Consider the following 72,089-nt stretch of genomic DNA (forward strand, 5'->3'; position numbering starts at 1 on the left):
GCCTAAAGTAAATTAATTTAGTTTCAATTCCTCATCATTATCATCATATCAACAAATTATCGGCCCACTGCATGGCACGGGTCTGCTCCTACAGCAAAAAGGGGTTAAGTCTATAGTCAACCCCGCTGGCCCAGTGCGGATTGGTGGACTCCACACGCCTTTGAAAACATTCTGGAAAACCCAAAAAATTCAATTCATAATTTTTTGTTGCAAACAATGGTCCTCATTGTAGTAATGTAAAACCAAATTTAATATAGAAAGTCTGGACGTTGTCTTTAATTCCAAGATTTTCTTGTTGCGCTGATTTAAGCGCCCTGCACAAAATCGGGCGGTGTAGGAAGCAGGGACAAATGCGGCCGTAACTTACGACGCTCGCGCCGGCCCCGGGGGGTTTCTTGCGTTGCGGTTATTACCCGTTGTATACACCAGGTAACTGAATATCGCCGTAAGAAAAATGTCCTTAGTTCTGTGTAAGTATACTGAGGAAATAATAAGTTGTTTTTTTTTTTTAATTTACGCTTCTTGAGAATCTTTGTGATTTGAAACTAAAATTCGACGCCATATAGAAACAATCCCATATCTGTATAGGATAAAGTCTACGTAAGAATGAGATAGATACATAACCGAATTTGTTTTAGTTACCATGGAAAATGAATATTATCTTTATATACATACTAGCTTTTGCCCGCGGCTTCGCTCACGTTAAGTTTTATTTTTGATTTGGTAAATTTACTACAAATGGTTAAAAAAAGGTCTTGCTGCTTATAGAAAAATATGAACGGAAATTACTTAGAAAATCAGAAACTTTCATATAAATTTTGATCCTCTATGAAATACGTATTTCTTTATTATAAATCGAAAACCTAAAATCAAAGTTTAATTGATGTAGCTTGAAAAATAAATTGATAAATGAAGAATTTTTTACAAACTTTCATCCCATATTTAACCCTGATGGAATTTAAAAAAATCCTTTCCTAGCGGACGCCTACGTTGTAATAACTATCTGTGTGCAAAATTTCAGCCCAATCCGTCAAGTGCTTCGAGCTGTAATTTCTGTATATATCTCTTTTTGTAATTTCTGTACCAACAATTACAGCTGCGACTTCAGAAGCCACGGGTGCATTAAAGCGTCTTTCATGCTCATTCGAAGGTTTTTTATCTGCTCTAATAATGACCCTGAAATCATCTGTTGTCGCACCTTCTAATGCAGATTTAAAATCTCTAATCAAACAATTATTTTCATGAAGCATAATCCGTAATTTAGTAATAATTTCCCGGTTAGTTGACGTACTGAACATGCATCGTCGGTCAATCTCTTTTTCTACGTTGTCCATGAAATAAATTTGCAAAAAATGGGGATTTTCTTCAGGTACTGGGAGAAGTGAACCAATTTGATGGTATACTTGTCCTTGCACTTTAAATGTGGGCATAAAATGAATATATTTTACAATATTTGTTGCTCCAAACGATGTCATTTGAAAACAGGAGTTGTATTTTCTAATATGCTGAAGAAAATGTTTAGACTCCTTAGTAGTTCCAGATACGTAGGTAAGAAGAGGTTCTGGTGGTTCAACCAGTGGTGGTAAATGAACTTTGCCGTTGGAGCAACACAAACCGGAAGTTTATTTTTGAAACTTCTTAGCGCGACAATGCGGACATACTACATTCATTGAACCAATGACCACATCGGGATGGATCTTGTAATCATATTTCTTATCGTAATTAAAGGCTGCTTTATTAAGATCGGTTTTAGTTCTTAACTGATTTTGTCTTAATCTTTGATCATCCAAACGTTGAGCTCGTTCGTCAGGTTTTTCGGCAGCTCTTGATGAAGACGCTCTTGATCGTAGGTCTGTAACTCGAACAACACGTTCACTATCTGTTTCATTAGCTCTCAAAGACGAAGCTCGAAGTCTGTTTGATTCTAATCGTGTTGTTTGTTGTTGCGGTGTTTCTGTAGTTCTTCTGGTTGCTTCGTATTTCTCGTTGATCTTCCGATATTTGATTTTTTCCGTGGCATTGTAAATAATATTATTTGTGTAGCACCTGTTTTATCTATTTACATAAATAATTAATTAGTTAATTCTTTTCTATTTACAATTTAAATTAACTATTTATAAATTGTAAATAGAAAAAAATAATTAAATAATATTATTATTAAAGTCTTGAGTATACTTACTAATTAAGAGTATTATTGACTTTCATTAAATTACACTTACAATTAAAATTACAAATCAATTTTTTTAGTACATGATCATGTTATTTTAAAATAATAATTATAAGTTATTTTTTATTTTATTGCTTTATTTTTATTTTCAATAACAAATGATATATTTGAAGTTAGCTGATTTGCTTTTTAAATAAATTATAGTTTTTTGTTTACAAATGAAGGTTAGTTATTTCTTTAATTTTCTTATTTAATATAAGTTTTAAAATAACTCATTGAATTTAATGAGAAAACATTTTATTGCATTCATTGCCGCATATAAAATTTTGAATCAGTTGATCGCTATAGAACTTAATGCATTGAAGCGCTATATGATGGTGATATTTAATAACATGGACATCATATTTACATTCTCCGTGGAAAAATACATGGTCATACCAATTTTTATGACAATCGGTTGAACGGGGCGGAAGTCGATACTTGACAGCGCCGCCTGGTGGGGAGTTACATCAATGGACATAGCATGTTCGTTTTCTCCGAGGAAAAATACATGGTCATACCAATTTTTATGACAATCGGTTGAACGGGGCGGAAGTCGATACTTGACAGCGCCGCCTGGTGGGGAGTTACATCAATGGACATAGCATGTTCGTTTTCTCCGTGGAAAAATACATGGTCATACCAATTTTTATGACAATCGGTTGAACGGGGCGGAAGTCGATACTTGACAGCGCCGCCTGGTGGGGAGTTACATCAATGGACATAGCATGTTCGTTTTCTCCGTGGAAAAATACATGGTCATACCAATTTTTATGACAATCGGTTGAACGGGGCGGAAGTCGATACTTGACAGCGCCGCCTGGTGGGGAGTTACATCAATGGGCATAGCATATAAACCTTCTCCGTGAAAAAATACATAAGCATACCAATTTTCATAATGATCGGTCAAATAGTTTCTGAGTTTATCGATGACATATATACAAACATCCTCTTTTATATATATAGATTTCTTGTGTGCGTGTGTATCTCACTGAACTCCTCCTAAACGGCTAGACCGATTTGAATGATTTTTTTGTATTCGTTTGGCTGGCACCCTGGATGGTTTAGATTATTAAATCAGCCCGACAGATGGCGCTGGGGTCCGCTTGTGTAACATAATATTTAACATTAATGTATTAAATATTTTTAAGCTTGGTAAGAAGGTATAACTTGCATGCCTGAGAGGTATCCATAATGTTCTCAAAGGCGTGTGAAAGCCACAAATCCGCACTGGGCCAGAGTGTTGAATAACGGTCTAAACCCTTCTTTTTGAAAGCTAGCAATGGGTTTATAATGAAGACTACTAATAGCTGGAAAGAGCAACAATTTCAATATCCTCTTATAAATTCCACAGATCTTTCGGTTTTATTACAAGCGTTGCGGCAATTTTCCTCAAGTGCGACGTGAAACAAATCACATAATTTGTCTACCAGGGTACCGTTGATCAGAATCTGTAATACGGCCCGGAAGATTAGTCCCGACGGCCAACTTTTATTGGCTAACCATTTGTTAGATAAGTGTCTATTGACAATCAGATAAAACCTACCTATAAGAGTCATTCGATAGTGGTTGCTATTATGAGGCTTTATGTCTCAGGTATAGCCATTAAACAGCTGAATTTAAATCATATAGAATCGGTGATAGCGTGGGTAGGAGCTCGAATTCACTTTCGGGGGGACGAGTTCGAATCCCAGCACGCTCCAACTTTTTCAAAGTTATGTGCGTTTTAAGTAACCAAAATCACTTGCTTCAACAGTGAAGGAAAAGATCGTGAGGAAACCTGCATGCCTGAGAGTTCTACATAATGTTTGGTCGAAGGTGTGTGGAGTCCAATCTGCACTGGGCCAGCGTAGTTGACGGCCTTAACCCCTTCTCATTGAGGAAGGAGACCCGTGTCCTGTAATGGGCAGGTAATGGGTTGAATGGATTATGGGTAGAGCTTTGACAGCTTATGAAGCGGTGATAACCTGGTGGGTAAGGTTTCAACTCTCCTTTCGAGGAGACAGTTCGAGCCCCACCATTGACTTTTCAGAGTTATGTGCGTTTTAAGTAACCAAAATCACTTGCTTCAACGGTGAAGAAAAAGATCGTGATGAAACCTGCATGCCTGAGAGTTCCCCATAACGTTCTCAAGGACGTGTGTAGTCTTCCAATCCGCACTTGGCCAGCATGGTCCCGTGGCCTGTAGTGGGCTGGTAATGGGTTGCTGGTGATGATGATAAGTAGAGCTTTTTGTGACAGAGGGCGTTCAGGGATGTACAGCCGTGCTTATTTCTGCCGCTTATTGTTGTGTTTCGGTTTGAAGGGCGTAATTGCCGGTGTAATTACGTGCATATGAGGTTTAACATCTTAGGTAGGTTGGTGGACCCAGAGCAGTACTTTGCAGGGCGTATTTATGGGTCATAGTCTTTTCCTTACCATCGGATGGGCAATCTGCTTGGTCCATCAATTATTACTTTAAAAAATAAATAAGACTTAACCCTCGCGCAGATTTAGTCCGGTTTGAAGGGCGTAATTGCCGGTGTAATTACGTGTATTTTACGTGGCTTAACTCTACGCCTTAGTTTGGTGGACCCAGAGCAGTACTTTGCAGGACGTGTTTATCGGTCATACCCTTTTCCTTATTATCGGGTGTGATAGAGAAAAGAAATTGAATCTCCAAAAAGTATATCTGGGAAAAAATTAATCGACATTGCTTTAGTAGATTTATAAATTTAAAATGCATGTAATTCATTCCTTCGGAACCGACAGGATTTGAACCTGCGACTCTCTGGAAATTAATCTACGGCTCTCCGGCTACCGTCGATGCGTATATGTATATTCCTTTTACATCAGTCTTATATTTTAAAAAGTTTATAATTCCTCCAAGTGTTGCTAAAAGTTATAAAGCTAGTTTAATAGTTTAGTCGAAAGATTTAATATCTTTGGGTTAGGGGTTTTTTGTACATGGGTTAGGAAAATGTCCACCCGTGCCACAGAGAGCGATAAGTTGCGATCCCGGTTATTAAAAAAAAAAATTCTAAATTCATTAACATGTGATATTTAAATGTAATGCCCGTAAATCGACACAGAAGCAGCGTGGGGGGTCTGTGCTCTAAACCCCTCTCGAGGACGGAAGAATTTGACCGGCAATGGGACATAAGTAGGCTTAGGTCTTTTTATTGCAAAAAGAATGGCAATATTAAAACAAGGCAGTCAATTTATAAAACACTAACAGTTGCCCGCGACTTCGTCTGCGTTTGATTTTGTTTTTTGATGTGGCATTCAATTTAGTTGTAGTTCTAAAAAAATTTAAAGTATTCAGTATCGCTAAGCCTTAAATGAGGGGTTTGCTGCTGAGGAATTCTATCATCTACCTCCAACCACATTCATCAGATCTACACAAAGTTTAGGCAATAATAAATATATATTATAACCTCTAAAGTACAAAATAATTATTTAAATCGGTTATAATTTGTCAAAGTTATGGTGTAAAATCGTCAAACACTTTCATCCCCTCTCCCAAAGGAACCGAGCTAAATGTCGGGATAAAAAGTATTTTATATTACTTCTAACACTTCCAAGAATATGTGTACAAAGTTTTATGAGGATCGGTTAAGTAGTTTTTGCGTGAAAGCGTAACAAACAAACTTACATTGACATTTATAATATTAGTAGGGATAAATCAAAAGAAAGATTCAAACCGTCATGTCTTTGAGATAGGTAGCAACTTAGCAGGTTACGAGTAGAATTATTAGAAACACACTAGCAAAAGTCCACAGGAACACTTTCTGGACATTTCCCCAAGATTTATGTAAAAAACTTTGATCATTTTTCATTTTATCCCAGCGGCTTGCTCATTGCGTGAACGATTATCATTTTCCTTTTTTATTTCGGAAACTAAGTCTCCTGGGCGTTGCTTTGTTTAAAATAATAACAAATTCTTACATCGGGCCCCGTTAATTGGTTTTTGATGTTAGCGCCGACTGGCGTAGTGGGCAGCGGCCCTGTTTATTGAGTCCAAGGCCCCGGGTTTGATTTCCACAACTGGAAAATTTTAGTGTGATGAACATTAATGTTTTTCAGTGTCTTGGTGTTTATCTGTATATTATAAGTATTTATGTGTATTATTTATAAAAATATTCATAGGTCATCTTAGTACCCATAACACAAGCTACGCTCATTTTGGGTCTAGATCGCGATGTGTGTATGGTCGTAGAATATTTATTTATTTAATTAGAAAGTTAAAGCTCATTTAATAACATGCTTTTTTTTAAACCACACTAATTATAAAATTTTAAAGTGTATTTTTTTAACTTCCCCTACACAAATCTTAATGAAATTTCTTGTTTGCATCCCAAATAATTAACGTGTTCACCGGCACGGGAACATGGAATAAGAGAAGTTGACCCCCGTCTATTATCACACATTAGTTATTATTTGGATATTATTTCCACTTGTGCGCCAATTATCTTAGAGTTGATAAAGCTGTGGGAGAAGATAAATTTGTCACCTTTCCCCGGGGAGATAATTGTTTCCTACCCATGCTAGACGTGGTGTAATTTTAAAAATTCGAACAGGATTATCTACTACTATTTCAAATATTTGTCGAACCCTTTTTTACTTTTATCAATAGCTGTTATATTTAAGAAAGTTTATTTTTATATATGTGATTAAGAAACTAAACATAGTTTATTTATATATATATTTCTTTTAATAAATTTGTCAAATGTTTTTAATCTAGGCCACAGATAAAGGGCAGCCGCTCTCTCGTGTAACACAGTGTAAATGTCGTCTCAGGCTTCACACTACTAAAATTCACCTATACATTTTTTGATAAATAAGATAAAGTGATTTCGAGAAAAAGTGTTTACTTTTAAAACAAAGTTTTACAAAAATATAGACTATGAATACAAATCCTATCTTGTGTTGATACCCTAGCTGCATCACACATCCAGGCCACTTCGTCAATGGTAGGTGCGGCTGCTTCCAGTGCCGAGCAGGCCAAGAGGCGTAAATATGAAAACCTGGATAGCAGCTTCATTTTTGTGCCTTTTGGAGTAGAGACTTTGGGACCGTGGGGTCCGGAGGCAAGAGCCCTTTTCAAAGAATTATCGAAAAGGGTTATCGAGTCTACCGGTGATCCTAGAGCGGGCAGTTACCTTGGCCAACGAATTAGTTTGGCCATCCAAAGGGGCAATGCTGCCAGCATCTTAGGAACTGTGCCTCGCTGCGGTGGTTTCGAGGACGTTTTAGTTTTTAAATAGTTTATTTTAGGTTATAGTTATGTATTAATAAAAATTATATTTTCTAAGTTATATATAACAAATAGAAAGAATAGATATTAATTGATTATTAATATTGGATATTGGATACTTTGCGGAAATCCATGATAATATGAAAATTAAGCTTAATTTGCTATACTCCGCGAACAGCAGAAGAATCTGTATGGTGTTATTTATAATTTCTTCGATCCTTATACTCCACACCAAACAGATATTTCATATGATTATTAATAAGTCTAAGAAACATTAAACTACAATTTATGTTCTCCTACTCTAATAAAATTAACTTAATCCTACGGGCATCAGGAATTCCACGTGAAAGAAGCAGCATGCGGAAACTTGTAGATAATATAGGAGAATGTTGAGTAAGTGAAAGCGTTGAATAAAGCAATCGAAGCATGACGAAAGTGATAGGTAATTGCTCGTCTCAATAAATTATTGAGATATCAAGATATGTAATATATTGTGTAACTGCTATACTACTGATAGAAAAACGAAATCCATTACGAAGTACTGCCAATAATATTATGTGGAAATAAATAAAAATTACATTATTGTAAGAGGAGTTGAAACCTCACATTCTTTTATTTACTCAAGCCTCGCTTCACCATATATATAACATTTACACGTTGCTTTCGCAAAACTATTATTGTCAAAAAGCCACATAATTAAATGCTAAAAGATATACTTAAAAATGTTATCAAGTTTATCTAAAACCACTTATTAGGTGAATCATTCATTATTTATGTCTACTATTTTCTATATAAAATATTTTTATAAAATACATTTTGGAATGTTCGATAATACTAGAATAAATTACGTATCAAGCTGCACTTTTGTAGTTGATAATACGTCCTATTACTATCTCGACTAGACATAACAATCGTTGTACGGATTTGAATTTACTGATTAAATCTACAGACTAGTCGATACTTCGTTGTTTCTCAAATCAGGCACATTCAGTTGAAAATGCCTGTTGCAGTTACAATTTACTGGACCTCCTAGTTCGTCCTTAGCGATACATATATTCGGTGATCTGAATTGTTCTTCTGCTTTCTTTCTTCGTTTACTGCTAGATACTGTTGGTATGGAATATATCGGTCCAACATCGTTGTAAAGGGGATTTTCATTATCGATATGATCAATTTTGGTTTGAGCTTTGGGTGTGTTTTGGTAAATATCGGTACTATGTAACCAATCTTCATTGTATATTTCATTGCATTTATCGTGATATTTATTAATAATGTGATTAAATGTTTTGGTATCTGTGTTAAACTCTTGTTCGGAATTGTTTTCATTTATGAATCGTTGTGACATCCAGATATATCTTGCCATTGGTTCCTCTGGCCCCCATAGTCGAGAAGGTCGGAAAGCTGATGCTATTTTCTGTAACAAAAAATATCAATTTTAATTTTTCTTTGCTTGAATTTTCTAGAAGGTACAAAGTTATGCGAAATAAGCAAATCAACTGATTTGCACTAGAAGGAAAAACGCGATAAAGGTTACAGAAATTTGGGAATTTAAACTTATTGCGTACAATATCTAATTATTTTTCAATTTCAAGTAATTTTTTGATGTATTTTTGTTTTAGCGTAACTATTAAAACAAAATAAGAAAAAAAAAATTAAAAAATAAACTTTAATTGATAATCATAACAAATGATACCACATAGAAACCGATACGCTAAACAACTTATTTTCGAAAGAGTAAGATTAAGTCAGCAAAATAAAAGACATCATCTGTTGCTTATTGAATATGCATGAGATGAAATCACATTAGTCAATAATTTGTTCAGTTACCCAAAACAGAAAACTCACTGTTAATAAATTAAATTGTTCCTCCTTTGCCACAGCAACTGCTGCCATCACTACCATGACTATCAATATGCCGATAAAAACTCCTCCCAAAGGCCACAATGTCTGTCCTTGACCCCACGTGGCCCTCAGCAAAGATCGCAACCACCATCCCGTGACTCCCATTAGCAGTACAGGTATAGACCACCACGTCACCAGCCAGAACCATGGTAATCTTGACCCAGTGATGAAGTGTATATCTACTGTGAGGTAGAACCAACCTGAAACGAAATAAATAAAATAAATAAATAAATATACTACGACAATACACACATCGCCATGTAGCCCCAAAGTAAGTGTAGTTTGTGTTATGGGTACTAAGATAACTATGAATAATATACATAAATACTTATTATATACAGATAAACACCCAGACACTGAAAAACATTCATGTTCATCACATAAATATTTTCCAGTTGTGGGAATCGAACCCATTGCCTTGGACTCAGAAAGCAGGGTCGCTACCCACTGCGCCAATCGGCCTTTAAAATAAGGACATAGTAGAATGTAATTTTAGTATGTAATTAACTTTTTTAATTAAGAGCACCAAATTTGTTCGCAACTACTTGCTCAATGTCCACGAAAATTCACGTTAGTTCAACCGTTAATTACATATTAAAATTAACTTTACTCTGGACACTCTAGAATGTAATGCAACAAATAGACAATCCAGCTTAAATCGTAAAATTTGTTAGTTTTAAAAAATAAACTTATGGCCACTAGTTTGTCAAATGCCACTTATAATTTAATGCGTTAATGTGTTCTTACCTAAAATAGTTATGCGTAACAAATCATACTTCATGCTTTTTAGGGAAGATCTTTTTTTTACCAAAAGTCTGTTTATTTTTCATATTATAATATTCAACAGAACAGAGTAGTAAGGTTTAAACTGACTACTAGTTTAGTACTAAGCTGTCTCTTAGAATAGGCGACAAAAGTAACGTATGCAGAAATTTTACAAAATTAATTTTAATATTATTCTTAATAGCTTAAAGGGTGTCCCTTTTGGTTTTAAAACTGCTTTATATAAAGTGTTATATAATTCAAATAAAACTAGTTGCTAATTTTCTTGTTCTGACAAAGCCAAAAACAATGAAGTAATAAAATACATTCTCATTAATTGTTTTATTAATGATAAATCAAGCGGGAACTCCGCTATACGCGCCGTTTGCTGTTTTCAAAGTAATTCAATAAGTTCAGTTAATTGAATTAAAGCCTGTCGCAGTTGACCATTAGGGTCAGCGTGAATTAACAATTGTAATCAATTTATTATTTGCCTCGGCGCTTTAACTATAGCTCTGACATCGGGGTCAGGTCGGCTCTTCTAATGAACTGCTGAAATACTTTGAATAAATAAAACAGAGGTAACATAACCAGTGTTTTGTTCATTTAAATCTTAGTCCTCTTTTTTAGGGTTGAAGCTAATCCGTACTAATATTATAAATGCGAATTATCTCTTTGAATATGTCCATAGAACCATAGACTGGAAAATCTGAATGTCAATATAGTAACATCGGCGGTAGACTTTAATGAAAACCTGCCTTTATCTAAATGATCTAAATTTCTGAATAGTTCATAGGTTTTAGTTTGGGTTAATAAACTTCTTACCATAAATGAAAACAAATCCCACGATTTCCACCACTGCGGTGAACACAGCCAGTACAGGGATCACCAGCTCATCTAGCACAGCTGCTAGATCTAGACCTTGGGCTAGCACAGACACGGTCAGTGCAGTTCCAAGTGCTGATGATGCGCAAGCGAAAATCCGCCAGTAATCTCCAGTGAGACGATGAAGTTTATCGTATATGGGGAATAAAAGTGATAGCTGGAAGTAAAAAAATATCAGGTGTATGATGTGGTAGCTTTTTGTGACAGAGGTCGTCCGCCATTCTTATTTTTGCTGCCTTGGTGTTTGAATGGTGTGGAATCAAAGGCATAATTATGTGGCTTACGATTAATAGCACTTTGTAGGCAGTGGTCTTGGTATGCCCTGCGTAGTGTTGCTGTTTACAGGCAACGGTTTTTCTTATAAAGCCATTTACATGGTCTAATAAAGCGCTTCTTTTAAAAACCTGCCAATCTCCAACGGTTATTTCCGTTTTAAAGCTTTGCTAACACAAACACTTTACGCGCACAGTTAACTCACGCATTTTGCACTGCAAGTATGATTTGAAAATATCAGCAAGGGTAAAAAACGGACTGCAAAACCGTAAGCTCATTTTACGCCGCGACGCTGTGTACAAAGGTATAAGTACGTACATTTTAGTTTTCAGTTTCTTTAATTTTTTTACCAAAACATATTTCTTTCAACAAAAATTTATTTAAGAGATAGGATATATTTTTGTTATTTAATTCCCCTTCATCGATGTCTTCAAGCATTATTATTTTGAATACGGAATTAGAAAAATATTAAAATAACGTATAGTAGAGCAATACGATAAATACCTTTGAAATATTAATATTATGTCAATATTGTTTTTTGACATGTTGCGTTAATAAAGAGCTCTTAATAAACTATAGGTGGTTAGTAAATAACTATATTTTATAATTGAAACTTAAAGTGAACTGAATGAAACGTGATTTTTATACTCTTCCTTTATTACGACTCGCGAGGTTGATAATTTTATTTCAATCGTATAAAATTGGATAGTAATTGAGTTGGCAGGAGGTTCGGATTATATGCAAATTTTAATAAGCTAACCGAGCATGGTTGCAGCTGGCACAAAATAATCTCATGAATACTGTTTATCCAGAAATATTTACTTAGAGAATACATTTTTGAAGACAAAAAATTAAAGTTTCGTGTAAACGGAACATTACGTATTTCTGACTGAATAATTCACTAAAGCCCGATGGTAATAGATAATACCTTATCAATCTAATCAAAACTTAAATCGAAGATTAAATGCATTCGTGCTATCTTTTTCTGAGTGTTACTTGCATGGATGCCTTTACTAACTCTACTTTTCGAAAAAGTTTATGAATTAGACTGATTATTAATATTCAGCGCAACGAATTAAATGCCTGTTAAAATTATATGTGACTTAAAGTAATGTTACTAACAATATCTCATTGCAAATAACAAAAATCATCATCATGCAAGAATCTAAAATATATAATTGCAAGAATATTTTTTTTTATTGTTTCGTCCTGATATCGCATGGTAGGTACTTAGTTCAACTCCCGGCTCGAGCTAAGAATTGTTGGGTATCGAGTTACTTTTCATAGAAATTCTAAGTACCAACCTGGAGTCGGAAAATCGCCGGTATTCTCCCCAGTGCCTCAGAGAGCACGTCAAGGGTTTATTGCATCTAGAATAAAGCCCATAAACTCGCATACGATCAACGATGTAGGTATACGCCCTGTAATCCTTTTTTCTTAATCAGAGGAGGCCTGGGTCTACCATTGAGACGTTAATATGATGATAATGATTATCTGTTTACTTGTTATAATGATAGTAATTGATCTGCCATGTGTGGTGACCGCAGATCAGAATACGGGTGTTACCCTTCCTCTTTCTGCGGGAATCATATGAGGCGACTTCAGAATATAGCGAAGGACGGGCAGTAGCGTTATCTATGGTACTACTACCATCTACTGCGATCATAAACCCGTCTTCCCAGCATGGTTATTAGTCAAGTGGACTATTTTAGTCTATGGATGATTGATAGAAAATTTAAAGAGTACATACCACAGTTATAATGCCTGATAACAACACCAGCCCGAATGCCAACAGCGGCCATTCCTTTGATCTCTTCTCTGATACGGAAGACTGATATATTAAAACTAATATTGCGATAAAACTAGTATCTTTGTCCCCTTCTCCTCCTATTGACTGCCACAAGAATACGGATAGCCAGCCTGAGAGTAGATTAGTAATTGTTACAAACGTTGATGTCCTGAAATGTGACAAGGTTTATCAAGTTAGACATAACTTCTTTCGTTATGGACTAATTTAGCCTCCCTAGTATGCTGATCTCATGCTGAGAGTCCCGGTGCCCGTGCCAGTAGGGGGTGTTTTTTATTGGAACAGCAACATACCAAGAGATCGACGCGTCTTTTTGCATAGTCTGAGAGTAAGATAAGATACTTTTTATCCCAAAAATACACTGATGATATATCGAAAGCACGATTCAATTATTTTTAACTTTTTAATAAAAAAATACTGAGCAGATTTGGATTAGATTTGTAAAAATTTTACGGAAAAATGGACACATTTTATATCCCAAAAAACAAATAAAATATTATAAAATGAGTATTCTGGGTAGTCGTTCTTTCGTGCAGCAACTTTCGTCGTTATACCATAACAGGAAAATAGGGGCAATACCAGGGGCAGATTTAGTAAAAGGTAAAGAAAAATGTTGATATAAGATGGAGAAGACTCGAATGGATAGCATAAAGGTTACAATATTTGTAAGACTTAGGTATCATAACATCTATCATGATTTAGAAATATTAATATTTAAAAACTTTGGGGTAACAGGTATTTACAGATAAGAAGAATTCAGCTCCTTGCTTATCGATTGTGGATATGATAGTTTCATAAATAACAATAAACAAATTTAAATAAATTTAATATACAACAATACACACATCGCTATCCAGTTCCAAAGTAAGCGTCGCTTGTGTTATGGGTACTAAGATAGCTGATGAATATATTTATGAATAATGAATATAATACACATGAATACTTATAATATGCAGATAAACACCCATGCACTGAAAAATATTTATGTTCATCACACAAACATTATCTAGTTGTGGGAATCGAGCCCACGACCTTTAATCCAGGGAGCCGGGTCACTGCCCACTGCCCCAGTCAGCCGTGATAGAAAAGCGATTAAACTGAAAATTTAATTTTAAACTTACCATCTGACATCAGAATGTCTGTATAAAGATCCTCCAGCACTAATTAAATATCCACTAACTATTTGTGTCGACAATAGCGCTTGGACTAGCGTGCTATGCCATATATAGGGTTGTGACAGTGGTGCCCAATGTTCGCAGGATTCGAGGATATTGGATAATATGTTTAAGTCCGATAAAAATACGGTTAATAATATGGCAACTATGACGATTATTGGGGATAAAATGACCAAGGATATCCTGAGGCTTTTGTGAAGGCGGTACAACCTGAAAAGGACCAATGCATTTAGCAAGAAATTATAAATTCGTAAGTTTATAAGGAATACTCTTATTACTTCTACTTGATACACAATGGATTTATGGCGTTATTTTGCGGAAATCCATGATAATATAAAATTAAGCTTAATTTGCTATACTCTGCGAAAAGCAGGACAATCTGTATGGTGTAATTTTAAATTTTTTCAATCTTTATACTCCTCATCAAACAGATTTTCCTCGGGAGATTTTGACTTTACAATGAATAATTGTTATAAAGTCAACATCTCCTGAGAATTCTCCGGTTTCGGAGAGAAGCATGCGCAGAGGGTATATTGCCGAAGATCTATTCTCTTCTCAAATTAAGATTAATTTTCATATCATGGATTTCCGCAAAATAACGCCTGCTTCTATCCAATATACCGTCGGTTAAACAGATGTACAAAATACAATTTCATCCATTGACCAAGCAGAGTTCAACTCTGGTGATGAGTGCAAAACCATTTTACCTATATATAGAGAAACACTTTGCAGAGTACGCTTGGATGCTTCTTACAAAGTTACGTCTTGTGTCCATCAACCTGAGGTGCAGGTATAGCTTCATGTCAATAAATTTCACCGACATCCACGCCCTTCAGACCGGAACACAGATATGCTGCTTGGCAACAAACTAAGCCAGGTATTTTTTTTGTTATCACCATCTCACAGTAAATTTATAATAAGCTATGATGCTAGAGCAATTCACACGCAAGCTTTCTTATTGATTAAGTTATCCTTAATATTATAATAGGATTTTTCTCTGATCTGATCTGATGATGACCCTTCCTCATGAGAGAACGTGAAATTGTATACTCTACATAGATTAAGTTACTGGCTGTGAAGACAAAATTTAGTGTCGTCGTCCATTTTAAAATACTTAAATAAGATATTATTAAAATAAGTAATGGTCTAGTTTAGTCAACCATGAAGCCAATTTGTGATAATCGGGGAGCAGAGATCAAAATTAGTGTGTCATTAAGGCGTTTAAGTCTTTTGTCCGAAATAGTTAATGAAGCTATTTAGAGGGTTGCCCTATTAGCGACAAAATTTGCGGTCAATTGAACTAAAACTGTTGCCGTATTCATTTTAATAGGATTATAAAATAATGAATTGACCTTTGTTATAGGGTAAATGTTAAATAAAGTGTAAACAAAATGTGGTATTGAAATTGTAATCCCTTCGCCACACGTTATATTATCAGTGGGTGAATATTTACTGATGTTTAAAATAAAGTAGATTTAATACGATAATTGGCTTTAATAAACTTATTTTCGTTTGGATTTAAACGTTAAATTGGGGATTTATAAAGCTTATCAATATAATTATCACTGACTGGTTGCGTAGCGTACTTGATAAAAAGTCATAGGAGGATATTAATTGGAAACAGAACACTATAATATAACGGCGGAAATAATAATTTCAATATTGATCTGATAAAAATCTTTGCGGACGATATAGACAACAATGCTTGGAGGTTGTCTACATAATCAAATCAGTAATAAGTAGATCCGTACACAATCCAGAGTTTGTGACATTTGGCAGTTGAATAACCAATGGATATTGGGGTTCCAAAATGAAAGAATGAATAAAAGATCTACTTCGTCTTGGAATCCCAAGGTCCATCTACCAAAAAATTAAGCGTTGGTAGATTACCGAATTGATGGACACACGACACCAAACGTTGGACACAAGCGGCATAAGACCTTGAAATTTGGAAGTTCCTACACAATAACTATGACCACCAATGTTAATTAAATCGTAGATATGATGATACAATAATATGAAGGTATTTAAGGGGCGAAGAACTTTTTTGAAAGCCCTCGCATACCAACGGTAGTCACTAAGATAAAGTGTTTACATTTACTATTTTTGATAACATAATTTCACACTTTGTAGTATTTCTTTATATTCAAATATATCAAAACAATCAAGAAAAGAAGAAGGCTTTGATGATACCATACAAAAAAAATTAAGATTTAACATATTATGTTTGCTCGACGAATGTGGTGCGGTTAAAAAATGAAGATTAAAACTGGAAGCTTTCCATTGATACCGCGGGGAGATATTATTCCCATATCCTGTTTCAATGTATCGAACTGTAAACCGTAGATGCCTGATAAATGGGTGCATGCCTGAACATATATGAACGGGAGCTATCATTGGTCGGCGCATCTGTCTGTCTGTCGTCGGTAGACCGACGCTGAAGTGACATATCGGTGTCTACAATAGTCTGCTCAGTGTGCAATTTATCACGCAGACTGGTGAATAGTTGTACTAAATACGTAAAATTTATGAACGTTTACACGGAACAATGTTAAGGTATAGATTAATCTTAAATAATTATAACTAAGAAACAAGAGAAATTATTCATGAGGCATGTTAAATTGGTTTTATTCCAATGATTAAACTTGACGGTGACTTTAACTGTTTTACATCGTGAACCATCACATCCATTATGGTATCTTTTGGTAATTTGCGAAATCTCTTCGGTTGGAGTAAAAAAGATAATACAGTTTAGAAACAAATGAAATAATTAGGTACTTGTTGGTATAATACCCTACTAGAGTGAATGACCGGAAAAGTGATAAATACACAGACGCAGCCCCACCGCATCTATCCCAATAGCAATGGTGTTTCTTAATGCACCGCATTTTGGTTTTTTTTTACCAATAAAACTAATAATCGATACAAATAGGATGTTATCCCATTTAATAAAAACATCTGTCATTTTCGTATACCTAGTTTTATGTGGCTACTTAAACATTACATTCCCCTTATGGACTTAAGTATTTTTAAATATATTAAAAGAAACAAAATGTTATACCTTTAATATTATAATGTAATATCTAGTACAGTGAAATCCCTGTAGCTTTTATATTCTACAACGGCTATGGTGTAACCGAATCCTTGAACTATATTCACGTCAAAAGTCTACACTTCTGATGCCTTCTAAATTGGTTCTGGGCATCCCTTTACAAGAACTGATAGACGGGAATTGACGTCGTTTGTCCGACGCGATGCATAGACATGCTGGCGTATACGGTGTTTTGTGTACCGAGCAATTTGTCTGAAAGACCAGTCGGTGTAAAGTTCATGTGCTACGGGGATAAAGCACTATACATACAAGAGTAGGTAAGCAGATACTATAGTAGTATAGCTTAGCTTTATAGTATCAAGTGCCTTAGGTTTATATGAAAATTAAGCTTAATTTTCTATGCTCCGCGAACACCAGGAGAATCTGTATGGTGTAATTTATAATTACTACAATCCGTATACTCCACACCAAACAGGTCCTCGGCAATGTACCCTCTACGCACGTTTCGCTCAGAAACCGATCCGTTTACAATGAATAATTGTTGAGTTGCCTTAACAATGATTCATTGTAAAGTCAACATCTCCTGACGATGCTCCGGTTTCGGAGCGAAACGTGCGTAGAGGGGAGTATACGGATTGAAGAAATTATAAATTACACCATACATATGATCGTGCTGTTCGCGGAGTATAGAAAATTAAGCTTAATTTTCATAATATATTATGGATTTCCGCAAAGTAACGCCTGCTTCTATCAAATACCTTAGATTTTTGTTTGGCGACTTTGACCAATAGAGCATGGATCATCTAAGCACTATTTGTTCTTATGAATAAGATTTATATGGACTGTTGAGTCTTTAGCCATATGGTGACGGCATATCAGAATAAAGTTGTCAGAAACCCTCGTCTTCCTGCGGGACGACACCCGTGGGAAGAGGAGCAGTCTAAGGGAGTAATACTGAAAACGGGTAGCAGCGTCCTCTGTGCTACTACTACATCTACTGGGATCACCAACTTGTCTGTTATTAAGAGTTATTAAGAGTCCTTTAGCAGTAGCTGTTATAGGCTTCTGATGATCAGTGGCGTGCATAGAGGGTGTTTCGTTACCATAAACTTAATAACAATCTAAATATCTTGCACCACGAAATTATCGATGTTAGACAGTTTTTATATGCAATAGCAACACAGCTTCAATCAGCTGTCATGCACGTCGTTCTCGTCGGAAGTTGGAGCTGTGCGACTCAAAAGTGACACCAGCTGTCATTTGGTAACTTCAAAATAACCTACCGTTGGAACGAACACGTCGCGCGTGAACAAAACAAACGTCCCTGTATCTGGTGGAAGATCAGCGAGTGCAAGCAGCAGTCCAAGGTACGTACGTGCATTGTATTGTTGTTGCCTATTCGATCGTCTAACATCGTCATCGTCAGATTCAAAATTAGGGGTCTGAATTCCCACTGTAGCACAGGCCACCAGGTGCGAGTTGCTACAGAGGGTGTGCACAGGGTATGCAGATGATATAAATTAAAAAAAAAAACTCCAGTAAGAGTTATATATAGTTAAGGGTAGGCGTTTTATAACTCTTACAATGCCTATTCTTAAGTTTTTTGTAACTCGTACTGGAGATTTTCTTCATTCTATATCATCTGCATACCCTGTGCATACCATGCACGCCACTGCTGATGATGATGATTTGGTCTGAAGGTGCTGGAGTGGCGACCTAAATAGAGTAGCTCTGTGCTAGTACCCTACAATATGGACACACGACAAAGTTGGGAAGTCTCTGGACACAGGTGGCACGAAACCATATCAGAAAATAGAAGATATCGTAATTACTGATTTTCCTGTATATTTCCAAGAAACCTTATTATTATCACTTTGTTTATTCTAAAAACAAACAAACATACATACATACATAGATACAACTCCTGAGGCAGTAATGTTAAATAAATATTCATATAGCATTGTAGAAGTTACCTTAAAGTTCAAGTGGCGTGCATAGAGGGTATGCACAGGGTATGCAGATGATATAAAATGAAGAAAATCTCCAGTACGAGATATAAATACTTAATGGTTAGCTCTTAATAGCTCTTATAATGCTTATCCTTTACTTTTTTATAACTCGTACTGGAAATTTTCTTCATTTTATATCATCAGCATACCCTGTGCATAACCCTCTATGCACGCCGCTAACTTAAACGAGCTATCATTTTATTAGTGTGAATGAACTCTTAACATCTTGAATTAGACTACATTACCTAATACAAAAAACGTTGCTCACCATGATAGGCTAATTTAACCAATGAAACACAATATTTAAATGCCGAAGCCATGAAACAGTTTCCCTGACACTAATTGTAAACATTAAAATGAAAACAAAATACACAGCCAGGCACTGTTTATGAAAATGGTGTTATAGTGAAATTAATACTTACATAATGGGCAGAAAGAACCATAAAACGAATATTAAAATCGCCATTACGCCGAGATACTGTGGCTGTTCGGTGAATGGCGCCAAAAACGTCGAGCTGAAATTGTTAATATTATGTATTTAAAGCGTTTAACACACTAAACGCGAATCGGTGGTCAATCAAATGATTGACCAATGTGATTATTAAACCATGACGTGATATTATGATAATATCAAGTAATTTTTCAATAATCTCACCGGTAAATATGCTTGAGTTAAAATCTACAGCGTACAGTTAAGGCGAGGCCTAACTAACGCGTTCAGGTGGCGGTAAAGTAGGGCAATATTCCAAGACTCTTTACGCGAGTCATATTATAACTACGATTAGTATAATTTTTGCATGCTCGCAATCGTAGAGTCGCTCTCGAGTATTCAAAAGATATGAGTTGCTTATCCTGAAGCTTTGCTCTGAGAGCTAACCGAAGTAGTGCGGACTACACGGGTTTATTACTCTGAAATTACAGTGTTTCGATACATAAAAACGTCTCCACAGTTGAGAGCATATAAATCTCATACTATAGGTACGCGTGTTCGACACCTTGGAAATGATTGTAAGTATTTTGAATACTGAGATTTTATATTATGTAGCAACTAAAGTTGAAAGCAAATATTCGCATCGCTTACTATTTTAATCGTCTAGTTTCTAACGTACTTTTGCAGCGAAAATAATCGACTCGTATTAATCCTGTATTAGGGTGAATGCACACTGAAATGCGGCCTGCAGTTTAAGAGTAACAAGAGCATGGGATTTTACTCTCCTTGGTAACAAGAATCAATCAGATCGCTGCTCATTAGCAGTAGGTTTCATATGGCTTGGCAGCGTGCCAAGCTGAACTATCCCATGTAAATTGTATACGTAAAATGTAAATACGTATACAAATGAGAAGGATGCACTAAATGCACACTTCATAATACTGTTCTTTATATTAAAACCTCATCCGCGCATTGTGTGATACAGGTTTTATTCCAATTACCGCTTATTTATAAATAAGTTATTATGTATACAAAAGGTTGTATGACAGAAATAGTCCAAGCTGAAAGCGATTATATGGGTCTATTTATTAAGTTGAAATTTAAGTGATTTGTTTTAAATATTTTGCAGTAGCTTACGGGCTTACCTGCAGTATACAATTTTGAGGCTGTCGAAACAGTTCAGAAAGTTTGTCATAAATCGAAATATCATCATATCATCAAAAAAGCGTGGTAGTATTGATAAATATATAAATGCATTTCAGAAATTCAGAAGCTGATAGAGGGTAATACAGGGAGTGTACAAGTAGAGGTAGAGGATTCTATGCTACTTCTTATCTTAGAAAAGTCGCATAAGAGGGTTTAATGGAGTTAGGAAAATAATAGATGATAGAAAAGAACAAAAGAAAATAGAGATTAAAATGTACCCAATAGAATAGGAAATTAAGTTTTTTTACAAACATTTAAGTTAAAGTCAAGTTCTTAAAGTACGCGTAGTACGAAGATGAAGTTGTATTATATTATTAATACACCAAAATCTACGTTCAAAAATTGCTTTAAAAGCTAGTTTGAGCAAAAAACCGAGGAGAAGGAGAAGAAGGAAGGAGAATTAGACTTAAGTTGAATTTAAATGAATGTGAAGGTTATAGAATCCTTGTTCCACCCAGGGAGCTTTTGGATATTAAGCTAAGTAAATTGAAGAAGTAAATTATTTAGTAATTTTTGTAAAGGAAACGATGTGACTGATAAGAAAAGTCCCAAACAAATAGAACAAAGGAATAATAGTATATGTAGATAAACTATAAAATTTTCCATAAGAAAATAATCGTTGTTATAAAACTAAGTTGTTTGAACTAAGTTTTCTGTTGTAGAAATTTCATTTAGCTTATATTTTAAATAAATAAATGCACACGTTTACGAAATACTCACTTAAAACATTCGGATGCATTCATTTTGTTTTCGTAACCATTCTGAAAATTTAAACAAAAATTTATGTTATTAAAATAATTTCGTAAATGAGTACTATTTTGTTTATTATTATAGTGCTTCTGAGGTCCCGGATTCGATCCCCAAAAAGGCAATTTAGTGATGCATAATTTTAGGTCTGTTAGAAGGCTTAAGTTACCATACCAACCGACAGATACGTGCCGCACACCGAAAAACCTTTCGGTACGATGCCACTTATAAAATAACCTAACCACTGCCCACTAGCACCTTAAACTGTATCATCACCCACCACCAAGTAAAATTGCAGTCAATGGCTAATTTGTTGGTTAATAAAAATGTTCTTTTGAATAAATACATACTTCATAATTCCTAGACAAACCAATTTTTCAATAAAATCAGGTAGTTTTGTGCAAAATAAAATACTGCATATATATAACGAGGGAATTATGAATCACTAATAACTTTTAAATCCTCAAAGGGAATTTTACATTATAATATGAAAAACATGAATCTGAAAATGAAATTTACGTTACAAATTGTAGCAGTACATCTGTGTTAAAGAAAAACTGCATACATAAGACACGTTTGTAGCTTATTTTGTGTGTCTAATCTGTTTGAATTTAAAATAAATCATATCTACATACACAAAACAAATTTAAGCATAATATTATGCTTGTATTAGTACAGAAACTTACAAGAAAAGCTTACTACTCAAATGAAATATAATGAACATAAAACTTGGAATGGAATTAAAGGTTTAATTTACAAATAATAGCGGTATAACTGTACCTATATGTCATTAAATCTTAACATCTCTACATACATAAGATACGTTTATATTTTATGTTTCTAAATAACAAATAATATTATTTTAACCCCCGAAGGAAACTGTGATTGCACACGTACAAATATGTTTGTTTGTTTCTATATTTTTCTAAGAAAGTCTCAAAGTTCTAAACCGAGTTTAATCATTCTGTCACCATTAGAAAAATAATCTTTAGATAATTGATCGGAAAAAAAGTCAACAGTACCATAAACTTTTATAAATAAACCATAAAAACGTTTTCTTTTAAAGTTAAAAATCGGTTATCCAACCTCATTTTTAGGTATAGAATTTAAGTTATTAAACAATGAGTGTAATTTTATTATCAAGACAATCTTTCGTAGGTAAACTTGTTAGAAAAATTATCATAAAGGAATGTACCTACTATATTGAATGTATACGCGTGGCCGATATAACATTATGTTTCGTGTTAACCTTTAGTTTACGCGGATGTAACAATTTTGTAATTACGCCAACAAGAGTAATATCTAAGACTCCAAAAACTCAACGTTTTTAAAAAGGAAGTTTAGGTGACTTTTCACAAATTGTTACGGTATATTTATTTTTATATAAAATAAAACGTTTCCACATATATAAGACAGTTAAGTATTATTGCTTGCCCTGTTTGTTATTTGGGTCAGATTGAATATTTGAAATTCTACCTCCTTCCTGTAGGCAGATAGATTTAACATTTTTATGCGAAAATAAGATTAAAACAACATTTATTACTATTACAGTATCATTTAATATGTAAAGGTAAAGCGGTGATAGCCCGGTGGGTAGGACTTCAAATTAACTTTCAGGGGTTGAGTTCGAATCCCAGCACGCCCACTAACTTTTCTAAGTTATGTGCGTTAATATCACTTGCTTCAACGGTATGTGGAGACCACCAACCTACACAGCGTGGTGGACTTCGGTTTTAACCCGTTCTCATTGTGGGAAACCCTTGCCCTGTAGTGGGGCAGTAATGGGTTTATATGATGGTGAAGATGATGATAAAATGTTAGTAGCGAAATATCTCTATTTTGTCAAAGGCCAAATGATTTTAAACGTGCTATTATTTCTTTGTGCAGCCACAGTTGACAAAGCAGAAACAAAGCAAAAGTCATCCGGACTTTTCGATTGTAATTTTTAGTTTCTTTTAGTTATTTTTTAGTTTTCCTACTGTAATATTACTTTTGTTTAACTTGTTGTATTTTTACTATAGTTTGTAGTGTTAATATCGGCCATTTTGTAGTAAATGCTGTGCACACCTTTAAGCAAGTCACACTGATTAGAAACAAAATATTTTTAATTTTCCTTTACTATGTATTGTGAACAAGCTGTTGGTGTTCCTGTCATAAATAAACAAGATATTATTCTGGAATATACTATTGACTAAATGGCTATCCGGTGTACACGATAAGTAAAGTACTTTCTCGGCCAAAAAATAGACAAAGTTATCTTTAACTTCAACAGAATGGTTTCTTAGTTATTTATTGAAACCTTGGAAAAAAAAAATCATACTTTATCAGGAAAATTGCAAAGACTGCATCAAGTGGCCTGCGCATTTAGGTCGCTTTTTAGTATTTAACTCTCTGATAAGCAATGCGCTTATATCACGCTCTAAACTATGAGCGCCGGTAACACTTACCGCTCAATTTACTAATCAACTTTTTATGAGCTATAGATATTAATACCTAACAGTATGACGTATAAAAAGTATATACCTCGTATGTGTTTTATTTACAAACACGTTCAACTTGCGTATGAGCATAGCCATGACGAGACATGATTTTGTTTTTTTCTCCGAACAACACTTCACTCCTCCGTAAGTGGTAACTGTGCACCACTTTACGTTCTGTAACTATGTGAAAGGCCTCTTAGAATTCGTTTATTTTATAAACAGTTCCATTGAAATTTGAAAATGGCTCTGATCGCGAGAATGCAAAAAGGGTACAAGGGTGCGTTTATAACCCTTTTAAGATCGTTTATAATTAAACTAATATTATATTTCTAACAATACTAATATACTAATAATATTTAAAAGGGGAATTATTTTTTGTTTGTCTTTTATTTGTTTGTACTAAATATTAAGCTCCGAAAAAAGGCAAAAATACAATTTTTTTTAACAATTGAGGAAAAAACTAATTTTTAAGAAGGTAACATATATACATAATTATTAGGGCTATAGTTTATTAAAAAAAAATATATAGCGCAAATGAAAACTCGGGAAACAGATAGTTTCAAGTAACCAGGGAAAATTATAACTATTACCCTTTTTTTTTGATACAGAGAAAATGCCTGACGTATACCACTCACTACACTACATTGGGGGAAATGGAGTAGTTTTCTGGGAATGGCATCCACTAAAAATTTTGTGTGTCCCTCGATAGACCTATAAGTGAGAGTTTGGAATTTACTTGTATTAACCGAACTCTCACCAAGATATTGAGCCCCAAATGCATGGCGGGTCACATCGTCGATGACCGGGTAGCTGCCGAATCCTCCAGAGAGGCGTGCGCTACACGGGACGCTGTCTTCTCAGGCCTATCATTAGTTGGATGACTTAATCACACAAACTTATCACTGTCACCTTAGTTACTTTTACAATTAAAAGCGTTTTGTAGGCCTAATTAAATGAAAAGCGTTCTTATTTTTATTTTAACTTATAACTGCATTTCTTGCTTTCATCGGATGAGTATAATTATTATGGTATCGAAACTTAGCAGTTTAACTTTCAAAAATGTAGGTAACTGTTACTTTCACACTTTATTGTTTTGGAGTTCCTTTATAAACCCACTAACGGTCCACTACAGGGCACGGATCCCTAAGAGAGATTAGTCGATGATTTCCTTAACCGTTTAAACAAGTGATATTTTATTTTTTGAAACGCACGTAACTCCTAAAATGTTAGAGGTGCTCGGGTTCGAATTCGATCCCCCCATAAGGGAAGTCCTTACCGCTAGCCTATAATCGCTTATACCAATCCTTACTCTAATAGTAAGGTAATCCTTACTCTAATATGGTAATAGTAAAAAAAAAGTCAAATAAACCGAAGGCAGGTTTTTATATTATTTTACGTTAAAAGTCTTGCAGATGACAGAGTCACTGTGATATATTTGCAGATGCTTGGGACCCAGTTGTTACTTTGCCTGCAGTACTGTGAGAAATGTAACTACACTATATATTTAACTTAACTTGATTGTGTAAGAACATAGCAAAGTTACTATTGTTACATTATTTTAAAGATCATGTTATATTGATGACTTTTTTCTTCTTTCTTTTGTTCTCCTGTGTGTATAATTAAATTTTCTATGTATTTAAATAGTGGAATAATTGAATATACAATTATGAACCATTGAATATCAAATATATATATTGATATTGATTGTACTGATCGATCAACTATTTATTTATTCTTTAAAATAATTGTTTTATAAATATAACCTAAAATAAACTATTTGATACTAAATAAAATCTAAAACGTCCTCGAAACCACCGCAGCGAGGCACAGTTCCTAAGATTCTGGCAGCATTGCCCCTTTGGATGGCCAAACTAATTCGTTGGCCAAGGTAACTGCCCGCTCTAGGATCACCGGTAGACTCGATAACCCTTTTCGATAATTCTTTTAAAAGAGCTCTTGCCTCCGGACCCCACGGTCTCAAAGTCTCTACTCCAAAAGGCACAAAAATAAAGCTGCTATCAAGGTTTTCATATTTACGCCTCTTGGCCTGCTCGACACTGGTAGCAGCCGCACCCACCATTAACGAGGTGGCCTGGATGTGTGATGCAGCTAGGGTATCAACACAAGTTGCATCCCACAGAAGTGACCTTCCAAGCCTCCAAGGTATGAACGTCATACCATCAGGTCTCTCAGGTTGTACTGATTGAATATAAATAAATAAATGATGCAATGGTAAAACTTACCGGAGTCATGTGTAGTTTTGTACAGTCCTTCAATGGAAAGGTGCCCTTGCCAATCCAGATCATGTAGGCCGCGGACAATGCAATGTAGACCATGCTGTATATGCAGCATAGGTATGACGTAAGGATTTTCAGGTGACCCACTCCTGCAAACAAGTATCATCATTATTATCATCTTCATCATATAAACCTATTACCGGGTATTGGATAGAAGCAGGCGTTACTTTGCGGAAATCCATAATATATTGTGAAAATTAAGCTTAATTTGCTATACTCCGCGAGCAGCGGGAGAATCTGTTTGGTGTAATTTATAATTACTTCAATCCGTACACTCATTAAGACTTAACAATTATTCATTGTAAAGTCAACATCTCCTGAGGATGCTCCGGTGTGTGGTTTGGTGGACTCCACACACCTTTAAGAACATTATGTAGAACTCTCAGGCATGCAGGTTTCCTCACGATGTTTTCCTTCATCGTTGAAGCAAGTAATATTTTAATTACTTATAATAAATAAATAAAGAAATATACTATTACAATACACACATCACCATCTAGCCCCAAAGTAAGCGTAGCTTGTGTTATGGGTACTAAGATGACTGTTGAATATTTTTATGAAAAATATACATAAATACTTAGAATATACATATAAACACCCAGACACTGAAAAACATTCATGCTCATCACGCAAACATATTCCAGTTGTGGGAATCGAACCCACGGCCTTGGACTCGGAAAGCAGGGTCGCTGCAAACTGCGCAAATCGGCCGTCAAACTAAACTACTTAAACGCACATAACTTTGAAAAATTAGAGGTGCGTGTTGGGATTTGAACTCGGCCCCCCAAAAGAGAAGTCGAGCTCCTACCTACTGGGCTATCAACGCTTCTAACAACAAACAAGTATGATATAAGCTCAATTTGACATTACACAATAAGAATAATCCAAACCTATGTTATAAATGCTTATGTGACAAACAAGCAAAGAAAGTGTAACAAACCAACATGTTTGTTTGTAACACTTTCACACATTAACTAATTTTGCGTACACGTTGTCATGGGCACAGAAAAGCATACAGGTACCTTTCATCAACTGAAAAAGTTATCTTCCTGAGGTAAGGAAAAATACGTTTTAGGAAAAGACGACTAGTTAGAAAACGATTTATTGACAAAGTTAATACGATTCCAGCTTCGGGCAAAAACTGGTAGGTACTTCGTTAGTGGAAATGTCCTGAGACTCGAGCCCTAGACTAGCCTACTGGTATGTGATGATGAAATCAAAGATGGTAACGGGCTAATCTAATAGTTGGTTTCTTTGCGACATCGTACCGGAACGCTGAATCGCTTAGCACGCTTGGCACGTCTTTGTCGGTAGTGTTGTAACTAGCCACGGCGGAAACCCTCCACCGGTCCCCAGAACAGAGGAGCCTGAGACCTCCAACGTAAAATCACAGCGCTCACCACTGCGCTATTGAGGTCGTCAAATCCTTAAATTTTGCAAGGTACTCTGATAAGGCCTTTTTTTCGAAATTTCCACGTGATAGACAATACCTAAAGAGCATTTATATTTTAATTTTAAAATTATTGGATACTCGAAGGGGAATGAACAGTTTTGTTTGAGAGACAATAAAGCTTCTTTATGACAATAACAGTCAAATATCTGAAATATCGGAGATCGTAATTTCGAGAATAAACATCTTTGACAAAATAAACTGACTTTGTTTTGAAACTAAAAACCACGAAATATATATAAAAAGACAAACTAAATCTACAAAATTATAAAAAAGGAAAAAAAATCTATATTAATTACTTTAAAAATAAAAAATAAAAAAAAATTTAATTGACTTAACAAACAAAATCCGACAAGCACTCAACCAATATTCAATATATTACTCAAAAAAATAATACAACCGTATTGAGAACCACCTCTTTTTTTTAAGTCGATTAAAGTCTAATTAGAGCATCGTTCTAAGGTTGCGGTTTTCTACAAGATGCTCAAAAACCATTATATTTGGTTCCGCCTTCACTTTTGTTTTCTAAAACCGTATGCCATCGTTAGGTTCCCTAGCGTTACGCAGTTAATATCCTATAGACACGAATAAAGCGCTTTGCTTCTGAAAATATAAAATAGTTAATTTATGATTAAAAGTTATATTTTGAGAAGCGCAGCTGAAAATTTCCGAAGAGTTAAAATAGTGCCATTGGTAGCGCAACCACAAGCAACCATAATGAAAAATGATTTATACATAATGCAAGAGTTCGTTGTATCCAACGAACTCTTGGCACCGTCACCAGTTCGCAAAGTGCACAAATCTCTCCAAAAGTCCTGTTTTCAACAGAATACTATTTATGGGCTTTTAGTTAAGTAAAACTCACCTCGTAATATAGGCACAGCTCTCCACACACCAACTGGGTCCTGGTTGCTGAGTTGCCCAATCGCCAGTTGTAGTAGTGTCGTTGGTAACGCAACCACGAGCAACCAAAAGGAATAGATGACCAAGTACGGGATTTCGCCATACTTGAACGCCTCTCTTGGTAGCCGGACCGTGTTGAAAAGTGTGAACGATATGGCTATTGTGCATATTTGTGTTTTGATAACGTCGAATATCCGTCTGACTGTCTGGAAAAAAGGATTGTCATTAGAAACGGGATAACTCGCTCCGGAATTGCACGCGTGATATATATTTCCATCATATATTATATCACATTATATAATATACTAGCTGTTGCCCGCGACTTCGTCTGCGTTTGATTTTGTTTTTAAAGCATTCAGTATCGCTAAGCCTTAAATGAGTATAGTAGTATTATATATATATAACATGTGACTGTCAATTAATTATAGAAAAATAATTTGCAATAAAATAAAATTGCGACTATAATTAAAAATCTAAACTATCCTATCTCTTAAGTTGGACCAGACTGCTCACGGTGTGCCAATATAATTTAAAATCGGTTAAGTAGTTTAGGAGTCCATCGCGGACAAACATCGTGACAAGAGATTTATATATATTAAGATGGTGGAAATATTCAAAATCGACTCTTTGTATTGGTAACAGAAAAAATAAATCAAGAGATTTTTTTAAATATTTTTATTTTATTACTTTTTTTTAGTTTATAGACAACTACTTTGGGTAGGGTCAATTATTTATAGATTTAAAATAAATATTATTCAGTATGATTCAAAACAATGTAGCGATAAACATCTATTGACTTCTTTGAGAGCCTATTCAAATAATTTGTTTATAACCTTAATATTATTTAATTTTCGTTTCTGCTTGACAAACAAACAGAACGGACAGATAGACAAAATGCATTTTACCGATGTAAATTCAGAGACCTCGCTTCGCTCGGGTAATTAATAAAACTTGCTCTAGTTTTATTTCGATCGTCGAAGAAAACGAGTGGCAAATTAACTGCTAATTGTTGTTTTTAAATCGCACTCTAGATTTAACACTTGCGTGATTATTTATAACAATTTTACTTTTAGTGGAACGTCAAGTCGTCTCGGAATAAACACTGTTTTATGATTCATGTGATTGTGTGATTTTATTTTGCACGACATGGCTACGTATTTTCATTCATAAATACCCTCTTTTTAGTTCGTTCTAAGATTCTGATCTTAGAACGTTGGAAATTAAAAAGCGACCTAAAATATGCGCCAGTGAAATTAGTGATCTTAAATAATCAGTTATCCCTCTATATAATATATACGTAGTATTTTTTAATTTATAAACACCTAGCTAAGAAAACCTCTCTGCGATTTTGCGTTAAATTATACATTTTTTTCTGTTAAGAAATTTTTAATTAATCTTGTACAGCGGACAGCTATTTAGTCGAAATATAATGAAAAAATACATATTTTTATTTGCTTTAAAGTACTTTTGAATCATTTGAAATACTCATCTCAATATATTATTCATGACGGTTAGTAGATGAAACCTAGATTCAAATGTAGCTTTCGAATATACGAACATTTCATTACGCAGCATAATAGTTATACACCTTAATAATTATAGAAATTGTATTTTATCTATAATACATATTTATAATATGTAGTATTACTTCGTTATATTATAAAGAAGGATGACTTTTTGGTTTGTTTGTTTGTACCCAATAGTCTTCGAAACTACTGCTCCAATTTTGACCATTATTTACCATTAGAAAGCTAAAGTATTAAGAAGTAGCATAGGTTACGATTAATTTAAAAAAATAGGTAACAACATTTTTATAAGATAGGTTCGTTATTGTTATTTTAAAGTACCAAAATTTGCCTACAAAATTTATCATAACGCCGAGTATATGTATCATCAACAGTTTTATAATAAGGAAGTATATCTAACTATCAAAATTAAGTCACAAGATCAGCTTTTGTGTTCTTAAATTGTATACGCGTTGGATATATACGTATCGTGTTAATGATTCTTATTCAAACACGTAGTTTTATTAAAGAACCAATTGCGACGAAACTTGATAAATAGCTGTTATTTTTCCTTATATTCTGACGGTAACGGACGACCTCCCTGGCGCAACGGTGAGCTCTGTGAATTTAAGCAGGAGGTCCAGGGTTCGATTCCCGGCAGTGGCTATGTATATATTTGGGAATATATAATTTTTGAATTTTGCTCTGGTCTGGTCAGGTGGGAGGCTTAGGCCGTGGTTTGTTACCACCCTACCGGCAAAGACGTGCCCCTAAGCGATTTAGTATTCCGGTGCGATGTCGTGTGGAAACCGATTAGGGGTATGACTACCATATTCCCTAACAGGTTAGCCCGCTACCATCTTAGACTGCATCTCACTTACCACCAGGTGCGATTGTAGTCGAGCTAACTTGTAGAGTAGTAAAAAATAATAATTGAATTTTACGCAGTTGAAACTGCGAGGCTCAGCTGGTATAATATAAAATAACAGAACTTTTTTATCAAAGTCGCTGCAAGTAATTGCGTTTGAGAGACACGTGATCGCATACCGAACGCTATCTAATTACATAAGTATTTTAATAACGCATTAGTACGTGCCTTTTGACGCACGAGTGTTACATGACCGTTTTGTCTACTCTTAACTACTTACAAGAGATATTTTTATGAATCTCAGAAGCGCAGAGAACCATCAGGCGATGGAGACAGTTATGCTCTGATTATATTAGAAACTAGCGACGCAGGTTAAAGCTTGTGATAAGTTTATTTCGATATTCTACACAATTTACCCTGACCCACCGCGAAGCGTCTTCCTCCTTAATTTATCTGTTTGCTCGATGCTTAAATGAGCTATGAAATATGTTTCTAAGCCGGCCTGGTAAACTAAGAATCTTCCTTAGTTAACCAGGCCAGTTTAGCGTGTTTTACCAATTAAATCGATATAGGTGATCTTATAAATCATTGGGTTTAAGATTTTTCATTACGATGAAAGTTTGAAATTGATTGTAGACTTCAGCAGACTCTCATAAAGTTAAATTATAAAGAAATCCAATGCCTTTTACAGAACCAAGGTGGTATGGATTTTTTTATATGCAATTCTCTGAAAAGGAACGGCGGCATCCCATTGTTATTTCCAATTTCATTTTTGTTTTTAATATAATCTGTCTTTCAAAGAAGTTTAATGTATTTAAATTCAAGTACAAGTCAGCCCTTGACTGCAATCTCACCTAGTTGTTATAAATGACGCAGCCTCTGAACTTTCTTGCTATATGACAGTTGAATTGAACCCTTTCTCCTAATCGAAAACATAGGGGGCAAAAAGTTAGGACTGAGAACCCCAAACAAAAGTATACGTTCTCGTTAATTTCATTAGTAGGTAGATGAAGATACAAAATGACATCAGCATAAATAGGTAATACTATTTTTTATCAAGTAAAAAATAATAAATACATCTTATGCCAAAATTAACTACTTCCAAGTGTAAGATAATTCCAAGCAAATTACCTTAGCGAGTATTGTTTTGTCTTCAGTGGCTGCCAAATGAGTATAATTTAAAATAATTATACACAGTTTTGCCGAAAGACTGCCGTAATTGGAAATTTAAATAAGGTGGAATTTTCTTTAAATATACATTTTTAATCATATTTTTGCTCCGCCTTTTTTGCACGAACTGGATCATTCGCTTTATATCTAGCCGATGCACACGATTGCGTCCGCGTATCAAGAATTTTAAACGTACTTGCAGTTCCCATCTATATATGTAATGCAATTGTAACTATTATTTTACATATTTTTTTCTTTAAAACATAAATATAACCTAAAATAAACTATTTAAAACTTAATAAAATCTAAAACGTCCTCGAAACCACCGCAGCGAGGCACAGTTGCAGCACATGCTGGCAGCATTGCCCCTTTGGATGGCCGAACTAATTCGTTGGCCAAGGTAACTGCCCGCTCTAGGATCACCGGTAGACTCGATAACCCTTTTCGATAATTCTTTGAAAAGGGCTCTTGCCTCCGGATCCCACGGTCTCAAAGTCTCTACTCCAAAAGGCACAAAAATTAAGCTGCTTTCCAGGTTTTCATAATTACGCCTCTTGCCCTGCTCGGCACTGGAAGCAGCCGCAATTACTATTATTTTTGTATGTTTGTCTTGTGCTTTGTATACACTGTTGGATATTTAATTAAATTGACTATCTCAAGTACGTATATTGATATATTAGCTGATTTTACAATTGTTGAAAGATGTAAATTAAACTTTGAAAGAAGACGTGAAAATTAATAAGAGGTTAAGTCGCGTACGTACGAATAGTATTCCTTTCTCGTAACTAATGTCTATTAGTTGTCAAACGTCACTGCACTAGTGGCGCCGCGTTCCGTTCGGGCCGTGTCGGCTGCTGTCGGCTGTCTTCGTTTTATCGGCGCCATAATACGCTAATGTGTCAAACAATTTAGATTTGGAGGCTTGGAGCATGTTTAAATCAATTTCATACAGCGGGATTACTTTTTAATTGATGAATTTCTTAATTACAAAGTTTCTTGGAAGATCCGACTTTATCTCAAAAGCAAAATAGAAAACAGAACGTTTAATTTAAAAAAAAACGTGCGTGTACTGATGTACTCGCGTTAGAGTTTATAATTCTTTGGCGTAAAAAGATAAAAATCTTTTCAAAAATTTAACCTTCGTAGAAAAAACGACACTAACAATAGATGAAAGGTATTAAATACATTGAGAGCTTTATTATAACGCATTATCTAGCTATCTCATTATCGGACAACAAAGTTTTACTCAACATAAAAATTTGAGTTATTTGTACAGTTGAATCAATTAAATCACCGGAATGTTGCCGTAGGCTTTGACAATCGAAAGTGTACACTGTCAAACCTTTTTTTGAAAAACTAAAATGTTAACTATAGCTAACTTTAAGATGTCGGTTTTTTGTGACCTTCGATATTCTGATCGGGCCAAAAATTGTCAAGTGTTGGATTATTTATATATTATACTTAGAAATTCTCTGGTACTGATAATACAGCGTCGTTGTCTTTGTAACAAGCCCATAAGCCCGCATTGAAGCAGTGTGGTGGTTACATGTACATGACAGTGGGAATATTATGTGTGACGTATTTAAGGCTACGGATGATGATCATGAAGTTTATTGTACAAACTTTGATTTCGAATATCGTTTCCTTATATGTATTGAAATGTTGAACCTACTTATATCTCTGTAGAAAAGCCAACTCATATAATTTTATCTCATACTTATGAATTTTTTGAGTGTCATACAAAAATGAAACACAATGACAAACAAGAGAAAAATAATTAATTCACAATATAATAATGACGCAAGTAAATTTAATGTATGAAAGGAAATAAACAGTACTATTTCTACAGTCGGATCACATTACAAATATAAATATATGAAACAGTTAATGTGTTGTATGGATTAGTGAAACTACTGAGTTGTAACTTCAAAACAGCGGATAGGATCAAATGAAAATCTAGTCCACAGATAAATCATCTTATAATTTTACGACATAAGACTTTTTTATCGTACCGTGTAAATATTTTATTCATTCCGCAAAAATCTAAATTCTTTTGAAATGTCAATTCTGTTTGTCTTCAGATTCTACCGAAAAGATAATTTTTTTTACAGGATATACTTTGGCGAATTTGCTCAGGAATTTGATAATCCGGCACCATTCTATCACAGAACAGCGAGACGCCCTGAATGCATGTGGTTGATGTACAGGCAACACGCACAAAGCGCTTTTCATCTACGTTTCTGATACGAATCGCTAAGGTTTGAACGCTCTTCCGGCTTCGGTGTTCCCTGATAGATATACATGATTACTTTATATTTTATAGTTGACAAGCGCAAGCGTAGTATAAAAAAAACTTATTACAGCAAATAAAACGTTTGCAATTATATAACGTCAAGTGATATTAAATTTCATAAAGTTCTAAGACGTAAAATAATCCGTTAATAATTAATCTTTGACATATCTATACAGTTTATCTAACAGCAGTTTTGCGTAATAGTATTTCGACGTGAAAGTCGCGACGTGAAGTGATATCTTCATAAGACTTAACGTGTTTGAGTATTAATGCAAAATAGCTACTGTTCGAGCCGAGTTTATTATATTAAAAATAACGTAAATATCGTATCAACAATGCTATTTTATATGGTAGTTTCGATGTAGCTAGTTTTGCACGAATAGTTAGCATTTTTAGACTAAATTATGGACAAATTAAATTTTGGATATGGAATCACTTTTCTCGACATTTTTCGTAGTTTCTTTAATATGTTATTTCGTTTAAAGGAACGTTTTTAAACAACTTTCAAATCTATTATTAGGTCTATTTAAGACGATGGTATAGATAGGACAAATTTGAAAAAAAAATTTGGGCCATCGTGCTGAGCCTATCTTCATCCCAAGAGAGCAATAATACATCCGTAATATAGCTCAGACCGATTAGACCTAGAAATTTTACGTGATCGACGTTTCGTATTCCCCTGTTTTCTCACCCAAAACTAAGCTGATTCAATTATATTTAAGAAGAAGAAGAAGAAACACTTTATTGCACGTATAACATACAGGAAAAGAAACGGTAAGGAGTATACAGTACACAATGTAGACATGTAAAGGCGGCCTTATTGCTGCAAGCAATCTCTTACAGGCAACCTTTGTAGATAGGACTTACAGCAAGAGAACGGGATAGTGCCAAGAGTGTTGATAGATATACATAAATACCAAAATGTAAATTTAACATGAAGATTGAAAAAAAAAATTAAATCTAGATTTCTTTCTCTATCTTTTATGTTATTTTTCTTTCATACATATCTTTGACATGACAATGGGTATAGTATCTTGGCCAGTAACTGTGTTTGAAGGTTTTAAGCCCGAAATCTTTAAATTGACGGCCTAACAATAATTGTTCATTAAAAGTCAACATCTTCTGAGGATGCTCCGGTGTAGGATCGAAACGTGCGTAGACAGTAGGTTTATTGCAGAAGATCTGCTTGGTGTGGAGTACTATTATGATTGAATAAATTATTAATTGCAATGTACAGATTCTCCTTCTTTTTACGCAGTACAGCAAATAAAGCTTTTTTTACGACTAAATCGGGAGGACCCTGGTTTGATCCTGGCTGGATTGAATTTATAATAATAAATTCCCAAATTGCTCATGCTGGGGAATTGCGCTGTACAGATTCTCCTGCTTCTCACGCAGAACAGCAAAATTTAGCTCAATTTTTTTTACGCTGTGGTTTTAAGCGGAAGGGCCCGGGATAGATCCCCAGTAAGAGCAATTTGGGAATTTATTATTTCCGAATTTTCTCTGGTCTTGTGGGAGGCTCCAAACGTAGTTACCACCCTACCGACAAAGACGTGCCGCAAAGCGATTTAGCCTTGCGGTGTTTGGATTTAATATAACTGCCATACTCCATCATAAACTGCATCATGGGTAATTTGTAGACGAATTAAAAAATATTTTTTTCTCTGCATTGAGAGGCTTACGCCCCTTTGATAACTGATAGGCTAGGCTTGATTATTAAAAGCTTGTAACTGGATAGCAAGACAAGATTTGAGATATCGGAAACACAGAAGTCCCCGTGATGATTCGCCAGTGTACACTGATGCTCCAATGAGGTCATCTAAATCGTTAACAATAATTTACACTTGGTATTCTTAAGGACAATGCTGAGAGCTTAAACAAGTAATACAATGTCCGTGAAATCATCAGGTCTTTGCTCTTTGGGTGGCAGGAAACGACAAAAAAACCTATGAAAAACTAAACAATGGAGACTTTTAACATGTTTTTATTCTTATAATAATATATAAGTTTAGAACAATAACATATCAAAATAATAAGAGCTTTAGTAAATATTGAAATATCATATAAATAAATATAAGTTACAATAACAAAGTAAACTGATTTATGTCTAGACAGTATATTGAAAGAGTCTGGCATTTCCAAGATGCTTAACATCAAAGACGCAGCACGATGATAAAGACGCATACCTAATCGTAGAAATACGTAATCAATATTAAAATGATGAAACTAACAGCAGCCTATTAACGTACCACTTCAAGCCTCGTTTCTAATAGGAGAGACGGTTTTAGAGCTTAGACCCACCACGCTTTTCCAATGGGTGTTGGTGGGCTTAAACGATTATTACAACATTTAACTGATAATAACCGACAGCTTTACGTGCTCTCCGAATCACGTGGGTGAATAAAGCTATATATTTTCAAAAATCCTTGGATTCAATATACTTAAATCGGGAACTTTTAAGCGTTTATTGCACACACAAATTTAATCGCAGGCTCGCTTAATAACTTCATTGATCCGGACATACTTTAGAGTTGCCAGCTACATATGACAACAATTATATTTATGATATCACAAAAAATATTTGGCAAAAATTGCGCGCATGATTGGGGAAGATTCAGCGCGATGTAACACCAAATTTATTAGTCTGAAGGTTTTAACTAGGTACATAAAAAGGAAATAATAACATGCATGAACGAAATATCAAAGATGTCAACTCAACAGTTGTTATAAATCGAACAAAACGAATGCAAATGACACCTGTGTCAGTCGCCCCGTACGTTTACCGCGCAATGTTTGGTTTGTGACTGTATGTGTGCAAACAAGGCAGAAGTTTTCATAACATTGTCGCCAACGCGATGAGCAATGTCTAAGACTTTACACAAACCTTTATTCTATAGTATGATATTAGTAAGTGTCACGTAAAAAGATCACAAAAATTTATTCAAGTGATGATAGCCAAGTGAAAAATGTCGTGAAAATGATCTGTCTACATGAATGGACCAGATCGAAAATGATCTATCTACATGAATGGACCAGAATGAATTGATGTTTAATTTTTTAACTAACATTAATATAAAAATAAAGACTATTTTCGGAGATACAAACGGGTAATCTACCTACTACCTAGAGATGCTAAAATATTATTGCATTATAGTAAAAAAAATCATGTTATATAGATATAAAATGAACATAACATATATATGGTTGAGAACATACACTATGTTTGGTTTTCATAAATCTCTGTCACACCTTTTTTTTTTTTTGTCGTGGTGGAAAAGCTTTATGGCTACCTCTGTCCTTTTGGGCAGGACAGAGGTTATGTGGGACTCGTTTACCCGAACTAAAAACCACCACGGCATGTCCCTCTCGTTGGATTTATTGGAATCTCTGTCACACCTACATTTTAATAATGAGGATGATAAACCACACTTTTATTCAAGAAATACAATAAAGGAAATAGAAATGAAATAAATTAATTTCAATAATGAATTTGAGTTTAACTAAACTTAACGCTTCGACAGAGAAGTTACCCAAATTCGTATCTTTATTGGCGCAGTTCTCACTATTCTAATCCAGTAAATTTATTTCCCATTAGATTGGAATTAACCGCTTCATCGTGTTATAACTAAATGTACCATATGGTCAGATAAGTCGCGAGAGATTCTACTTCTTTAAATCATTCTACTAGAAATCAAGCGTTGGAATGGACCGGTTTAATGGAATGCTACTTTTATAAAAATAAAATGGTTCCCTATTTCCAAAACAATCAATGTAATAGTATCAAAAGACCCGAGTTTTGAATCCTCTTCAACTTCATTAGACTTAATAAATTACTTTTGATATAAAGTTGTCATTATACAATAGCCTCTTAATTAAGATTCTTATTGAACAATTTCGAATTCGTGAGTATTTGATTTCCTGTTTCTACTAATAATTTTAACTTTGAGTTTATTAAATTCGATTTCATTTGATTCAGAAGCGGGGATAACCTAGTAGGTGAGAACTTCGGCTTCACTTTCGGGGGAGTGAGTTCGAACCTCTAACTTTTCTAGGTTATGTGCGTTTAAAGCAATAAAAATATCACTTGCTTTATTATGGTGAAGGAAACATGTAGCTCTAAAGAAATCTCCATAATGTTCTCAAAGGTGTGTGAAATCCACGAATCCAATTTGGGCCAGCGTGAACTGCGGCTTAAACCCTTCTCATTGTGGGAGGTGACCCATGTTATGATGATGATGATTTTCATTCAAGGATTTCAAAGTTAACGAATCGTAATAGTTTTTAGCTACAATACCGATTCTAGATTTTAAGCTCCTCATTACGTGGTCAAAGAAATGTGCTGGAGAAAAATAGCAAGAAACCGTTTTCTGTGTTCATTCCTAGAGGAGACTTAGAGTTGGGTGCCTAGGAAGACGTATATCATCAATAAGGCAAAAGAAACATCATATTCGAGATTCTAGACTAACGGATAAACAAGCGGCACAAACCGTATTTTGTGGGCATACATTTGTGTTTATGTGTATCTTTTAGCCGAAGAAGTTGAACGAGACTGTTTTCCGTGGACATTTCTAAAAGAGATCTAGGAAAATGTCCATTTCTTAAAATCATACAAAACACAAAAGAAATGAAAGAACGTGTTGGTAAATTGTTACATAGCTACAATACTCGAGATTCTGGACTCATGGACAGATAAGTTTTGTTGGCATACCTTCAAGAAACCTATGTCTTTTTGTGCAATCTCCATACCATTACGCAATGGAAAACTTAGTATATCTTTTATCATACACAACATATAAATCGAAAGGCGTCCACCGCTGGACATAGGTCTTTTGTAGGGAGTTCCAAATTCTACGGTTTTGTGCCGCTTGGATCCAGCGGCTAACTGCGACGCGCTTAATGACGTCTGCCCACTTCGTTGGGGGTCGACCAACACTGCGCTTACCAGAATTGGGCTGCCATTCCAGCACCTTGAGACCCAACGTCCATCGTCATCATACACAGTATTGGTATAAATGTCCACAAGTATATTCTCTCATAGGAGAGATTAACAGCTTATACAGTTTTTGCTGCATCAATACGATTTCCGAGATAAATTATCTAATAAACCTCACCCCCAATATTCGGCCTCATTCAAACCTAGAACCTTGTGATCTGTAATCAAACGATTCACCAATATACGCAGTTATTATTAGCGACTGGAATATTATGAAAAAAAAAGGATTTTAAGAAACTAAACTGGCAGCATTGTTTTATACAATGGTGGAAAAGCCTACTGTTTACTAAACACTATTGTTCTGAATGCAAGTGATTTACGGTCATCCGCTGAGTTTCGTGGACCATATTGAAGGCCTTCATTGGAACTTCACCATATGCAACCATGTTACTTTTACAATCTAAAATTAAAACTAATACATTATATGGGGTTTAGGTATTAAGCCAGAAAGCTAAGCACTGCAATGCCGTAGGACATTTAAACGTCATTTCGGGCACTATTCCTATAGCTGGCCATTAGGGGTCTTACAAATAACGTGGTTTAAGGTTAGTATAGTTACACAGTGTTTTGTCACACTTCAACTGTGATCATTTTGTAAATGTCAGAGCGTGACAAAAACTGGACAATTATTCAGACATTATTCCACATTTATTTATAAGGCCCTCGGATTATTTTATACAACGTGTAAATGAAAACCGAAATAATACTTCAGAGGCTTTAGCTGTACGTTATTTACTGTCTCTGAGACTTATCTGTGAAACCAAAACGCTAATAGTTTCAGTTAGTAAACCATTGCCATACTTTTTACTGAAAGAAATCAGGTACAGCCCTAACATCAGATGCAAAATTCAAATCAAGTGACTCCTGTCGCTTTAAAACGTAAGCGTTGCGTAGCGTAGGTAATATGCAGGTGTCGGTCTTTTATTTTCAATAGGGTTGTCATGAGTAAGATCTTAGAATGTTTTGAATTCGTTTGTATGGGAAAATAAAAAGGCTTCTTTTAATTTATTATTTATACAGGGCGATTCTTTATGAAATATACTTATGAACCCTTCAACAGTAGTTCGTAATTCAGCTACACGTTGTAAAATAATATTTTTTTATTTTCAGGAAATAGTCCCATAATATTGAATAGATTACATTTAAAATAAATGCTCATATTGCAAATTCGAAAGTTTTTTAGTGTTTGTATTTTTGTTACTGAAATACGGGACGAAGGCTAAAGCGATCTTAAACAAAAACAAAGTAAGCCTGCATAGAAACAGAATACTTTCTTCGGTCATCTCTAGTACGAGAAGCTCTTCCTTTTACAGACACAAGACTTCATGCATTTCCATTTGAAACAAGTGATATTTTAATTACTTAAAACGCACATAAATAAGAAAAGTTAGTGGTGCGTGCTGGGATTCGAACTGGGCCCCCGAAATTAAAGTCAAGCTCCTACCGGCTATCACCGCTTCCATCAAATATATAATAAAGCAAATTGTAGAATAAGACTACCTGTGCTAGTCACATATATATTACGTTTGTTATTATGTGTACGAGAGACATATGATAGTACGAGAAGCGAAGCCTTTTAACCCGAAGTGGAGCGCGACAGTTGTAACTTATAAATCTTTTTTATCCTTATAAGTGTATTAAGAAAAACATTTTTTCATTCTTCCAAGAGCAAAAAATACACTATTTTATGGCAAGGGATTCAAGCGTAACTAACAGTGGGTTAGATAAAATTATAAAAGATAGGATAGCTACATTTTTTACTTGATAAAGTAGCGGTTATTTCTAACTTTATTTCTTATTTCTTATAATACTTAGTTTAAAAATATTTTACGTTAATATCAATTAACAAGATTTTTATATACTAAGAGAGTAATAAACGATTAGTTTTCTCTCTATCTGTCATGAGTAATTCGACATTCAAAAGAATAAGACAAAACATTGCGTAACTATGCAAACGCTTCACTATTTTTGATGTTTAAAAAAAAAATTATAATAAAAATAATAATTCGATAACCTATAGACAGGTACGTATGAACAGGTAAATAATAAATGCAACAAAACAAGAAGACAAGCTATACTTTAATTTCACCATAACACGTTAAGACCTCTTTTAATGGGAGGGATTGGAGCGTAACAGAAATAACGTGGGTGAAACGAAGAATTCTTTCATAAACACGCAATTTAGAATACGATTCCCTTTAATGTAGAACAACAATATTGTAGACCTCTGTGGCACAGTGGTGAGCACTGAGATCTTATACGTATAGGTACCAGGTTTATTTACCGCCAGGGTTTCCGCAGAGTTCAATTTAAAGCTTTTTTTTTTTTACTTACTGTATTACCACGTTTAGCTCCGACTTCGACAGCATGTTTAGATGTTGGCTTTACAATGAAAAATTGCTAAGATAACTATTAATTGTAAATTGCGCTGTAAGGATTTTCCGGGTTTTCGCAGATTATAGCAAATTAAGCTGTAATTCGTTTTTTTTTATATTCGGACCTAGGAGATGGCCCACCTTTATCTGAAATATTATCTCTATCGGTTGTAACAGCTTATCGTTGCAAGGATCTTGAGCTTTTCACACTTCTAATTTAGAGAACAATTAAATAAGAATTTAAAGTATATCTATCAAAGTTAATAATTAAACTGATCGAGTTAAATCTAAAACCAAATTTAAATGGAAGAAAGAGAACACATTCAAGAAATTAATCAATATGATTCACAAATATTAAAATAGTTTACGTGCTCATTAAATATCATTTTTGTTACATCATGAATAATTGATGGAGATTGTAAGATATTTTCCTCGCAACTTGAGATTTTAGTACGAGAACAACCACCTGGTAATAAATATCTTAAGAAACTTTGTAAAGGGGTTTAAATGTTTATTACCCTATGAATCGCTTGACGGATTAAAATGAAATTCAATACATGGATAAACCATGTCCCGGATTAGCTTACCAAATGCCTGTAAATCCATTAAAAATATTTAAATTTTTGAAGCGAACGTAAATAATTTAACTTGGATGTAGTAGCGAGCGGAAACTGGTGCTATCATAAGTGAATGAACAGTTAAATAAGAGTTATCGCGTGCAGCTGTTATTTTCCTTTCGATCAATCTGTAATCAGGTTCATTTTCATTTTCTGTTTGACATGCAACACGTTTTATAAATCCAATCAAAATGTTTAAGTCCTCGTTTTTTTCATCATTCGGAACAATTATCAAATGGTTATTTGCCTAGTTAGTTGTCCACGTCTCATGCAAAAGGGACAAGACCACGTAAAGTAATACTTACGTTATTTGAAGATTTAATACACAAAATTTTATCAAAATGGAGAGTCAAAGAAATACGGCTTGATCAAATTTCATAGTTCAAACATTTTTACACTAACTCAATCAATGTCTAAATTGTTGGGAATGGACCACCCTAGTCTTAGGACTCCTCTAAGACAATCCACGTTATTTCAAAGTGGAATGGCATATTGGGACTTAACATCATAGTCAATCATATCACAAGAAGAAGAGAGTGAAGACGAATGTCTCTGACACCACGTTAGAGGAATTGAGTGCGAAACAGACGTAAACATAAAACATCATCATCATATTATTATGCAAAATTATATTAAGCCTTACGAATTTCAACTATTTATACTGTTAGGCACAGATCTAATCAAATATTATACAAAAGAATACTTACTTACTTTCACTTAAAGTCTTTACTTAGTATTTAAAGGAGACACATTAAAATCAGACACATAAGTGTGTCTCGTATTAACTGTTACTAAAGTCTGAGCAAAGTCAAAGTACACGTTATAGATTTCAGCCTTTGATTCTTAAGTAACGATTTATATCAGGTTTTAGAGATAATGTTCAAAATTATGGTTACGACGAAATATTTTCATAAGGGGTAAGGACATGTGCCTTATTTAGATCCATGATCAGCCACCCATCCTGTTATGGTATATGTTATTTTACAAGCGAAGGTAACTGAGTGTTTTCATTATCTTTTTTCATTCATTGTAAATTTGGTCATATTAAATAATAGTTTTGCTTTTCAGGATTTATTACTATACTAGCTGTTGCCCGCGACTTCGGCCGCTTTTGTTTTTGTTTTTCGAAAGACATGTGCCTCATAAATGTGGCAGCACTTTATGTATTTAGGGTAGCCTGGTGTAAAATCGTCAAACACTTTCGTCCCCTCTCCCGAGAGAACTGAGCTTAATTTTGAGATAAAAAGCATCCTATATTACTTCTAATACCTTCAGGAATATGTGTACATTGTTACGTGATGATCGGCTTAGTAATTTTTGCGTGAATGCGTAACAAACAAACTTACATTAACATTTATAATATTAGTAGGGATTATGAAAATTAAGCTTAATTTGCTATTCTCCGCGAACAGCAGGAGAATCTGTATGGTGTAATTTATGATTTCTTCAATCCTTATAATCTACACCAAACTGATCTTCGGCAATGTACCCTCTACGCACGTTTCGCTCCGGAACCGGAGAATTCTCAGGAGATGTTGACTTTACAATTAATAATTGTAAAACTTCTCTCCAATATTTATTACTATGATTGGCTTTTCTTTCTACACAGTGCAATACAAAATGTATGTGATTGCATATTTTGTCATATTATCAGCTATACATTTAGTAGATTTCTTTAAAAGACACGTTCTTCGATGTATCTACATTTATTATTTTATTGTATCAGGTTTATTTTCTTAACAATTAATTTACTTAATCACCATTGACGTCAATAGTCGGTATTTGACTGTGGCGTTAGAGGTTAAACTTAGTTTGTTTGTCTATTAGTATATTTCTCTAACACTGTAATTTGTTCTGCTTTAAAGTCACTATATGTAAGGGTTAACGCCAAAGTAGGATCTTTTACATGGTCATTGCCTATCAGGGCAAGCTGTTCCTTTAATCTTTCACTAGATACCATCACTTTTTTTGATAGAAAGCTATCGACAACACTGCCTTTTATTTAGTACCGTAATAGATCTGTTAATTAAAGATTTAAGAAATAAAAGTTATCTAGGTAGTTGCTTACTAGATAAGTTGGACTCGTTTTAATTTAATTTCTTTTAAAATCTCATAACTTTATTTCGTAAACTAATAACTATTGGATAGAAGCAAAAATCCATGATATATTATGAAAATTAAGCTTAATTTGCTATACTCCGCGAAAAGCATGAGGGAAAAAGAAGGAGTATGGTGTAATTTATCTCTTAAATCCTTATACTCCACACCAAACCTTCGGCAATGTAGGTACATTACTACACTTTACGCACTACGCACGTTTCGCTCCGAAACCGGAGCATCCTCAGGAGATGTTGACTTTACAATGAATAATTGTTAAGTCTTAACAATCAGGATTAAAGAAATTATAAATTACACACCAACTCCTTTTCGCGGAGTATAGCAAATCAAGCTTAATTTCATAATAAACTAATTACTTCATTAAAAACATAATAATAATAACAACATGTACAATATCTATGAGCAATGCTTGTTTTTATGTTTTTACTCCTAAAGTAATTACAGGGTTACCGTCTAAGGTTACGGACCATTGTTACTGCTTACATAACAGAACAATATTGTATTTGTTTTTTGTCTAAGCATAAACAAACGTGTATTCAAAAACAACTAAACAATTCAACGGCGACGTAATAACAGAATGTGTTAGTTGGAAAAAAATAATAGATTTTCCTTAGATATTTTCAACAATACCGTATAACATTAAACTAAGATGGTAATGAAAGATCTCATTTCCTACAACATGATACCTTCTTGTTTTGACCTTGTTGGGCACAAATAATGCGGACATAAAAAAGAACCTAATATTACCCTGCCATGTTTAGGAGTTCTCGCTTGCCCACTGTCGACTCGCGCACTGGGTACAACACCAAACGGCCGAGTCACCACTGCCATATAAGTTTAATTTTCGTTCGCGCGCAAAACTGTTGAAAATAAACGAACACGATCGCGCGCATGCGCGTTGCACGTAAGACTGAAGATGGTGTAAACTGTAGGGATGTGTCATGCGCGTGACATCGATGGTTTTAACAATTAACCTGAAGGCAGTATTTTAATTACTTGACTTATCGGAGCTGGTTTTGATAAAGCATTTTGTATGTTAATTGCTTGTAGCACTTAGGTACAGTGATGGGTGGGTATTGTCGCAATTTAAAACATATCTAAAAGAAAAGGAAATTAAACTTTCAAATATCTAGTTGTGGTTAAAGGTGACAGCCCAGTAAGTAGGACTTCACTTTCGGGGGGGTTCTCAAAGGTGTGTGAAGTCCACCAATCCGCACTGGGCCAGCATGGTGGACAACGGCCCTAGTCCCTTCTTATTGTAGGAATATGGAACATGTGTCCTGTAGTGGGCCGGTAATAGGTTGTTATGATGATCTAGTTGATGTTACCGTACTATAATCGCTTTTTTGATAAATACATAGCCTGTTATAAGAGAATATTATTATTGAAATGTATATAGACTCCTTTTTCAGAATATGGATACAGTAAACTGCCTTACCAGTCAAGCTGGGTACTATCAAAACTATCTGAACATAGGCTTTTTACTGTTATATTACACGATTATCGAATTACAACTTATTTTGCTTCAAGTCTTTAAAAAATAGTTGAACAGCCGAATATAATCTTATTATAATTACTTCTTAATCTTAAAATAACTATAAAATCATCAATGAGTAATTAATGTACAGTGAAATAGCTTAATTTACGAATACTGACGTGAATTTATGTCCTATTATTTATAAAGTACAACCGTACCCAGCCCGCTTTGCCGGGCTAGATTTTGCTTTGTTTTATTTAAACAATAAACTTACATCATTAAATTTTTAATTTAAGTCTCATAATACATAAAATCATTTATTTCTCTCCATATTCATTCTCTTCTATTCTCTTCTCGAGCGGGTGAAGATCATTATCTACACCCATGTACACCCAACAATAGAATATCATCATAGTAAATAAAATCTGTATTTGACAGTTCAATAATAGGACTGCTCCGATCGTCACCAAACTTTACAGGATTACTCGCCAGTCAATCCGGAGATTCCCTAAAAGTTTCATTGAAATCGATCCAGCCGTTTCGGAGCCTATACGGAACATGCCCACGCACTTTCTCTTTGATATATATAGACAAGCTTTCCAATAGAAATAACGTCTTATTTACATACTTACTTTTGCGATAAAAACACCGGAAGTGAGACCACCCCTGCACATCACTAGTGCACTTGCCACGGTACAGTGCTTGCATTCGGTTATGGAAATGAGCAGGTAAAATAAAAACACGGGATAATTATAATTGTGATGCTCACTGACCGTCACTGTTAAACCAAACTTAAAGAAAGGGTCTTGGAACTGCTTAGAACAAATCTTAAGACAAAGTTAGTCTTAAAGGCAAATTTATATATCCACGTATATATGATATTATTTATAGGTTATGTTATTTTAGTTCTTGAATCTTTAAATAGAAAAAATACCTGCCTTAGAAATTATAGAGTCAATTATTTTAAAATACAAACACCTAAGATAAGTCATTGGACCTAATTCTTAGATATAAATTAATGTGTAAGTTAAGGTTATAAAAAACCGTAACTTAGAGTAAAGTATCACGCGTGCGTGGAACTTTGTGAAAGATAAAAAATTAAATAAAAGTATTCTTAGAAAATCAAACGAATAAAAATTAAGAATAATAAAACATAAGTAGGTGCAATTCCTTCGTCTTTGCAGTTATTCTTTGTAGAGTCCTGGTGTCATGTCGGAGCGAACTTGTATTGAACTTGTACATTTTGGATGACTTGGTTGATAAGGAGTAAAAACAAATTATAAATTGCATGGCTTCAAGGACACGATCGCGGAATTCCACAAAGTACGCCTCCCAACGGAAGGTTTAGTCCATAATCCACGCCGGGCAGACGGATTGGCAATAGCAAAAGATGGTAGAAATAACACAGATGCTGCTGCGCAATGTCCGTTATATTGCCTTAGTCGCCTCGTACGACACCACTGGCTGGAGGAGGGGTATTGACAACTGGCACTGGCATTCTGGTCTGCTTCTAGCCACACGGCACTTAATGAATAAGGTAATAAGACAATTATTTATCCTAATCGACCAAAAAATAAAATTGTTTGCAGGTTTTTGGTCTTCAAGTACTCGTAGATCGCAGGGTAGAAAGTTAAAAAAATCGGCGGTTAAGAATAATTAACTATAGTGAAATTACACTTATTGCATTCAGTAGTTAATTAAAGTTTTATATTAACCCACTTTATACAGTAAAAAGTAGGTTGGCAAATAAAATATGTAAAAATAGAGACGCTTAATCAAATGTTATTTATATAATATTTTGAGCGAGTTGCAGGAAGTTGTTGGAAAAAACAACATGGACTCTACTGACTGTAGAGTGCATAAATCCATACGAGAGTTCCAGAAGTAGACGAAAGTCGATTGTGTTTTTTTTTAAAGATTTTCAGTTGATCGCTATTTTCTTCAATACTATTGAAGAAAGTAGTGATATGCCATAGCATACCAACCTGTATTTGATATTTTGCGCTATTAAATAAACATTTAATCACTATTCCAAATTCATCATCACCTAAATAGACAAATTTTTAGAAAGTAAGACCAAACTTGTATTCCACTGGTTAAATTGTTAGTAATTACTTATTAAACAGCACTTTATCCTGCTCTACCGTTGATCGCTATTTTCTTCAATGCTATTTAAGATAACAAAGCTATGCTATGTTACCAAACTGGTAAATGGTAGTTGATATTTTGCGCTATTATATAAACTTTTAATCACTATTCCAGATTCATTATCACCTAATTTTACAAATATTTAGAATGTAAGACTTACCTTGTATACGAGTGGTTAAATTGTTAGCATTTACTTATCAAATAGCACGTTACCCTGCTATAGATCAGATTTTAGGTTTTAGGAGATTCCTTTATTGAGAGAGGTCACAGGTAAAGGTTGAGTTTTGTCTAAAATGGTAGCGGGCTAACCGTGAAAATACTATGTTTTTATGCGACATTGCACTGAAAGGCCATTAGCCTAAGCCTTCAACAACGCTTCAAATCAACGGAGCTCACTAATGCCAGACAGGTTAACGATTATACGGAGCTGCACTTTTTATTTTCCACGTTACCGTGCTTTGACAGGTAGACAAGTAAATGTATACTCGTTTAATAACAAGGAACAAGGCAATGCCTAAATAAGAAACACCTAATCTAAGAAGCTTCCTAAGCAAACATAATCAACTCTTAGTAACTATCAACCGATAGTTACTAAGAGTTGGTGAAAGGTTTTTTCCAAGGTTACAATGAGTTACGCGATGTTAAATTGATGTAATACGGGCATTAAACCCTTATCAGTGGATATAATTGGGGATTTTTTTTCTCCAGCTTATTAGAGTCATTCTGTACAGATTTGAAAACAACGCAGAAAATAAAACCTACTTTAGTTTTTTTTAATTCGACGAAAATTGTGACATCATTATGTAAGTTGGGATTAAGCTTAGGATGAAATGTATGAGATACATAATGTATGATACGAATTTCACTGAATCATATCCTGCAGATTATGGTCTTAAAATAGATACCTAAGCACGTAACAAAGTTTGCACGGATTAAGGTTTCTGTCATCATCATCATAATCCACGTTTCTGATACGTGCAGCTAAGATGTGGAACGCCCTCCCGGCAACTGGGTTTCCTGCCACGTATAATTTGAGTACCTTCAAGGCTAGAGTGAATAGGCTTTTTCTAGGCAGGCGTGCTCCAACCTAGACCTCATAATTGCTTTCTAACGGGCATGATTGTCGTCAAGCGCTGGCCTATCGTTAATATAAAAAAAAAACCTTCCCGGCCAACTACATGGCGAGGGTCTCCTCCATCAAAGATAACGGTTTAAGCCGTAGTCCACTATTCTGGCCAGAGCGGATTGACACACTCTTGATGTGAGAACACTATAGGTAATAATCGGGCATTCCGGTTTCCTCATGATGTTTTCCTTTACCTTTAAAGAAAATTATAATTCAAACGCTCTCGACGACCTAATTGGCGCAACGGTGAGCGCTGTGATTTTAAGTAGGAGGTCCCGGGTTCGGTTTCCGGCAGGGGTAATTAATAAATTTGTAATTTGTGAATTATCTCTTGTCTGGTCTGGTGGGGGACTGTGATCGTGGCTGGTTACCACCCTACTGACAAAGAAGTGCCGCTTATCGTTTAGTGTTCCAGTGCGATGTCGCGTAGAAACCGATTAGGGGTATGACTACCATACTCCCTAAGAGATTAGCCCGCTACCTTCTTAAACTGCATCATAACTTACCACCAGGTGAGATTGGCAAGGCTAGTTAAGGGCTAACTTGTAGTGTAATAAAAAAATATATGTAACTTTGAAAAGTAAGTTACGTGTCGAGGAGCGAACTCGGTCCCTCCGAAAGTGATGCCGAAGCTCACTAAAAGGCTATTACCGCCTCCAATAAAGCTTCCTATAAAGAACCCAATTTAAGGGTGATGCGTCGAAGTGATTGTATGCAAATCATAGCCATCCATTGCTTAAAATCTTTTTTCCTGGTTGTTGGCTTCGGCCGTTGCTAGTTATCACCCTAACGATACAGACGTGCAACCACGCGATTTAGCATTTAGGTTCGATGGTGTATAGAAATCTATGCAGGTTTCAAGTATGACTACCATGCCCCTTACACTGAGTAGCCAGCTTCAATCTTAGACTGATTCATCACTTGCCACCAGGTGAGATTGCAGTTAAGTAATTTATTAATAAACTAGCTGACCCGCGCAACTTCTTCTGCACCGAATCGGTTATTAGAGGTTTTAATATCTTTAAAAAACCTAGAAAGGAATTACAGCGCTACCTGCAGGTCTCACTCTAAGTCGGTATGACATCTTTAGAAAACATCGTTATATTTCAGCCAATTTACAGAAAACCATAGTAAAATATACACTAAAACCATCCATACATACATACATCCTTCCATCCATCCATACATCCATCCTCACCAACTTTCGCATTTATAATATTAGTAAGATGGTACGGCATGCATTCGATCGTTGTACCATATGCCTTGCGACTTGCTGGTATCTGCGAAGAGTGCCATTTATCTCCGACAATATTTATCAGATCTTCATTAAAATTAGACAATACATGCTTGATAGTATACACTTGCAAATAAAAAAAGAATTATTAAAATCGGTTTAAATTTAACGGAGCTATGAAGTAAAATTGATATAAGATAAATTTATGTCCTATTAAACTTATTGTTTAACGGGATAAAAAGGTTCCTATATGTTGGCGGAACACCAGCTACTACTATACCAAATTTTATTTAAATCCGTTTCAGTAGTTTTCAACTGATGCCCGGACAGACAGACAGACAGACAAAAATTAAACAAAATCTGTTTTCGACTCAGTATCGATTATAAAGCATCCCTCGATGAAAATTTTCAAAATATATTAAATGTACAGAAATCTTCCAGTCACAGTTTTATTATAAGTATAGATTGTAATAAAAAAAAGTTGATGACTATAGATGTATAATGCCAGACCAAACGGCTCGGAGGAGACAGTTAATTTGCTATCTGCAGTTTATATATTAGTTTGACTATAAGATGAGTCACAATGCATATATTTGAAAAACATCTTCGTGATGCCATTTTATAAATCTTTAATCAACTGTGCAAATATTTGATGTCAACATTACAAAGATGCTACGCATTTTTATCGCTTACTTCAGAAATTAGATCATTTCTGTTTGTTTTGATATCTCATAGCGATAAGAATCAAGATTGCCTACTTTTGATCGATTCTCATGAAAATGTTTTGAAATCTTTTAAGGGCACTATGATATCCATCTCTCTTTGTATCCGTCAGTCAACCTTAAGTAAATATAGTATAATTTTACTGTAAAATCTTGTGTTCTCATAAAACATATCAAGTTATTTGACTTATAAACCATAGCACTTTTAATTATCCCGCAGCTATGTTCAGTTTTTTTTGTATTTTTATATTTCCCGCGGGAGCCGATAATTTTCTTACGCTCGACAGTATCATTACGATACGATGATGCAGTCTAAGATGGTAGCGGGCTAGGGAGTATGGTACCTAGCCATACCCCTAATTGGTTTCTACACACCATAATAATAAAACGCTTCTAACACGTCTTTGTTCGTAGTGTGGTAACTACTTACGGCCAAAGCCTCTCACCAGACCAGACCAGAGAAAATTAAGGATTTATTAATTTCCAAATTTCCGGGAATCGAACACGGGACCTCCTAATAAAATTAACAGCGCTCACCGCTGCGCCAGGAAAGTCGTAGTGTTATGATGCCGATAACCATATTCGTAAACTTAAATGCGCCCTGGTCTAAGAAGAAACCCACAACAAACTTAACCGGGTGAATACAACAACAACATAGAAGACAAACATACAAACAGACACTTTCGCACTTTTAATAAGGCTTTTTAATGCGAAATGTACTGATAATTCTTAGTAATTCGAGTAAGTTTTTTTTTTATCATGCAGTCTAAGATGGTAACGGACTGGCGTCCTGTTAAAGGTATGGATGGCAGTTATATTATATTTCTAAAATGAAAAGTACAGTTGGTATTTCTAAAAATGTTTTAATAGCTAGATTTAAATTGTTATTATTATCATTTATTTATAATTTACTCGGTAATTTATTTTAATAATTATAAATCATCGTCGTGTATTTAATTATAAAAATGATCATTATTTTTATAATCATGTATTATTTTTGTAACATCGTAAAATTGTTTTTTTTGTAAACTTAATTTACAAATGATCGAACCAAATCATGTAATAATAAAAATAATTTTTGAAATAATGACAGATTTGTATGACATTCAGAAAGTGTACAGTTAGGTACCTACTTTGAAATAAAATATTTGATTTGATTTGATTTAATTTAATTTGTTGGTACTCGTAACTAGCCAAGGCCGATACGTCCCGTTTTTACGTTCTGAAAATATTCATAGTAAAAATACGTAATACTATGAATATTTTCAGAAACATCGGGAAAAAATCAAATAAATAAGTAACTCCTTGTCTCTATTACTTACCATTTTAATTTAAAAAGCCCCATGTTTGTAAACCCCGAGCGTGTCGGAGCAACATCAAATATTCCTTTAAATCGATCGAATTCTGTCCAGGGAGAAAGTAAAGTTGCTAAGCCACCTGAATACAAATTTTATAACGTTGATTCACGACACCCGTCTCCCAATCCAATCGAAAGTTTCCTACTGCCGACCCACGGTTTTAATCCATTGGTAATACGAAAATTGATGTAAAAGTCTACACCACAACGTACCCCTCGACAACGTCGCGTCGTCCATACAAAGCTACGTAAGACTTTCAGATACTGAAAAGAAATACTCGCGGTTTGTACACTCTCGCCAAAAACAGACGAGGCATAAAGTTAAGGTAAAGTGATCCAAAATATGCTAATTATAATGTACCTACTAGGCTACTAGCTGTTGCCTGATCTTCCTTCGCGTTTATAACGGTTTTTAAAAACACGTATTAAAGGTTTGTTTTCCTGGGATTAAAAGTAGCCTAATCATTACTCTATATAAACTAGATTAAATAAAATATACGCAAACAAAAACAATTTAGCTACTAGGATTTAATTAAAACCTATTTGAATCTATTCCCAATTTTTTCAATTCAGTTTTTTGACTGCGTTTACATTATAAAAATATCGAGTAACAATAATCAAACTTTAATTTACTACAAAAAATATTGTTAGGTCTCATATTATCGTAACCAATATATGGTTAAGATTTGCTGGGCAGGTATCATGTCATATCATATTTACATTCAATTAACATTCAATTCAATTAAAATTCTAAATAACTTTTTTGTTATGAATCAGGAGATTAAAAAAAGGTCAAATTATTGGATTCCTTTATACTTTATATTGAGGAATTTAAAAATTTGTCTTGGTGAGAATGTATTGCCCCATTCCAGAATCACTGCGGTGTAAAACTCGTGCCAAATTGTAACGTGTACCGTTGAAAAAAAGGTTTAAATTCAATCGGTCCATGCTATTACTGGAAGCAATTCCGTTCAGAAAGAACTATGGGACGTGTTTGGTGTACGTAATAAAGAGAGGGGACGAAAAATGGCGGGGCTTTTATCGTCAGTTTTTACGTGGTTTTTACCTTTTTATGAGATCACAGCTTTCCATATAATTTTAATATTTTAATTTCATTGCGTAACACTTTAAAAGATCAAAACTTTCTCCCGAGTAATTATTTTAAGATTAGTTACGTTTTTTATGTGTTAACATACTGTGCCATTTTAAGGATACCTAAAACTATCTACGAACAACTTTTGATTAAAATTAAAAGTATATCATTAATTTCATGTAAGTTTGTAATGTAAGGTAGGAAAAGTTGATTAAAATATATTACAATTTATAACCTCTCTTCCTCTATTTCATCAACCAACTTAAAAAAAGGAGAAAGTTCTTAACTCAACTGTATGTTTTTAACTTTTTATAATTTTGGTAATTATTTGGTAATAAGACAGAACTTCTCAACGGACAATAGCTATGTGCAAACCACTCTATTAAAACTTAACTTAGTTTACCTAATGTTATACTTATATCTAAAAAACTGTGATTCTATGAGTAAACACTAATGTGTGAAACTACCGGTCTTTCTTAAAAATACGTTTCTGCGTTAACTTCCAATGCGTATACGGCGATCAAAATCACTGGCATATTTTAATTCAATTCTTGTCTCTGGCAAAAAAACATTTAAGACACTATATTCATATTGACAACGACTTTTGATAATACTATCAATAATTGTAGACACAATTTCTTTTATATAAATATTTATAGTATGTAAAAGTATGTAATACATATTATATATATTAGTTTATGTTAGTATTAATACATATGTTGTTATTCGCATTTACTTTGTTTAACTTTTTTGTATCCCCTGCAATCTGTTCTCCTCTTTTTTTTGTAATTCGAAGGTTGCCTGGCAGAGATTAAGCGATAAGGCCGCCTTCTTCATGTTTCTATTTTGTTTTTTATATTTTTGATGTGGCATATAAACAAAGTGTTATAATAATAATGATACGTAATCATATTGTAAAAAAATGGGTGGGTCTGGGTAGTATTATATTGTAAAAAAGTTGTAAACTTTTAAATCACACGTCATCATCATCGATACCCAATAATAGTACACTGCTGGACAAAAAGCCCCAGCCTATAATCACCATGATGGACAGAAGGTTTGGTCATTGCAGTGGACGGTAGTAGTAGCACAGACACTGCTGCCCGCTCTCCGTTATATTCCCTCCGTAGCTTCGTACGACATCGACGTCAAGGGGAGAGTAGATGTTGTCGCACTTCTGGTTGCCGCTGTTTCCGAACGGAAACGGTGGCCCCACGTGACAACTATAGCGAAGTTTTACGAATGCCACCGAAGCGCCATCATGAAAAACAAGGATTTGAGATCAGAGGGTCGTGAGGTTAAATACTTTTTGCGGAACGGACGTCTGGCAGGCAAGAAATATGCTTGTCAGGCGAAAAAGAGTGACAGAGGAGAATTATTGGACAAGCGAGTAATATGAGATATATTTTCCAAAGAATGTAAAGGTATTGTTCTAATGTAAGGTTTGGTGATAGTAAATGTAAATGCTTATACGATGATAGCCCATGTGTACTCTTTTATAGTGAATATTGTATTCTGATCTGTCATCACGACAAGGCAATATTGACCTAGGCTTTAAAGGCTAATAGATATACTATTAATCGGCTAAATGTCGATACCATATCCCCGAGCGTATTGTCTTTAATCCCATAGTTCACTAGTTGAAGATTGTTGTAGGAGAATTAATAGAACTTTCTCAAACGGCTGGCCTATATTGTGTTGTGTGATTTATCAGTTGGAGAACAATAATAAATCAAATAGGAATCGCCTCGGGAGTGTTTCTGGAGTATTGAAGTTAGATCGGACGCTATAATCTATTAATATCTTAGAGTTTTTTTAAAAACACTAACCGATAGCGGTTACTTTGGCTGTGTTTTTGTTTCCTATGACACTAAAGTTTTCTCACGGGCTGAGAAGTACAAAATAAATAATTTACCCCTTATTGATAGTTTTCCTACTAACTTCAAAAGTCGTCAGGCATGCAGGCTTGAGAGTTCTACTTTATGTTCTCAAATGTGTGTAGAGTCCACGAATCCGCACTGGGCCAGCGTGGTGGACTACGGCCTTAACCCCTTCTAATCGTCTGAGGAGACCATGACCCTGAGTTGGTTTGATGTGATGATGTTGATTTCCAAAAATATCTTGACTATTTGTTTTACCATATTCCATCCTCCTATTTTGCGACCTGGTACAGCAGTGAACGCTGTTTATATAATTTCTTTATTTTCTCTGGTCTTGTCTAGTGGAATGTTATCACTCTACCGATATAGACATAGCCCAAGTAATTCAGCGTTCCGTAACGATGCTGCGTAGAAACCTATCATATTTATGGGCTTAAAATACCTTCTTTAACCCGTTAGGGTTATAGGAGTTACTAGCTAGGCTAGGCTATCATCTTAAACTACATAACTGGGAATCTGGTGAGATTTGCATACTAGGTTTAACTTGTAATACAGAAATGAAATGTAATACCCTACATGTACTCTTTAAGACACATGTATACTTAAATCGCTTATTTTCTAACTTCGTTAAAGTTATTCTACCGAAAACAATTCTTGATCCACCGGGAAACCACCAAGGTAGTAAAAATTACAATACTTATTTAAAGAAAAAATAATAATTTCACAATAATATTTGTTAAATTTATACAGCGTTTAGATAGGTGCTGTAGGCAAGTACACGTCTTTATAAACCTGAACTTCACACTTGACGGAGTTCATACAAAACCGCTATTTCAAGGTAAACTTGTGAAACGGAAACAATGTTGGTATTTAAACATCCTTGTATATTTACCTATTTAACAAAATAATTATTGTGAGTACTTTAATCGAGATGTGTGAAAACTGAAATATCAAAAAAAAATCATATTAGATAGATCTTTCTGAGACATAGCTCGTCCGGTGAAGCAGTATTGCTTGTGTTTCAGTCTGAAGCGCGTGGTTTGAATAAAATGTAAATTAAAACAAACCGCAAAATATACGGAACATAACCACACACTTCTCTTTTTATAAAATGTGATATATATATATATAAAAAAGAGAAGTGTGTGGTTATGTTCCGTATAGGCTCCGAAACGGCTGGACCGATTTCAATGAAACTTTCAGGGAATCTTCGGATTGACCAGGCGAGTAATCTTGTAAAGTTTGGTGACGATCAGAGCACTCCTTTTTTTGAACTGTCGAACTGTCAAATACAGCTTTAATTTACTATGATGATATTCTATTGTTGGGTGTACATGGGTGTAGATAATGTCTTCACCTGCTCGGGAAGAGAAGATATGAGAATGAATACGGAGAGAAATAAATGATTTAATATATTATAAGACTTAAATTAAAAATTTTATGATGTAAGTTTATTGTTTAAATAAAATGAAGCAAAATCTAGCCCGGCAAAGCGGGCTGGGTACGCTAGTATACAATAAATTAGATGCAGGTCTAAAAAACCTACGCGTTTTTTTAAGAAAAATCTGGCGCATTGGCTGTGTACAAAATGTTTCTATACAATCTCCGAGTATCCGACTTCGAATTAAAAATTATATTATTATGATAACATTGATATTACCTGTATAATTTAATTAATAACTTTGCAATGCTTGCTCAACAAGATTGTTCTTGTTGTGCACTTTACATATCGCATGCTTAATAGTAGAATATGGAGGAATGTTATATTATAATAAGACCCTATGTAAGCTCATATTCAGGGAATAAAATTTCATTTCATTTCGTTGCCGGTGTAGTTAGGTACTTGAGGCTTGATGTACGCCTCAGGTTTAAGGACATAGCGGCACTTTGTAGGACGTCTTTCTTGTACGTCACTGGATGGTTTTCCACAAACCATCAGCACGGCTAGCATGGACAGGAGACAAAAATTATATTCCCTGACAAGAAATATAATTAAAAAAAAAAAAAAATTAAATATAATTAGACGGCCGATTGGCGCAGTTTGCAACGACACTGCTCTCTGTGTCCAAGGCCGTGCGTTCGATTCCCACTACTGGAAAATGTTTGTGTGATGAGCACGAATGTTTTTCAGTGTCTGGGTGTTTATATGTATATTACTCTTTATTTATTTATGTATATATTTCATAAAAATATTCATCAGTCATCTTAGTACCCATAACACAAGCTACGCTTAGTTTGGGGCTAGATGGCAATCTGTGTATAGTCGTAGTATATTTATTATTATTATTAATAAATTATTATTAACCTCAATCTCTAAATATATTCAAAAAGCGTTTGGAAAACCATTTCTTATCTATGTTATACTATAGTATGTAGTGTACTGCATAATTACTCGTTCCTTCGTTTTTCCTAACGTCAAAGGTTGTCTGGAAGAGATTGCCTTAGGGATAAGACCGCCTTTGCACGCTTTATTTTATTTTCTGAGTTTCTTCTGTATTTGTGTTTAATTTGTGTAAAATGTGTGAGTGTAATAAAGACTTCAAACAAACAAACAAACAATAATTAACGTTTCCACCCGCTGCGGAACATCGAATAGGAGAAGTTTACCACAGTTTATCATTACACATATATTATTGACGGCCAATTGGCGCAGTGGGCGGCGGCCCTGCTTCCTGAGTCCAGGGCCGTGGGTTTGATTCCCAGGTGTTTATCTGTGTTTTATAACTATTTATGTAATTAACGAGAGAATCGATCCCACGGCCTTGGACGCAGAAAGCAGCGTCGCTGCCCTCTGCGACAACCGACTGTAATAATCTCTAGACCAACGAGGCCTACAATGTAATAAACTAATTGTATCTATATACCCACATGACAATAATAGGATCAAAGACAGGTAGCTCGAAACGTGAGGCTATTGATATCTATTGGCCTAAAGGCGAATCGATTACAGTATAGGTCAACTTAATAGACACGTGTTGCAAGCTTGCGATATCCACGTTGATCTGAGCTTATGCTAAGCCTTGATGATGCCAGGCTTTGTGCTAAGACGATTGAAGTATAATATGCACGTAAGTACCACGTGCGACAGTTGATGCAGTTCTACAAACTGTCTTACCTACATATTGGATACATATTGGATTGAGCACAAAAGATCCTGGAGGGTCGAAGTGCATCCGCTTTAGCGGGCATCATTACAAGATAGAAGCAGGCGTTACTTTGCGGAAATCCATAATATATTATGAAAATTAAGCTTAATTTGCTACAAACAGATCCTCGGCAATGTACCCTCTACGCAAGTTGCTGTTTGGTGTAGAGTATACGGATTGGAGTAATTATAAATTACACCATACAGATTATCCTGCTGTTCGCGGAGTATAGCAAATTAAGCTTAATTTTCATAATGTCTTACCTATTGCCATGGTGCTGCAACCACAGAACCTAGAACACACAGAAACCGTGTACACATTGGAGTCTTAAAAACCAATCTACTTTAGTAGTGTTTCTCGAACAGGCGGTTAGTCAATTACAATTAGTTTTATAAACACGACAAAGGCGTGCCGCTAAGCAATTTAGTGTTCCGGTGCGATGCGCCTAGAAACGGATTGGGGGTATGACTTCCATACTTCACTACCAGCTTTCCTACAGGTGAAATTGCAGTCAAGGGCTCTCTTGTAGTGAAAAAAAATGGTCACTTCATTCTATTTAGCAGTTGTCAGTGATTTTTTTATCTCTAATGTTCTGAACGTTTACGATAAAATGGGGAAAATGGGAAAAGTTTGTGAGCTAGCAACATTCCAAGGGTATGAAGTGAGACGTGCTAGGTGCGTTTTTACTACTTTTGAACACAATGCACTGCATGCAATAATAGCTGAATGAGGGTTCTGTATGTTCTTAATTCTGTGGCTGCAACCGAGAGATGAGGGGTGAACCATTGACCACAAGGACACAGTGTAGATACATTTTCATTGTTTGTCTTTCTCTCTTCTTTTTAAATTTACTAACCACATCGAATAAGGTTATTAACCTTATTTTAGTATCATTCATAAATTTTTATATTATTATTTACAATGTTAAGTTATGCAGGTACATAAAACAACACTAATAAAAATGTATTCAAAAAATATGTAATTATTATTATTCTTCTATCATTTATATATTTTGATTTTGTTTTTTTAATTTCATAACAACGCTTAATTAAAAAAAAACACTTCATGATTTATTCAAAAAAAATGCACCCTCCACTTGCGAGGCTTTTGAGTGACCAAGCAACCGGCGGTCAGGGCTCCGGAGTGACGAATAATAATAATAATTATTATTGCTTAATACTTTTTTTTTATATATATATTTCATAATCCGACTGTCCGTTTGTCACAACTTCATAAGTATCCAGTAACTAGTCAAGTTGACTACTTTAAATTTGGAATATATAAGAAGAAAACTGTTATCTTTATAATATAAAAAGCAATAAACAAGTTAAAAAGGTCGCATCACACTGTTACTCTAATTTGGTATCTTGGTAAAGAACGATTAAAATTAGTAAATATTGACATTTGGGGGTTAACTAGTGTCGCTTAGCGCCCGAAGTAATAATCAGTCCAATTCCAAATTTTCGGAGTGCAGATTGAATTTAGTAATGCTATCCTTATCTAAAGGGAAGAGTGGGATAAAGATAGTATGAATTATTACAATCTGCCATCTGAAAGGGCTTATTAATGTCGGATGTAAATCAGTATTATTTCCATCGTTGACGCACTTGTTTTCACAATAACAGTGCTTATTTTGGAGACGCAGACGTATACGACAAGGGCATGCCATATAAAACAGTTTTTTGTCTGAGGCTTCGGCTAGTTACAACCCTACCGGCAAAGACGTGCCGCTAAGCGATTAAGTGTTCCGGTATACCGATTAGGACTACCATACTCCCTAACAGCCCGCTACCATCTTAGACTGCATCATCGCTTACCACCAGGTGAGATTGCAGTCAAGGGCTAACTTTTCGTGGAATAATCACTACTAATATTTTAAATGTCAATGTAAGTTTGTTTGTTACGCTTTCACGCAAAAACTACTTAACCGATCCTCATGTAACTTTGTACACATATTCTTGGAAGTATTAGAAGTAAAATAGGGTAATTTTTATCTCGACATTAAGCTCGGTTCCTTTGGGAGAGGGGATGAAAGTGTTTGACGATTTAACACCATAACTCCGACAAATTATAGCCGATTTAAATAATTATTTTTGTGCTATAGAGGTTATGTTATGTGTCTAATTTTGCCCAAACTTTGTGTGGATCTGAATGTGGTTGGAGATAGAGGACAGAACTCCTCAGCGGACAGGAGCAAGCCCCTCAGTTAAGGCTTAGCGATACTGAATACTTGAATTTTTTTTAGAACTATATCTAAATTGAACGCCACATAAAAAAAAAAAATCAAACGCAGACGAAGTCGCGAGCAACAGCTAGGAAAAAAATAAATTAAAATAATACTAGGAACTTCAAGTAATGGTAATACGCCTGGTATTAAAACTTTTACATAAAGGCATTTTCCTTCAATATGATGGACAGTACAAAAGCATTAGCCACGTGTCGATAAATCAGCGCGTGCTGGTGATTGATGAGGCTCGATTCACTAATGACAGACCTCAGTCGAAAGTACGTGACGCTCTCGCTTTTACAACTGCGAGATTGATGGATTTGTGCACTTTCCTTTATCTAGCTAGGTACAATTCTAAACTGCATACAGTACACTGCCTGCAGTATAAAAATGGCACACATTTATTGGTGCTCAATGTAACAAGAGCACCAACTGAGCAATGCACACGTTATCTAACCTGTAAGTTTGTATCTAGCTAAATAAAATTCTAAATTGCATACAGTAGACTGCGCTGTCTATACGCCATTTTTAAGCAATAGCCCTCCTACATTGCTAAAAAAGGGAAAAAATTTATTGGTGCTAAACGTTAAAAGAGCACCAACTAAATAATGCACGTGTTCTCTAACCTGTGATTTGTTTAAAAGTAATAATTGACGGATTAGGCAGCCTCATGGTAAGTGGATACTCATTGGCTATAAACAGACCAACACTGCAGGCGAGGGAAACGTCCTGCAAAGACCCGCACTGTGTCCATCAATCAAGCACTGTTAAGCCACATGTGACTTACACAGCCAACCACGCCCTTTAAGCCAGTACTCAGCAATGCTGCTTGGAATAATATGCCGGAATTTAGTGGCAAAAATAATACGTACTTCATTCGTGGTACGTAGAAGTTCATGAGCATTTAATAACACTGCCTCCTGTAACACAGTTTAAACGAACGTAAGAGACAGGACTCTTCATTAGTCAAAGTCAAAGTCAAAAATATCTTTATTCAAGTAGGTCCTACGTGGCAATTTTGATTTGTACATTACAGGAGAAGTACACGGTAGTGAGATGATGGCGATAACCATATTCGTAAACTTAAAATGAAAGCTACAAGGTTCCTTAACGCGTCCTGGTCTAAGAAGAATCCCACAACAAACTTGCCCGGTGGCTTTTGTTATCATCACCATCTCATATTGCCATTTAAATTTATTAGAAGTGCCACCTGATTAGAGAAAAAGTCACTCCCAAGCTTTTTTATCGATTACGTAGTCCTTTATACTATAGTAGGACTTTTCTATGAGCTTATGTTTTATATAAACTTTGAACTTCGTAAGATACATCTCCAAGATGTTAACAGGTATTTTATTGTAGAATTGTATGCAATTTCCTTTAAACGAATTATGAATTTTATGTAACCTAGTATATTGCACTGTAAGTTTATGATGTTGAAGACGATATTTTCCTTCACCGTTAAAGTAAATGATATTTTAATTACTTAAAACGCACATAATTTAGAAAAGTTAAGAGGTGCATGCTGGGATTTGAACTCGGCCCCCCGAAAGTGAAGTCGAGCTCCTACCCACTGCGCTATTAACGCTTCCTTAATTTACTTAAATACTTATAATATACAGATAGACACTGAAACAATTTTCATGTTCATCACACAAATCGTTTTTTAGTTTTGAGAATCGAACCAACAGCCTTGGACTCAGAAAGCAGGGTCTGTGCCTACCGCGCCGGTCGGCCGTCAATCTATTCATTAATGTCAATTTAAAACTGCTAACATAAAATATTACGTACCCAGGGACTTTTTTCCGGAAACTTTTAAATCATACCGTGCGTGTTAGAGTCCATACCCTCATATGCTAATGCACAGCATAAGGTTTGCGGCCATTTGCCATATTGTTAATATTAATTGATAAACATTTAGTTAAAAATCTTGTATTAACAATAGTGTATGGCAAATATTTGGACCTTGCTCACGAGATTACCGCCATGTGGAATGTTGAGTCGACCGTTTTTGTTCCGATCGTCGTTTCAGTCAATGGTCTTCTCGCGAAAAGCTTCGACCAACATCTTAAGAAGCTTTCGCTCGGTTGTTGCATCAAGGGTCGGATACAGAAGGCAGTAATCCTTGAAACGGCGCGTATTGTGAGGAGGTTCCTCACTCTGGAGCCCTGACCGCCGGTTGCTTGGCCATTCAAAAGCCCCGCAAGCGGAGGGTGTTTTTTTTTTCTTATAATTTTTTAATAGTGTTTTTTTCATTTGTGTAAGCATTTATTGATTTTCATCAAAATCAATAAATGATAGAATAGTGTAAATAAAGGAGTTTTATTATTATTATTATACCTGAGCATGCCATAGACATTACTTTTTTTTTTCACTTAAAGTTCGCTGTTGACTCAGTAAGCGATGTCATACTCAAAAAATATATACACGCACTCTATTTGATTAAGAGTTCTAACTATTAACTCACCCATTAGAGGTTAATATACGAGCCATGACAGAGGTCTGCTAATAGCGGATCGAGGGTCATCGATCACTAATTCTGTACTGATTTATTGACGTAGGTACCGCTAATGTGACTCGTATATCACTGAAAATGTACAACAATACATAATAGGATAAGAAAAAGTTATTTTTTTATGCCACTACAAGTTAGCCCTTGACTGCACTCTCACATACTATGTCATCATGCTTATTTCTGCCGCTTAGCAGCATTGTTGCTATGATGTGTTCTGGTCTGAAGGATCCGACAGCACAGTGGAGTACAGCAAAACCCTTCTCTTTCTACTAGAAGACCAGCAGGCTGAAAACATATCTCGCGACAGGCTTGCGACAGGCGTAAATCTTGCAATCATTGCTGTCAAACGTCACTTATGGTATTCACTGCATGGAAAAGTGACGTTTGACAGCAGTGATACGTAACCTCCAGTGCCCTGTATTAGATCGGTAGTGGTTTGATGATGATGAATTTTGAATTTAGAACCCAAATTATATTCAATATGATATCACGGTAGTGCAATTAATTTCAAATTAATATAAATTCCAGTGATATCCAAACCCCTGTGGTTTGATAATTACGTAGGTGACAATTGACATCTCAACATGTATATTATATCGAACACTTAATAATAAAGCGGCCGCTGAATACTTGCGGCTTATATAATTTGTAATTAACACCTGGAGTACGAGTACGTATAATTTGTACCAAATTCAAACAGTTACTTTTTTTTTTTAAATAGTTATTGAATTGGGTACGCAAGGGTTTGTAGCAGTAGAGCTATTTGTGTTTTTTTTCGGTCGAAAAGCTTTATGGCTACCTCTGTCCTTTTGGGTAGGACAGAGGTTATGTGGGACTCGTTTACCCAATGTCCCTCTCGTTGGCTTTATTGGGCGTCCGGGGAACCCGTTGCATACTTCCCAAAGGGTAGTAGGTAGCTACTTTATAGGATGCGTTTCTTACATGCCCTGAAAAATGATGGCCTGTTTATCAGATGGGCCATCTGCTTAGTCCGTCATTATTAATAATTAAAACAAAAAAACGTGTGTTAAAATGCGTTTAAAAAACATATCAACGAATTCCGGTATAGAAAAGGCTTAAACGCTATGTCCCTCATCCTTAATAACTCCCGGGAGGGATGGGAAAAAATTTAAAGGCTTACCCCTCACACGAGGGTGAATGTTCGGCTAAGATAAGCGCTGACTGCTTTTTGTCTCCTAATACGAGGATCTAAATGTGAGGGTCTTTGTATAAATCGTTAGCGGCGGGCTTAAGAGATGATATATGTTTGCTTGGGATAACTTCATGTCGGAGTTACACATTTGCTGACTATTAAATTCGTTTAAATTTTGTAAAAACATTTTTTTGCACAAAACTTACGTACTGGCCAAATGATATTGGCGTCGCGGGAAATATCGCTGAACGCGACAGGCGATGCATCTATTGGTCAATATACCAAAATGCCAAACATATCATGGGTAGTAAAAACGCGCGGCGCGACGGGAAACATGGCTTCCAAGTTCCCATTTAGAAAAATCGCGTGAAAATTAACGGGACGCGATTTATCCTCAAGCGGCTATAGCCTTTTGGGTACGGCTTCGGCTTCCCTTTTGGGAAGCCTCTAACTTCTCGGAGCTATGTGCGTTTCTGATCGCAATTAAATATCACTTGCTTTAACGGTGAAGGAAACATCGTGCGGAATCCTGTATACTTGAGAGTTCTCCATAATATTCGAACTCGACCCCCCGAAAGAGAAGACGAAGTCCTGTCAACTGGGCCGCCGTGTCATTGCTTTGTATTCATTAATTATAAAATTATTAACACATTCGTTAAAACGCTTTTCGATTCAATAAAATATCTGGTACATATCACTTTATAGTTTAATCATGTACATATTTTACAGGCTTACTGTAACAAATTATTGTAATATCGAAATTTCTTTTGTACGACAGTGTTGCGTTGCGTAAACAGTTAGATCGCGTAGCCTACGTTAGGTCAGGGTGTCTCGGCCACGAGACTACTAGTGAGCGCGTCTCAGATGGTGCCTTTTAAGTATGAACGTCACGTAGTTAAATATTCCTATTTATTCCGCATCATTAGATGAATCAATTTAAACAAATATGTATTCCCGGGAGAAGCTTATTGTTTATCGGGATAAAAAGTAGCCTATATGTTAACCCGGAATATCAGCTACCACTATACCAAACTTTATTAGAATCCGTTTCGTAGTTTTTATGTGAAGCCCGGTCAGACAGACAGACAGATAGACAAAAATTAAATAAAAATCTGTTTTGGACTCAGTATAGATTATAAATAAATAAATAAATTAATTAATATACTACGACAATACACACATCGCCATCTAGACCTAAAGTAAGCGTAGCTTGTGTTATGGGTTATGGGAATTTTTTTATGAATATAATACACATAAATACTTATAATATACAGATAAACACCCAGACACTGAAAAACATTCATGTTCATCACACAAACATTTTCCAGTTGTGGGAATCGAACCCACGGCCTACGACTCAGAAAGCAGGGCAGCTGCCCACTGCGCCAGTCTACCGTCACATGCTTAATAGTATACACTTTCAAATAAAAAAGGAATTTTTTAAACCGGTTCAAATTTTACGGAGTAAAGTTGATAAAAATTTTCATCTCTTTTCCCGAGAGAAGCTTATTGTTTATCGGGATAAAAAGTAGCTTATATCTTGACCCGGAATATCAGCTACCACTATACCAAATTTTATTTGAATCCGTTCAGTAGTTTTCACGTGAAGCCCGGGCAGGCAGACAGACAGACACAAAAATTAAATAAAAATCTGTTTTGGACTCAGTATCGATTATAAAGCATCCCCCGGCCAAAATTTTCAAAATATATTAAATGTACAGAAATCTTCCAGTTACAGTTTTATTATAAGTATAGATATATATAATTTGAAAGATTAAATATTTTCATCAAGCCCAACCACGAAATCATGAATTTTTGTCTTCCTGTTTTTCCGGCGACAGCCTATAATATAATAAACCTTGAAAACTTAGTCAAATTGAATAGTTTCATAGAGGTCTAAGCCTATTGTTTTGGTCTTTTGTTCCGAAATTGAGATAAAATTTACATTTACTTTCTTTTGATACCTGCCTATGTAAATCCAATTCAAATCCATTATATATTTCCCGGCAATCAAACTCGGTGCCTAATATAAAACTAGGTCTCACCATTCCGCTAAAATAAACAGCTGTTACTAATCTAATATTTAATGTTTTAACGTTAAAGTTTTAAGTTTGTGTGAGATTATCAAATTAGTTTTTTTACTACGCGACCTGTTCTAAGTATTTGTACCGAAGTAAAAGTAAGTAGCACATGATGTGTGTTACCTTTATTTCCGAACTGTGCAAATACAACACAGGCCACTTAGCCTGCTAATATATAACAGGGTATGTATATACTTACTCATTTATTGTATGTTAAAGTATTTAATTATGTAAGTGTTGTTATTATATATATTAGTTTATTTTTATATTTATTTATTTATTATATTATTTACTTTTTATCTATTTGTGCACACTAGTTTATGTATTAGCATGTAGTTATTTGCATGTATGTATTTTAATATTTGTACCACCAGCAGTCTATTCTCCTCTTCTTTTTTTTCCTAATTCTAAGGTTGCCTGGCAGAGATCGCTATTAAGCGATAAGGCCGCCTTTTGTATTACTACTTCTTTCGATGTTTCTGTTTTTGTTATATTTTAAATATGTTAATGTTGTGGTATACAAATAAAGAGTTTAATAATAATAAATAATAATATGCAGATGATATAAAATTAAGAAAATCTCAAGTACGATTTATAAAAAACTTAAGAATAGGCATTGTAAGAGTTATAAAAAGCCTACCCTAAGGTATTTATACTGGAGATTTTCTTCATTTTATATCGTATGTATACCCTGTGCATACCCTCTATGAACGCCACGATCCAATGCGTGTTATAATGTAAGTCACTAAATATTTCGGAGGGATGCGAGCGCCATCTATTGAACATAATAGCAACATACGCAATATAAGTTTCGTCTAAGTAATGCCTCCGCGAGCGGCGCGAATATCGCCCAGTGATTGTCGGGTTAATTACCGACTCAACGCACCAGCCGACGCCATGAAAGCAGGCCTTATTGCCATTAAAAGCGCTAAAAATTCAACACCAGGGAAGTATAGTTTTTAATCGTACCTACAGGTAAATGAAGGCGCTACCTCGAGGCATGTACACTCCGCCAAGTAAGGTATGACAGCATAATCAATCAAAAAAAATATCTACCATCGCACTACAAGACACCTAAAAATAGCAGGAAGCGATTTGCATCTTCGTTTCTTACACGCATGGCTTGGGTTTGGAACGCCCTTTCGTGTTCTGTGTTTTCTAAATCTTACAACCTGGGTAACTTTAAAACAATCATATTCTAGTCTTAAGCCACATCTAAAATTTCCATCAGGTGAGATTGCGGTCAAGCGCTAGTCTATAAATTTAAAAAAAAAACTTTACCTTTCGACTGAAATTTATATTTTATATAGAATACAAATACAAAATTGCAAAAATTCATCAAAAGGAACTATTACAAGTAATAAAATCCCTGCATGGCTTTCAGCGATGCATAAAATAACTATGCGAGGTCTCCGTTTAAGCATAGGTTTAAACTAGCGACATGCCGCTCGACAAAATGTTGTATATTGTTACCGGGCCTTCGCTCTCAGCAAAGTTTATAACGGTGAACGATGATAGCCTAGTGGTTAAAGATTTCGGTTTCTTTTCGAGGGGACCGAGTACGATCGCAGGCACGCACCCCGAAATTTTATTTTTATTTAGAGTTATGTGTTTTTTTTATTCAAGCAATTAAGTATAAAGTGAAGACAAACATCGTAAGGTATCCTGCGTGCCTCCATGATGTTCAATCCATAATTTGCCAGCTTGGTGGACTAAGCCATTCTCATTCTGAGAGGAGACTCGTGCCCGTGTGTTTATGATGTTGACAGTGGAAAAAAAAAACCCCTGTGTTAAGTCAAGACGTCATAAAAAACCTGTTACTTTTTTCTTAATTTACCTAAACATTATTGATAAAGCATGCCCATCCGATTTTTGTAAAAAAAAAAAATTATAACAGTATTGTGCAATTTACATAAGCGATGGAATGTTCCTGTATACATATTTCTCGATTATGCGGATGCAAGCTTTCTTAATCTGACCGAGGATCAGCTTAATAAACTTGAGCGTCTTCAAAATCTGGCTATTCGGTTCATATTTGGCCTTCGCAAATATGACCATGTTTCCGTATTTCGACAAAAACTCAAGTGGCTTCCTATTCGTCGTCGCCGGGATATGCATGTACTTTCTCTTCTGTACTGTGTGTTATTTCATCTAAATACTCCCTCGTATTTAAAAGAGAAGTTCACTTTTCTTGGTGAGCAATCTGGTGTAAGATCGTGCCGTGCGCTGACGCTGTGTATGCCTTATCATAAGACAAAATTTTATAAGCGTTCGTTTAGCGTACGAGCTGTGGAATTGTGGAATGCGCTTCCATTGAGCATACGACGATCCAAATCACTGGCGATATTTAAAAGAGCAGTTAAGGCCCATTATATTGTTAACGACTTTTAATAGTATGTATATATGTACTTACTCATTTATTGTATGTTAAAGTATTTAATTATGTAAGTGTTGTTATTATATATATTAGTTTATTTTTATATTTATTTATTTATTATATTATTTACTTTTTATCTATTTGTGCACACTAGTTTATGTATTGGCATGTAGTTATTTGCATGTATGTATTTTAATATTTGTACCACCAGCAGTCTATTCTCCTCTTCTTTTTTTTTTTTTCCTAATTCTAAGGTTGCCTGGCAGAGATCGCTATTAAGCGATAAGGCCGCCTTTTGTATTACTACTTCTTTCGATGTTTCTGTTTTTGTTACATTTTAAATGTTGTGGTATACAAATAAAGAGTTTAATAATAATATTTATTTTGGGAGTGGTCATTCAAGTAAAATTCAGAATATTGTAAATATTGTAGATAAAGAAGATAAAGAAATTTTTGGAAGAAATTTGATTAATATCGAGTCGATTTAATCATGAAGAATATACTGCAATAAGGTTTTATCAAATACCTAATCGTGTACATACATCTGGAACCAGGGTAGTAACTTATTTCGAAAAAAATGATTTTAAAGACTTAGTGCGTACTCTGTGATAATAAATACATAACATAAGCTATTCTGAAGTAATAAGTAAGAATTATACAATATATGAAATTTCAATTACTCATAAATACCTTTAATACCTTTATAATCCAGTTAACATTACTTAATACCAATTCAAGACAAAATGTCGTAAGTGTGAAAACCTACTATCCTTAATGGCTCGTGGCTCATGGTCTTACCGTCATGCATTTTCCGGTGATGTAAGAGGTCAAAGACGAATCGTAATGATTAAAAAGAATTACGTGTAATTAAAATTTTTATGCAAGTAGTAAAAATAGTTGAACAATATTGAAATTTCAATAATGATCGGCGATTTGTATAATAGCATTGGATCTAAGCTGCCCTTTAATTATATATTTTCCACTCTGTTATGTTATACTGTGCTTGTATAGGATTCTCAAATCTATAGGGCACGGGTCTCCTCCCACAATGAGAAGGGGTTAAGCCCATAGACCACCAAGCTGGTCCAGTGCGGATTGTTGGACTCCATATACCTTTGAGAACATTATGAATAACTCTCATTCAGGTTTCTTCACGATGTTTTCCTTTACCGTCGAAGCAAGTGATATTATTAAATACCTAAAATGTACAAAACTTAGAGGTGCAAAAGATAGAGGTGCGTGCTGGGTTTCGAACATGGCCCCCGAAAGTGAAGTCAAGCTCCTACCAACTGCGCCATCATCGCTTGCGATTTACCCCATTGAATAAGGTGACTTAAAAGAAATGTTTCCAAGCTAAAAACAAGAAAACCATTGCAAAGATCAAATGAGAGTAGGTACCTACTAGGAAAATATAATAATCATATCTCAATAATAGATTATGGTGACCAAATTTGTTGATAGGAAATTTGCTTTGGTTTCATTAATGTGTTTTCTTTGGCTCTTAATTATTTTATCTCAAATAATTCAAGAATTTTGATTTTTGTTTTAGATTACCGCGTATATATAATGTAAAGTCGTATATAACATTTTGATCACGTGATTCACGTGATTCGTTTTATAGTCGTACTATAAAACGAATCACGTGGTTAGTTCAGCCTAGGCTTCGATTTTAATTTTAACAGATGCAGGCCTTTCCTTGTGTTGGATATTGTGTTAAACTCGATGATTATCGCAATATAAGTATATTGATATGATTAAAATCATTTTACAATTGTTGAAAGATGGTAAGTTGAAAGATGTAAATTAACATTAAAAGAAGAAGCGTAATTAATCAAGACGTTACGTCGCGTACGTTCGAATAGTATTCCTTTCTCGGAATTAATGTCTAATTAGTTGTCACTTGTCACTGCACTTGTGGCGCCGCGTTCCGTTCGGCCCGTGTCGGTCGCCGTCGGCTGTTGTCGTCATATTGGCGCCAACTCCTTGGAATAATCAAGAATATAAAAAAAAAAATTGGCAAAGTCGCGGAAACTTAACTGATAGTTATTACGTAGACCCATGCACTTACAAAGGAATAGCTGCCTTTAGTACTTAACGCGTAGAATAGTCTGGAACGTTTACAATACAGGTAGCTAGTGTAAGTTTCCGGTTGTAAATTATAGCCCCAAGAGTACTTGTTAGTTAGCACACAAGACCGTATTCAAGGCTTATTATAGCATAATTATTTAACAATGATTTCTTAGACATCTATATATATAAAATAAAGTTGTGTTAGTTACACCATTTATAACTCAAGAAAGGCTGGACCAATTTTTATGATATTTGATTTTTTGGATTTCTCATAGACCGGAATAGGATAATAAATATTAAAATATAGAATTCATTAAAAAAAAAGATCCGTGGTACTAAGTTCGCCGGGACAGCTAGTCTATATATATAAAAGAAAGGTGTGTTAGTTACACCATTTATAACTCAAGAACGGCTGGACCAATTTTTATGATATTTGATTTTTTGGATTCCTCATAGACCGGAATAGGATAATAAATATTGAAATATAGAATTCATTAAAAAAAAAGATCCGTGGTACGAAGTTCGCCGGGACAGCTAGTTTAATATAAAAATCACTATATTGAATGTAGAGCATTTGACCCGCACGTTTATCTCCGAATTGACTACTTTACGGTGAAACAGTAGTTCCCTTGTTTTTTGACAACCTGCCTGGCGCAATGGTGAGCTATGTGGTTTTCAGTGGGAGGTTCAGGGATAACTTCCCTTGGTTTACAGTGGGATGGGA

General features: G+C 35.0%; 1 protein-coding gene across 1 annotated transcript; it reads right to left on the minus strand.

Moving 5' to 3' along the window:
- Positions 1 to 7,986: 7,986 nt before the first annotated feature.
- LOC120627408 (sodium-dependent nutrient amino acid transporter 1-like) lies at positions 7,987 to 45,668 on the minus strand. The gene is made up of 10 exons (XM_039895410.1): positions 45,510 to 45,668; positions 28,783 to 29,026; positions 26,414 to 26,556; positions 21,664 to 21,704; positions 19,730 to 19,822; positions 14,193 to 14,456; positions 13,015 to 13,222; positions 10,932 to 11,148; positions 9,288 to 9,544; positions 7,987 to 8,856 (listed from the first exon to the last, which is right to left on the minus strand). The coding sequence occupies exons 1-10, from the start codon at positions 45,591 to 45,593 to the stop codon at positions 8,386 to 8,388; spliced, it is 2,022 nt and encodes a 673-aa protein (XP_039751344.1). The 5' UTR covers positions 45,594 to 45,668; the 3' UTR covers positions 7,987 to 8,385.
- Positions 45,669 to 72,089: the final 26,421 nt, after the last annotated feature.

The sequence above is a fragment of the Pararge aegeria genome, chromosome 11 (genome assembly GCF_905163445.1).
Source record: "Pararge aegeria chromosome 11, ilParAegt1.1, whole genome shotgun sequence".
Classification (NCBI taxonomy): Eukaryota; Metazoa; Arthropoda; class Insecta; order Lepidoptera; family Nymphalidae; genus Pararge; species Pararge aegeria.

Bases quoted from the DNA above. Each gene is read 5' to 3' on its own strand.
- LOC120627408 (XM_039895410.1), bottom strand. From the start codon at position 45,593: ATGGCAGTGGTGACTCGGCCGTTTGGTGTTGTACCCAGTGCGCGAGTC. The intron at 19,823-21,663 runs GTGAGTATTTCG...TAACAATTTCAG, and splicing joins AATGCATCCGAATGTTTTAA to CTCGACGTTTTTGGCGCCAT. The intron at 14,457-19,729 runs GTAAGTATTAAT...GGTCCTTTTCAG, and splicing joins TGGTTCTTTCTGCCCATTAT to GTTGTACCGCCTTCACAAAA.